This window comes from Hypanus sabinus, chromosome 6 (genome assembly GCF_030144855.1).
Source record: "Hypanus sabinus isolate sHypSab1 chromosome 6, sHypSab1.hap1, whole genome shotgun sequence".
Classification (NCBI taxonomy): Eukaryota; Metazoa; Chordata; class Chondrichthyes; order Myliobatiformes; family Dasyatidae; genus Hypanus; species Hypanus sabinus.
The window spans coordinates 47,448,984-47,521,072 of NC_082711.1; positions in this window are offsets into that span (position 1 = coordinate 47,448,984).

Here is a 72,089-nt window from a genome sequence, read left to right on the forward strand (position 1 = left end):
CAGTTGGTTAATTTGCTTGGCATTCAGGAATAAGTACTTAATTAGATTCAACATTGGCTTAGTTGGAGAGGCCAGAAAGTGGTTGCAGAGGATTGTCTCCTGACTGGAGACCTGCAATTAGTGGTATGCCACAGGCATCAATGCTGGATCCGTTGTCATCTGTATCAATGACTTAGATGATTATGTGGTAAGTAGAACCAGCAAACTTGTGGATGACAACAAGATTGAGGTGTAGTGGACTGTGTTCAACTCATCCCCAATCTCCTGCCTTCTCCTTGTATCTCTTAATGCCCTGACAAATCAAAATTCACTCACACTCTGCCTTAAATATACATAAGGACTTGGCCTCCATAGCTGCCTGTGGCAGGGGAGGAAGAAATACAAGGTAGTAGGTGACAGGAGGGGTGAAGTTGATTGGTAAAAGAGATGAAGGGCTGGAGACGGGGGAATCTGATAGGAGAAGATAAAAGGCCATGGAAGAAAGGGAACAGGGAGGAGCATCAGAGGGAGGAGAAGGGCAGGTAAGGAGATAAGGTGAGAGAGGGAAATGTAAATGGGGAATGGTGAAGAAGAGTGGAGACCATTACTAGCAGTTCAAAAAATCGATATTCATGCCGTCAAGTTGGTAGCTACGCAGATGAATTATAAGGTGTTGTTCCTCCAACCTGAGTGTGGCCTCATTGTGACAGTAGAGGAGGCCATGTACTGACATGTTGAAATGGGATTGGAAAGTAGAAACAAAATGGGTGGCAACTGGGAGATCCCACTTTTTCTGACAGACAGAGGGTAGGTGCTAGGTGAAACAGGTTCCCAATCTGCTTCAGCCACCAATACAGAGGAGGCCTCACCAAGATACAGTAAATGACCCCAACAGACTCACAGGTGAAGTGTCACCTCATCTGAAAGGACTGTTTGGGGCCCTGAATAGTAGTAAGGAAGGAGTACAGGGGCAAGTGTGGCACTTGTTCTGCTTGCAAGGGTAAGTGCCAGGAGGGAGATCAGTGGGGAAACACCACTTTCTATCCTATTTCCCTATTCCTGTTCCGACATGTCAGTCCATGGCATCCTTTACTATTGCGATGAGGCCACACTCAGGTTGAAGAAGCAAAACCTTGTATTCTATCAGGCCATTGTTGGAGGCAATGTCCTGAAAAGGGAGGAAGGTGGTGGTGCCCAATTTTATGGATGAAGGTTTGGTGTGGACAAGGGACACACTGTCTATAGAGCAAGGACTGACAGACTGACAGTCACTACTGCAATGCCAGCACATCTTTTCTTTGATAAGGGGCCCAAAACTGTTCACTATACACCATATGTGGTCTGACCAATGCATTATAAAGCCTCAGCATTACATCCTTCCCTTTATATTCTAGACTTCTTGAAATAAATGCTAATATTGTTTTTGCCTCCCTTCAACCTTCAAGCGAACCTTTGGGGAACCCTGCACAAGGACTTCCAAGTCCATTCGCTCCTCTGATGTTTGAATTTTCTCTTTGTTTAGGATCTTAACCTTGAGCATTTCTTTCCTTTGCTTTCACTGACTGAAGCTTCTCCTCGAAGAGCTAAAGCCTCAAGATCTCCTCTATCCACTCAGACGACGGCTGCTGCACTGCCCCAGCCTTCCTTTAATTTGCTCTTGCAAATCAATCCCAAAATCCCACTCTCAAAACTTCTGACATCCAGACTGGTTGCTGGTCAAAGTTTCTTTTTGCTGTAGCAACCCGCTGCTGCCTTTTGTATTCAGACAGTGGGCCTGATTGAAGTCCCCTCCTCTTAAATCTACCGGAGTCCAGATTGGCTGCCGGAACGCTGCAGGTTTAAGGGAAGATCCTATGGAGGTATTCAAAATTATGAGATGATTAGGTAAGGTTAAGCAGGCTTTTCCCACTGAGGCTGGGTGAACTAGAATCAAAGCTCATAGGTTAAGGGTAAAAGGTAAAATATTTGAAGGAAATCAGAGGGGAATCTACTTTACTGTGAGTGTGGTGCAAATGTGGAATGAGCTGCAGTGGAAGTGGTAAAGATTGGTTGAATTATAACATTTAGGAGAAGTTTACATAGGTATATGAATGAGATGGATATAGAGGGCTACTATATGGTTGCAGGTGGATGGGACTTTGCAGAAGACCAGGCTAGCACAGACTAGATGGGCTGAAGAGTATTTCTCTGTGTTATAGTGCTGTATGACTCTATCATGCTATGGCATAGCCTTAAGTTGAGAGGAAAAATATGTAAAAGAGATCTGAGTGGCAAGTTTTTCACCTACAGGGTAGTGGGCATATTTATCTATCTATTTATTTATTTATTTATTTATTTATTTACTTGTTTATCAGTTTATTTGTTTTTGTTTATTTATTTAGAGATACTGTGTGGAATAAGCCTTTCTGGCCTTTCAAACTGCACTGCACAGCAAACCACTGATTTAACCCTAGCCTAACCATGGGACCCTTCACAATAACCAATTAACCTACTAATTAGTTTGTCTTTGGATTGTGGGAGGAAGCTGGAGGAAACCCACATACACACGGAAAGGAATGTATAAACTTGCTAACAGAGGACTCCAAAGTTGAACTCCAAACTACGATGCCCTGAGCATTTATAGCATCGCACTAACTGGTACACTGCAGTGCCACCCAGGTGGTAGACATGGGACCATTGCAATGTCCAGAAGACATCTGGACAAACACGAGGAAATCTGCAGATGCTGGAAATTCAAACAACACACACAAAATGCTGGTGGAACACAGCAGGCCAGGTAGCATCTATAAGGAGAAGCACTGTCGATGTTTCGGGCCGAGACCCTTCATCAGGACTAACTGAAAGGAAAGGTACTAAGAGATTTGAAAGTAGTGGGGGGGGAGGGGGAAATGCAAAATGATAGGAGAAGACTGGAGGGGGTGGGATGAAGCTAAGAGCTGGAAAGGTGATTGGTGAAAGTGATACAGAGAAGGGAAAGGATCATGGGACGGGAGACCTCGGGAGAAAGAAAGGTGGGGTGGGGGGGGGGAAGCACCAAAGGGAGATGGAGAACAGGCAGAGTGATAGTCAGAGAGAGAGAAAAAAAACAAACAACTAAATATTGTCAGGGATGGAATAAGAAGGGGAGGAGGGGCATTAATGGAAGTTAGAGAAGTCAATGTTCATGCTATCAGGTTGGAGGCTACCCAGCCGGTATATAAGGTGTTGTTCCTCCAACCTGAGTGTGGCTTCATCTTGACAGTAGAGGAGGCCATGGATAGACATATCAGAATGGGAATGGGATGCGGAATTAAAATGTGTGGCCATTGGGAGATCCTGCCTTCTCTGGCAGACCGAGTGTAGGTGTTCAGCGAAACGGTCTCCCAGTCTGCGTCAGATCTCACCAATATATAAAAGGCCACACCGGGAGCACCAGACGCAGTATACCACACCAGCTGACTCACAGGTGAAGTGTCGCCTCACCTGGAAGGACTGTCTGGGGCCCTAAACGGTGGTGAGGGAGGAAGTGTAAGGGCAGGTGTAGCACTTGTTCCGCTTGCAAGGATAAGTGCCAGGAGGGAGATCGGTGGGAAGGGATGGGGGGATGGGGGGGATGAGTGGACAAGGTAGTCGCTTAGGGAGTGATCCCTGCGGAAAGCAGAAACGGGGGGGAGGGAAAGATGTGCTTGGTACAGGAATCCCGTTGGAGGTGGCTGAAGTTACAGATAATTATACGCTGGACCTGGAGGCTGGTGGGGTGGTAGGTGAGGACAAGGGGAACCCTATCCTGAGTGGGGTGGCGGGTGGATGGGGTGAGGGCAGATGTGCGGGAAATGGGAGAGATGCGTTTGAGAGCAGAGTTGATGGTGGAAGAAGGGAAGCCCCTTTGTTTAAAAAAGGAAGACATCTCCTTCGTCCTGAATGAAAAGCCTCATCCTGAGAGCAGATGCGGCGGACATGGAGGAATTGTGAGAAGGGGATAGCATTTTTGCAAGAAAATTTTTGCAAGACATCTGGACAGATGGAATAGGAAGGGTTTAGTGTAAGGCATCCTCTAAGTCACATGAGACAGATGTGATCTTGTTGACGATTAGGCTGAAGTGCCTGTTTCCATGCTGCATAACTCTATAACTCTAATGATGTTTTGTAGAATAATTAGCTACCTGTACAATGCCCCTTAGTGGGTGGAAGAGGATTCAAAGGGGGGGGGAATAAGAATATGAAAGATCACAGGTTGCAGAGAAGTAAGTGGGGAGAAAGGAATTGATTAAGTTGCTATTGAAAAGTGGCATTGGTTTAAATGGCCTAACAACCTCCTTCTGCATCCAGAGCAAATGATCTGAAATACCCAGCCTGAGGCAGGTTTGACATTTTCCTTCTCTTTCACATGCACTGCTTTCCCATCTGCTGCGCTGGAGAAATTACTACTTTTTCCTTTCGGGAAGTTTACAACTCACTGAATGGACTTGGCTGTACAGATTCCACGGGGATCATTCGATTTCACTCTGCAGGGCATAATGCTGGTCACACTTATTAAGTTTCAGTGAACAGAAAGTAAAATTTATAAGAGAAGTAGGCAAGGATTTGGACATGTCCTTCAAACTGCTGTTTTACAGTGGTTACAGACCCCATGATAAAGAACAACAAAATATTTACAAAACACTACATAAAGCCAAGAGATTCTGTTGAGGCTGGAATCCAGAGTCACACAGACAAAATGCTGGAGGAACTCGGCAGGTCAGGTAGCACCTATGGAGAGGAATAAAGAGCCAATATTTCAGGCCGAGATTATGAAGGGACTTGGCCTGAAATGCCGACTCTATATTCCTCTCCATAGATACTGTGAGGCCTGCTGAGTTCCCCTAGTGTTTTGTGTTGTGGGTCACCAGCACTCCACACTCTGGCCTCTGGATTATTAATGGAGAAACAGTAACCATTGCACTGGCAAGGCTCCACTAAAAGGTCTCTGAAATATTGCCTTGTGAGACTTTCTTTCCATGGGCCAGTCCTTCCATCCAGGCCCAGGGATCTCGAGCTGCTATGGGTCGTGTTACTTGTTTGTTGGATTTGGGGACTAAATAAGAAAACAGCCTGCAACTTCTACAAGGTGCTTTCTGAATTCCAGGAATGATATTTAAGAATGCTATCTCCTGTTCAAAGTGAGCAACCAGTATTTGCAAGCATTCTGTATAAAAGTGTTCTGAATTCTGAAAGCTTGAACATACATTTTTTTATTATTTCGACAAATGACAAACTCTCAAACACTATTTACTGTTTGTGAAACATATCTAGAGATTCCAGATGCCGGAATCTGGAGCAAACAAGCAAACAGCTGGAGAAACACAGGAGGCCTGGCGTTTCTGCAGAGGCAAAGGGATACTTGACATTATGGATTGAAACCTGCAGCAGGATTGACAGCGTAGAGAGAAGATAAAGAAGCAGAAAGGAAAGGTATGACAAATACTGGTTGGTGATAGGAGGAATCAGAAACACATTAAGCAGGTAAAGCCAGTTGGAAAATGGGAAAGGGAAAAATAGAGATAGTGTCTGGTAGTTGATGTCGATCTGGATAAGGCTGAGCTGAAATTGATTTGGGAGGGAATAGGAAAGTTGAATCATTGGTGAAGAAACCCAGTAGATAGATATGTGGGGGCTAGGTAGATGGAACCAAATGGGGGAGGGTGATGAGTCTAGGTTACAGCTGTGGGGGGGGGGGGGGCGGGATGGAAGTGGTGAATAAAGAGAGAGAGAGCGAGACCCTTGGTAGACTAATGAGAGTGAGAAAGGAACACAAGGTTCCCTGAAGATTCAAAATTCATAATTGTCATTTCCAGTGCACAAGTGTAAAGGAGAACAAAATAATTGTTACTCTGGATTTACATGATGGAGATGTGGTCAGAGAGGCCAAGACAAGATTGTAGGTTGGCTTTGTAAGTACTGCACCTGTTTGCTTCCCTCGTGGCCAGGGTGACGTTTTGGTGGAATCAGGGTAAAATGTCCTGCAGGTTAACATGATTGAAGTACTCTGCAATTATGAAGAGGCTGGAACATTTGAATATTCAATATTCATGTCAATGGGATTTAGGCTCTTGAGGCTGTTGAATATAAGGTGTCATTCTAAATTATGTTTAGCCTCGCTGTGAGAATGAAGAAAGCTGAGGACAGATCAGTATTGGAATGGGAGGGGGAGGCTCCCCCCATCCCAAATTTCACCACCTTCTACCAGAGCATCGTCAAGTGCCCTGGCCAGCTGCATCAGCATCTTGTATGGGATCTGCAATGTGTCAGAGTGCAAAGCCTGCAACTGACAGTGAGGACAACTGAAAACATCAGGGTCCCTCTCCCTTTCCCTGTTCAGGACATGTATCAGAACGCTCAATACACTGCACCTCCAGGGTTGTCAAAGACCCCTCCTAACCTTCCCACAATCTCTCTGACCTCCTGCCATCAGGCAGATGGTACGGCAGCATAAGAATCAGAATGGTCTTGCTTGATAACAGCTTCTTCCCCCAGGAAAACTTCTTTACCCCCAGCTGCCACTGAACACAAATGTATGCCCAGCACCCCCCACCCCCTCACTCCCCAACTCCCTCTCACCCTCTTTGGTCACTTTTATTGCTGCTGGTTCACAGATTTATATTACACTGTTCATTTTATTATAATACTGCCTCTCAGGAGGTATTCTGGAGTTTTGTGAATATAGGAGATATTAATTCAAAGATGAACATGTCTTCAGTTCCTGATGTGAATTGTAAATTGCAAGCAGTAAATTGAAGTCAAACTGGACTGCAGACTAAGAGATGGTTTTGCAAAATGGTAACCATGAGATATTTGCATATCATTTAGCCAAGACAATTGATTTATGTTACTTGCCCTGTAGTAATCCAGGCACCTATTGATTTAACTAATATACAAATTTGTAAATAAATCCAGGAAAGCTTGTAATTAGCAAAACCACTTGAATATTCAGAGGCGCCTCCCATTGTAGAATTGTAATTCAAGAGAAGGAATCTCAATCCAAAATATTGAAGTGAATGATGCCAGTGCAACTATTTAAATTCTATTGAATCAACCTGCTGTTATATTTGATCGTAAGGGGACAAAAATTTGTAGTAGTTTTGGATTTGTGAGCCTCTACCAAGAGCGTTTTGCAAAATGCTGCCTCCTTGTTGCCGTGAAGAAATACTTCTATATCGCCAGCTTCAGTGTCTCCCCAGTAATGTTAACCACAATCACAACATTTGGGGCTTGTCCAGGATAGGTTTGAGATTCACTCTGTGGCTAGCAACTTAAGCAGACTAAGGGGCTGGGTACTTTTAACAATAGCATCCGTGCTTAGTTCTATCTGTTCAGGTCAATGATCACAGGATCACAAAGTATCAAAGAACACAGCGAAGAAGTGAACTGGTAGATATAAAATCAAAGTGTATGTGTGATTGTGTAAGATACCAGACATTTTTGAGTAGGTAGGTGAGACAGCAGCACCAGTTATGAAAGGTGAATACTGACCAGTTGGGACATGAGAGTATACAGTCAGCCCTCCTTAATATCTGTGGGTTCCGCATGCGCAGATTCAAATAACTGCGGATCGGGAAAACCCAGAAATTCTCTCCCCAGCATTCATTGTTTGAGCATGTACAGACTATTTTTTTCTTGTCATTATTCCCTAAACAACACAGTATAACAACTATTTATATAGCATTTATATTGTATTGAGTATTATAAGTAATCTAGAGATGATTTGAAAGTACAAGCAGTCCCCGGGTTATGAATGAGTACTGTTCTTGAATTTGTCTTTAAGTCGGATTTGAAGTCGGAACAGGTACATCCGGTATTATTTAGCGTCATTTTATCAAACGTTTGTCTTAGTGTATCGTATATATTTTACCTTCCTATGCATATAAAACACTTCAGAAATGTATGTATTTCAATAATTAAACCAGTACGTTGCTTAGTAATAATTGTAGCTTTCATCTGGGCAGGGCCTTCACATACTCCATTATTCTCACTTTATCCTTTAAAATTGTTCTGATCATTGACCGACTGTAGCCGAACGCTTTTCCAATGACCGATGGTGTTTCACCTCTTTCCGATCACTTTATTACTACCATTTTATTTTCAATCGTGATCATTATTTTCATGAACATAAACACTGCAGATTCAGAGCTGCACCACCGGGTCCTAATGTCCACCCCACTGGACAGGTTAAATAAGGGACTTGAGCATCCGCGTTTTTGGTATCTGCGGGGGTCCCGGAACCAATACCTCGCGGATAAGGAGAGCCGACTATACTTGTTTGGGATACCGTGCAGTAATGTACTTATTTGTGAGTGTGTTATGTGTTTTAAGAATAACTTTGAAACCTCGGAAATGGTTTTAAATGAAAAGGAGTGCAAGCAAGTATCATGAATCCAGGGTCCTGAAGTGGAAGATTGCAGAGTACATACTCTGGTTTTAAGTACATACTGTTCAATTTCTATCCATCCCTTGTATTTTGCTTAACATAGGAACAATTGTGTAAATATTTGAGTAAGATGTTATACTCAGGTATATCTGTTGGGATTGCACTTATTATGGTCAATGTTAGGTTGAGAATCTTGCTGACCTCATTCAGCCCTTGACCCTGATATCACCATTCACCTCCAGAAAAAAAACAGCATTTTGTCTAACCTGCCCTTACTTAAAGCTGCTTGTGGGAATTCAGAACTTTAGTGCAAGCTCAAAGAAGTTATTGAACTCCACCAGATGCACCTAAAAGATATACACGTGTTGAAAAAAGCAAAAGGCCGGAGGAATATATGGGACAATATCAGGACCGGGGGCTGTGGGATCTAACATGGGCATCTATGAGGAGAGATATTGCTTCTTTAAGGGGTAAGTGAGGCAGTGACTGGGGAATGAGTGGTTCAGCTGAACAGAGTCAATGGATGAGAGAGCTGATGAATCTGCCATGCATATTTCAAGCATATGAGCAGTACTCAGGGTTGGACAGTCCAGGAGGGATGATCCAGTCTTCCTGACAATGTTGAAGGAAAGCCTGAGCTCAGCTCACAGGAAGTTTTAGATTTGGGGGCAGCAGTGGGTCATGGGTTAGTGAGATAAAGCAGAAGAGGGGAAAGCGAGATTGTAAAGCAGCTGTAGTGAGTGTACAGAAGCTGCTGCAAAGGTACCGAGGACTTGCCTTGTGTGCCAGCAACCTGAATACCTATCGAGGGAGTGCCTGACAGACGCAGAAAGGAGCTTTTCTGTTACAGCTGTGGCCAGTCAGGCCATTGTTGGAGGCAATACCCTGAAAAGGGAGGAAGATGTTGGTGCAATTATTAAAGATGAGGCTTCGGTTTAGACAAAGTCGACACCGCCCATGGCGTAACTGCTGACAACCACTACTGATATGCCAGCACATCCTTCCTTCAATAAGGGGTCCTAAACTGTTCGCTATATGCCATGTGTGGTCTGAGCAATGCGTGACAAAGCCTCACTTTCCATCCTCCCTCTTATATCCTAGTCATCTTGAAGTAAATGCTAACATTGCCCTTGCCTTCCTTACTACTGACTCAACCTTCAAGCTAACCTTTAGGGAACCCTGCACAAGGACTCCAAAGTCCATTGGCTGTTCTGATTTTTGAATTTTTCTCTCCGTTTAGAAAATAGACTTTATACATTATGTTCCATCTGCCTCTTCTTTGTCCATTCCCTCAAACTGTCCAAGTCCTTCTGCAGACTTCCTGCTTCCTCAATGCTACTGGTCATTCCAACTATCTTTGTATCACCTACAAACCTGGCCACAAAGCCATCAATTCCATCCTCCAAATCATTGGAAAATACAATGAAAAGGAGTAGTGGTCCCAATACCGACCACTGCAGAATACTACTTGTCACTGGTAGCCAACCAGAATAGCCTCTTTCCAAATTGCTTCTAAAAACTCGAACCATTCCTGTTCTGCCATTATCCCTGTTAGAATCTCCTTCCAATCAACTTTGGCCAGCTCCTTTCCAATTAATCTGTAATTCCCTTTACTCCACAGTAATATGAATACTTTGGCTTCTGCTTCTCAGACTGCAGAGGGAATTCTATCATATTATGATCACAGTCTCCAAAGTGTTCCTTTACCTTAAGCTCCCTAATCAAATCTTGCTCATTACACAGCACCCAATCCAGAATTGCCTTTTCCCCTAGTGGATTCAAGCACAAGATGCTCCAAAAAGCCATCTCATAGGCATTCTCTAAATCCCACTCTTGGGATTCATCACCAACCTGATTTTCCCAATCTACCAGTGTATTGAAATCCCTCATCCCTCACGACAAATGCAACAATGTCTTTTTTAAATACTTTTTCTATCTCACATTATAATTTGTAGCATACATCCTGGCTACTGTGTGGAGGCCTCTATGTAATTCCCCTCAGGGATTTTTTTTATCCTTGCAGTTTCTTAACTTTATCCATAAGGATTCTACATCTTCCAATCCTCTGTCACCTCCTTCCAAGGTTTTGAGTTCATTTTTACCAGCAGAGCCTTTGCAGCCCCTCTGCCCACCTGCTTATCCTTTTAATACAATCTGTATCCTTGGATGTTAAGCTCCCATTATGATCTTTCAGCAACGCCCACAATATATTACCTGTCAATCCATGAATGAACTATAATATCATCTACCATATAATGTTTGCATTCAAATATAATGCCTTCAGTCCTGCATTCATCACTTTTATTTAATTTTTGCCCCTGTTATTCTCTAGCTCATCCCCCAGACCAATTAATTTAAAGCCAAACCTGCTGGGCATGATATTGGTCCCACTTGGGTTCGGGTGTAACTCATCCTTGTTGTACAGGTTACATCTTCCCTGTGAGAGATCCCAATAATCCAGAAAGCTGAAACTCTGCCCCTGCACCAATTCTTAGGCTGCACATTCACCTGCCAAATAATCCTATATTTACCCTCACTGTTGCATGGCACAGACAGCAGTGCAAAGATTACAATCCGTCCTTGCTGTACAACAAGGATGGATTATGTCAGAACCCCAGGAGGACCAATATTATTGCCAACAGGTTTGGGTTTAGATTAATTCAGTATGGAGAGGGGAACCAGTGTGACAGGGCTCAGGATGGAGTAGTTGGTATGCAACTAATTGCAGTGTGTAGTGAGGCTGCGAGGAAGGACAGGCAGATGATCGGGCAAAATTACAGATGAGTTAAAGAGTAACAGGGAGTCAAAATCAAAAAGGGTGATGAATGCAGGGAGTGAAGGTGTTAAATTTGAATACACACTGTATAAAAAGGGTTCTAGAAGTAAACTTAGAAATTATAGACCTGTCAGTTTAACATCAGTGGTGGGTAAATTAATGGAAAGTATTCTTAGAGATAGTATTAATAATTATCTGGATAGACAGGATCTGATTAGGAGTAGCCAGCATGGATTTGTGCGTGGAAGGTCATGTTTGACAAACCTTATTGAATTTTTTGAAGAGGTTACGAGGAATGTTGACGAGGGTAAGGCAGTGGATGTAGTCTATATGGACTTCAGCAAAGCCTTTGACAAAGTTCCACATGGAAGGTTAGTTAAGAAGGTTCAGTCATTAGGTATTAATGCTGGAGTAATAAAATGGATTCAACAGTGGCTAGATGGGAGATGCCAGAGAGTAGTGGTGGATAATTGTTTATCAGGATGGAGGCCGGTGACTAGCGGGGTGCCTCAGGGATCTGTTTTGGGCCCAATGTTGTTTGTAATATACATAAATGATCTGGATGATGGGGTGGTAAATTGGATTAGTAAGTATGCTGATGATACTAAGGTAGGAGGTGTTGTGGATAATGAGGTCGGTTTTCAAAGCTTGCAGGGAGATTTATGCCGGTTAGAAGAATGGGCTGAACGTTGGCAGATGGAGTTTAATGCTGAGAAGTGTGAGGTTCTACATTTTGGCAGGAATAATCCAAATAGAACATTGAGGGTAAATGGTAGGGCATTGAGGAATGCAGAGGAACAGAGAGATCTAGGAATAACAGTGCATAGTTCCCTGAAGGTGGAGTCTCATGTAGATAGGGTGGTGAAGAAGGCTTTTGGAACGCTGGCCTTTATAAATCAGAGCATTGAGTACAGAAGTTGGGATGTAATGTTAAAATTGTACAAGGCATTGATAAGGCCAAATTTAGAATATTGTGTGCAGTTCTGGTCACCAAATTATAGGAAAGATATCAATAAATTAGAGAGAGTGCAGAGACGATTTACAAGGATGTTACCTGGGTTTCAGCACTTAAGTTACAGTGAAAGGTTGAACAAGTTAGGTCTCTATTCATTGGAGCGTAGAAGGTTGAGGGGGGATTTGATCGAGGTATTTAAAATTTTGAGAGGGATAGATAGAGTTGACGTGAATAGGCTGTTTCCATTGAGAGTAGGGGAGATTCAAACGAGAGGACATGATCTGAGAGTTAGGGGGCAGAAGTTTAAGGGAAACACGAGGGGGTATTTCTTTACTCAGAGAGTGATAGCTGTGTGGAATGAGCTTCCTGTAGAAGTAGTAGAGGCCAGTTCAGTTGTGTCATTTGAGGTAAAATTGGATAGGTATATGGACAGAAAAGGAGTGGAGGGTTATGGGGTGAGTGCGGGTAGGTGGGACTAGGTGAGATTAAGAGTTCGGCATGGACTAGGAGGGCCGAGATGGCCTGTTTCCATGCTGTGATTGTTATATGGTTATATAGTTATAAGAAATAAGGTAAATGATATAGTGCATTTATAAATTGGCAGGTAATATATTGTTGGCATCTCTGAGTCATAGCTGAAAGAAGATCACAGCTGGGAGCCTAACATCCAAGGACACGCATTATACCTTTGCATCCTGCTTTTCAGCTTTCTATCTAACTCCCTGTTTTCTCTCTTTAGGACCTACTCCCTTTTCTTACCCATGTCATTTGCTCATCTCACACAGGGAACATACTGCTATCTCTGGACCAATTCTCAGTGCACTAGCTATGTTCTAACAGAGAGAAAAAAAAATTCTATAATCTTTAGAACAGTGCTTGCTCAAGGCTGTTCTCACCTAAACCTCTGCTAAGCCTAAACTCAGCTCAGGCTACATCCACACTAGACAGGATTGTTAGAAACCCCGTAACTGGGTGTCTTACCAGCAAAGATAGGAGTATCCGTTGAAGCCTGATACTAATTTTAACAGTATTTATTAGTAAAAATACACAAAAATAATATCAATGCAAATCTGCAGATAATATACATCATCAATACTAAACCTAAAAAGTGCGGGTATAATAATAATCAATAAAAAATAAGCTCTATCATTGTCTAGGGGATAATGAGTTGTCCGATGGAAATATAAAGTTCAGTTCATTCATACAGGCTGTAGTCATTGTTGATCGCTGTGTTGCAATTGTTGGAGAGAGAGGGAGAGAGAGAGAAAAAAGCAGTAACAGCTATTAACTTGCTGACTTTCCTTGTTACAATCTTGATCCGTATCCGTACTTTAACGAGACCGTTCTGTGGAAGACTTATCACCCAGGCAAAGGTGGACACACACACAAGCCCCCTCACCAATCTCGTAGTGTTTCTCCTGGTGCGTCTCAGGGGTGTTTCCCCAGACCCTACTTTTATCCCTACTTACAGGGTCTCAGATGTCATTCAGGTTGGGATGATGCAATCCCTCAACCAGACCACTCTGGCTGCCCCGAGGGGTTTCAATGAATAGTACAGTACTCAATACACAATTCCTCCTTCAAGAGACAATAGCAGTAATCTCTCTCTTTGTCAATAGGAGACATTCCACCTTGTTGTGTATTCTGCGTTGTCTATAACAACTGCCTTTGCTGTGATCCTGCGTCTCTCTCTCTCTCTCTCTCTCTCTCTCTCTCATTACTGACATGATGTGTATCTCTCTCATTTCCTGGGTATCAGACTGGAAATAACAGTGATCTTGCGATTCTCAAAAGGGGGGGTGTGGGCATTGGCGATTCTGTACCCTTCTGCCCATCAGATTTGCTCCTCATTCATAACAGGATAAATCCATAACCGAAGCTTTTTCACTTCGTTTTGATCCTACGTCCACACTGAAACAGCTTTTTCCTCCCCCCAAAACAGAACTTTTCTAAAGTGCTCTCCAGAGTGTGTAAATCCGATAACACTGGTTGGGCGGTGTAGTGTGTACGGTGTACCAGAGCTTTTTAAAAATGCTGTCAAGATGTGCCAGAACAGATGGTAGCAGCAGTGTGGCATTTCATTGTTTTCTTGAATGCAACCTCCAACACCACAACAAAAATGGTGGATGGCTTCATGCATGTGTTGCTTACTTTATTGTCTATGTTAATAGCTTGTTTGGAGTTAAGCATGGCTATCTACCACGTACAGGCAGCATATCTACCAATGGAAATAGCACAACGCCGCTGCAGAAACAGAACTAGTATACCATTTCCTCTTTGCTTGTTATCTGTAGATGTGTCCTGCGCATGCCCAGTAGGATGAGATTCGCCCAAATACCCACTTTAATGTGGGCGGAGGGATTTTCAAAAATGCTTGGTGTGGTCACCTATCGTTTTAACACAAAACTGGCGTTTTCAAAATCATCCAGTCTAGTGTGGACGTAGACCTAGTCTTGTAGATAGTCAGTTAGGGAAGATAATGCAAATGTAGGCACGCATAGGGACTTGATGGGTTATTAATTGGGAAGGAATCTGAAGTGAACGACACTTTTGCTGCCTACTTAATTAGATCCTCAAAGTTTGGCTTTCCTGGATCTATTAGGGAGTATATTAGGAAGTATTCTCAAGTTATGTGATTAATTCAAACAAAAACTAGTCTTCCGTTCTTAATGTGGATTGTAAATTGAAGTTAAACTGGTCCATAGATGAAGAGATAGGGTTTGCAAAATAGTGACCATGAGATGTTTACATATGCATCAGCCATGGAGTTGTGTTAATTGTACAGCAATCCAGGCACCTATGAGTTTAAGTAATTTGCAACTTTGCAAATTACTTAATTAAATTCAGGGAAGCTTGCAATTAGCAAAGGTATTTGAGCATTCAGAGGTGTCTCCCACTGTGGATACGTAATTCAAAGGAAGCATTGTCATCCCACAATATTGAAGGGAATGATATCTTTGTAACTAATGAAATTTTATTCAATCACTTGCTGGTACCTTTGATCTTAAGGGTGTGAAAATGTGATGTACTTTTGGGTTTGTGAGCCTGTACTGAGAATGTCTTCAGAATATTGTCTGCTTGTTGTGATGAATAAGGACGTCTTTATCACCAGCTTCAATGTCTTTCCAGTAACTTCAGTCACAGTCACAACAATGCTATTTACATAATTAACTTACATAACCATCTTATTATCTAATGTAACTATCTTACCTCACACTTATATCAACATATCAATCTTCAGGCCATGCTACTCAGGGACTGTGCTAATATTGTGTGACTGCATGTGTTAGATCATAACTATATGTGCTGTGTGCGAATATATGTACAGTGTTTTTCACCTTGTTTCATTTAGCTGAATACATGTATATGGTTGAATGATGGTAAAACTGAACTTGAACTAGAACCAGCTCAAGACGGTTGTTAAGGATAGGAATTCAGAACTGCAGCTAACGAACATTATCTGTTATTGTACACATGTGACCACACTAGTCTCCTGGGTTTAGATGCTCCCATTCTCTGGAGTATGGGTAGCTGGCGGTCCCTTTAAAGATTCTGGCTAACTGCTAATTGGCGGGCGGCCAAAGTTTGGCACCAAGATTTGATATTCAAAGAGCACATAAACTCAGGTTCGGTGCTCAATTGGCATCTCAACTTTGGTTCAGTTTCTGATTCCGTTTAGGATTTCTGTCTATTTTGGACTCTTGCCTAGTCTCGTCAAGTTCATTTCCAGCATTTAGTCAAGAACCATGTTCTTGTCTCAGTCTCAAAATCATGTCCTGATTCTATTCATGGATACGGCTGCATTTTGGGCCTCTTGTCACTGTACGATTGAGCCAACATGGACCCAGTGGGGTATCGGAGTCTCTCATTAGCTGTGGCCAGCCCCAGTGAGAAAATCTCAAGACAAGACCTGGAGATCCACAACCTCCAGATCACCAGGGAGCCAACTGTCACTAGGAGGAAGGCAGAATCACTCAGGTGAGGCCATTGGTCGCACAGCAGAGTTAGTCAGTCTTCTGACCCTGGAGAGGTTCACTGGTAACCTGGGTCCTTGCCAAGGCTTCTTCAGACAGTGCCTGTTAGCTTTTAAACTCCAGCCATCCTGGTTTCCTACACACGATGGAAAGGAGGCTTTCATGATTTCCCTCCTGACCAGAACTCTGGCTTGGCCTCTGTGCATTGGGAGTGGAGGTCGGAAATTTGCTCTAATTCAGAAGAATTCATGAACACAGTGTTCCATCATCCCGCTAACAGATTCTCAGACCATGTGATGTAGGTGCATCAGGGATCAGGGTAGTCAGTCAGCTGCTGACTGAACTTTGCACTTTGTCCAAGGGGTGTGGCTGGAATGGGGAGGCCTTGGCTCTCTGTACTAGCACAGACTCCAAGGCAAATTAAAGGATGTCCTTGCTTTGGAAGAGCCATTAGACTTACAGGCTCTGACTGATTAGTTCATCTACCTCAATAATAACTTGGTGGAGTGAAAGTGGAACTGTACCAAGAGGTCGAAGAAGGCTAGCTCAAGCCTAGCCTCGTCACATCATGGTTTCTTTTCCCGACATCGACAATGACCAGCCCGTCTCCTGCGCCAGAACTTGTCGAGCCTATGCAAATCAGCTGCACAAGACTCTCCGCCGATAAGGGGTCCCGGCATCGGGGTCAAGGTTGCTGCTACTACTGTGGGGAAGCAGGTCACTTGAGGGGTGAATGTCTTTAGCTTCAGCCATTGGGAAACTACCTAGATTGTCCAGTGTCAGGAGGGCAGTGACTGTAGCAGCCATTACTCCCAGCCCAACAGATTCTGGTATCATGCTGAAGATGGAGATCTGGGGTAAACGACTCTGGGGAAACGGGCAATTTCCTAGACTTGGGGAGGGCCAATCAACTTCACATACCTCTGCAGGATTTGGGACAACACATAACCAGAACTGCCCTGGATAGACGTCATCTTGGGTTCGGGCAGGTACTACAGCAGACACCAGTTCTGCGAATGAGGATAGAGGAACTTGTGGGGGACATTAATTTTCATATCACAGATTCTCCTCACATACCCCTCACCCTCAGGCACCCTTGGCTGTCCAAGCATAACCTTTCCATGTACAGAGAGGTAGGGAGAATCTTTGCAAGAAGGAATGTTTTTGGTTTGCAAACATGAGGAAATCTGCAGATGCTGCAAATTCAGACAACAACACACACAAAATGCTGGTGGAACACAGCAGGCCAGGCAGCATCTATAAGGAGAAGCACTGTCGACCTTTTGGGTCCTGACGAAGGGTCTCAGCCCGAAACGTCAACAGTGCTTCTCCTTATAGATGCTGCCTGGCTGCTGTGTTCCACCAGCATTTTGTGTGTGTTGATGCTTTTGTTTTGGTGTTCTGATCCCAGGCTCTCCTGAGGGCAGAGGCCAACAAGGGGACAGACATTTGCTTGGGGTAACCAAAGCCTTCAAGAGACCTAGTCACGCCTTCACAAGTGGTAAGCTGGCTCCAGTCAATTGGAATGTATGAGTCCCAACCCTGATTTGTTGGAGGTGCACTGGAGCTGGAGAGAGAGAGAAAGGGTCTCTAGTTCAGGAACAAACCAGGAAGCCTGCCAAGGAGGTATCCAGGTATTTTGGAACTGAAGCAACCAAGCCTGAGGGAATCAGTCGCCAGTCCCATCTTAGAGAAAGGCTCCTAAAAGCAAATCCTCGGTGGCTAGTCCAAGGAGGACTTGAGGAATGGTGCTGGTTTCAGAAAGGGACACCCTGGACCTGGCACTGACCCATGATTACTGTCAACATCACCCCGAGCAGCCAGGGCCGTCAGGAGTCAGTCATAGGGGAGAGGGTCCTGTTACAGTTCACACCCAACTATGCCAGCCTCCAACTCTCGGGCGTGTGGAAAGCTGGAACGGTTCCTTTACAGATTGTGACCCAGTTGGCTGATTTTTGGAGCCGTGATTTGGATATTCAAGGAGCACCTGAACTCAAGTGCTCAATCAGCAGCTCAACTTTGGTTGAGTCCGCGACTGTGTTTAGGATTTCTTTCTCATTTGGATTCTCAACTAGTCTCATCAGGTTCTCATCTAGCATTTAGTCAAGAACCCTGCTTTCATCTCATCTTGAAGTCATGTCTCGATTCTAGTCTTGGATACCCTAGCACTTCAGTCCTTACTGTTCTTGCCTAGGCCTCTCATCACATTATCTTCCTCCATCCAGCAGGAGATATCAATGCCTGGGGTCAATGATCAATTCAGCATGTTTACGATGGAATATGGGAACAGCAGCAAACCAGGCATCTTGATGAGATATTATAACGCATGTGGAGGCTCTTATTTTAATTGCAAATAATTCCAGCACTATAACAAATCACAAAGAAACAAGACAGATTGTTAAAATGCATCTTGTTAATTCCACTCTCTCCAACTCCGCTGCACATGTACAAGTCTGACATTTACATATCCTATTTACGTTTGTTTGTAACAGCTTTATATTCACTGAAGGCTCTTCTCAAATAAGTGAACTGCTTTACATTATAGAAAAGATTCTTGGATTTCTGCTTCCTTGCTGTGCAATTCTAACACCTTGTCTATGCAAGTTGGAGGGGATCTATTGTTCCAGTCCAGGAAACAGACAGCTACTTCATCACAATTTTCCTTCTTTGGCATATGCAAAGAAGGACAAGATTACTTAGTGCTTATTTATGTATTCATGAGACAATGACTTCGCTGGCAAGGTCATTACTTATTGCTTAGGACAGTGCATGTTATCTGTCTGCCAGGACCACTGCAGTCCTGCATTTGAAAGAACCCTGTAGTTTTGTTGGATGGGGAGACTTTTTACTCCTGAGTGAGGGAATAGTGATACATTTTCATGATGTATGGCTTGGAGAGAAACTTATAATGTCCACAGTAGAAGTGGTGGGGACTAGGATATGATTTTGAAGCAATCCTTGGGAGTAATTGCATTGGACATAAAAGGAACACAAGAGATTCTGCATATATATATATATATATATATATATATATATATATATATATATATATATATATATATATCTCTCTCTCTCTCTCTCTCTCTCTCTCTCTCTCTCTCTCTCTCTCTCTCTCTCTCCTCTCTCTCTCTCTCTCTCTCTCTCTCTCTCATCTCTCTCTCTCTCTCTCTCTCTCTCTCTCTCTCTCTCTCTCTCTCTCTCTCTCTCTCTCTCTCTCTCTCTCTCTCTCTCTCTCTCTCTCTCTCTCTCCTCTCTCTCTCTCTCTCTCTCTCTCTCTCTCTCTCTCTCTCTCTCTCTCTCTCTCTCGTTAACCTTCACCTCTGCACAAATGCTTTTATTTAATTGATACATAGTTGTGCAGACACAACAATAAGTGTAAAACTTTGAGAGGTAAAGAAGGAGGAATCAGATTGGAGAGGGCAGTTTACCATGGGAGAAAGGAAGGGGGCTGGCACCAGGAGGAGGTGATGGGATAGTAAGGATAAGACAGGTTAACTGGGTGCCAGAATGGGAAATGGAGAAAGAAGGCAGGAAGACGAGGGACAAATTACTTGAAGTTAGATAAATCAGTGCTCTCACTCTCAGGTTGGAAGATGTTCAGGCAGATATGAGGTGTTACTCCTCCAACTTGAGTGTGTCCTCATTGTGGCAGTGGAGGAGGGTGTGGACTGACATGTTGGAATGAGATGGGAAGTCAACTGGAAATGGATGGCCATCGGGAAATCTCACCATTTGTGGCAAACAGAGTGAAGGTGCTCGACAAAATAGTACCCCAGTTTACATTGGTGGATGTAAATTTTAAATTGTAGAGGAGGCCACATCAGGAGTACCAGATACAATAGATTTCCTAGAAAGATTCACAAGTGAAGTGCTGCCTCACCTGGAAGGACTGTTTAGGGTCCTGAATATTGGTTAGGGAGGACCCAAAACAAACAGGAAACTGACTTCTAACTTGCACATTCATTCCTACCATAAGCAAGAGAAAATCTGCAGACACTGGAAATCCAAGCAGTGCATCCAGAATGCTGGAGGAACACAGCAGGGCAGCCAGCATCAATGGAAAAGAGTACAGTTGATGTTTCCTCATTTCCATAGATATAGCCTGACCATTCGGTGTGTTACATTCATTCTTGTTCTTCTTGTTAAGCCATACACAGTAAACATTGCTATAGCTAGAATTAAATATTAAAAGCAGTATAAATCTGTGTTGTCTTTTATGGGAACTGCCCTTCTGCACATTACAGCAATCACGGATGAAATATGCATAGTCAATCCTTGGTAGAAGTATTTAGAATTAACGACAAATTGATATGGAATATTACTAAACAAATTACATTCAAATGTTTTTCAGGAACCACAATTTTATTTGACAATATGCTGAATTGTTCTAAAAATAAATGATGCTATCTACCTACCATATGTAGCTGAGAGAGTAAGATGTTTCAGTCAAAATGATCACTTTGATGTTATTAATGCTGGCAAGATACTTCACATTTTTCTCCTGATGCTCCATGTTGTTCCCTGTTGTTTATTTTCTAACTTCATTTTCAAGAAATAACCTTGGAGTCTCATTGATTAAAAGCTGAGTGATCAAACTTTTTCCTGTAAATCTTTTTCTCTGAATATCCCTGTAGCCCAAGGAACATAGCTTGAATATTCTGTTCACCATCAGCCTGTTCTTAAAATTACATTATCCTGTGGTCTGGAGAGCCAGCTTGGGTAAGAGCATTGGTAAGCACCCCGTGTAATCCCCAACATAGAGACAGAGCCATCACAGTGAGGGAATAAAACTCAGTGATGGTCCAATGGACTCTGCACTTTGCAGGGAAGAGAAATACACAGAATGGGGACCTTCTAAAGAGTGATTTTCTGGATCTACACGAAATTGGCAAGAGGTCAGAAGAGGGGAAAGATGTGTACAGTTCGGCTGTCCTCCCACTCTGTGCTGTGTAGTCTCTAATCTCTGACTTTTCTTCACTTTCTTGTTCACCCCCCTTTAAGAGTATTCATAAAACTCAGGTCTCTTCAAGCATGAATTTCTGTTAATGACTTCATTCTGTCTTAATGAAGGACATTAAAGCATCTTTTCCTGCAGTTAAAACACCTTTTAAATGCAGCTTGTTTAAAAGATGAAGCAAAAATAATAATGTATAATTATAAGACATAAAACCCAGCAGAATATTTAGTTCAAATCTTACTCTGATATGGACATAGATTCTTAACCATTTTCAGTCCAGAATTCTTCCCATGTCCTTGACAGAAGAAAGACTGCCTCCACTAACACCAAAACGTTACTACAACAGAGATAATGAACTAACAATGGAAACTATTCACTATAATGATGTCAGACAAACATTATTCCCTTGCAGCACTTCAGTAAATATTCAGCCACAGAATGATTGGCAATACTGACTATGAAAACAGTGGTATTTTCATATTAGAACAGTTAGATACCTTAGAAAAAGGGCCTGTAACCTGAAATATTAACTATTGTCTGTTGTACACCTGACCTGCTGAGTGTTTCCAACACTTCCTGTGTCTGGATCTCTGCATCTGTGATAATGTCTTTACAGGAGGTATTGATGATAAAATGGAGGAAGGAAAGTGGCTTCCTCCTTGAGGCTTCATTGCTTCCAGATGCCCCAATGAAAGATTTTGGCCCAAAATGTCAGCTTTGATATATAGATGCTGCCTGACTTGCTGAGTTCCTCCAGTGACTTGTGTATGTTGCTCCAGCATTTTCTGTTTTATTTCATATTTCTAACATGTACAAGCATTTTTTCTCTTCTTTTTATGTCCTTATAATCTCATTATCATGTTTGAATTTCCATGAATGATCAAACGGCCAGTTCCTGATTTTGAATCTATAACTTGCCCAGGACACTCCAACAAGGGTACAGATCAACTCTGTCTTAACTCTATCAGACTTCTCAAGAATTTTGCATTTTTCAATGAGATCATCTCTTGTTCTTCTTAACTCAAAGAGCTATGTAACCTAATGAAGATTCTTATCGTCTGTCCATTTCCCTCCGCAGGAAATGCCTGACCCGCTGAATTCTTCCGGTGCTTTGTGTTTTGAGACTGAATTTGCTGCTCTCTGGTTTCCAAGTTATCAAGCCAGTCTGCATAATTTATTTTTAAATTCAAGAGCTGGGTATCACTTGCAAGTCCAGCATTTAATTCAAAATCAATTTATTATCAAAGTGCATACGTGTTACCACATACAGCCCTAAGGTTCATTTTTCTTGCAAGCATTCACAGTGGAACAAAGAAATGCAACTGAATCAATGAAAAACTACACACAAGCAAAGACTGACAAGCAATAAATGTGCAAGGGAATGCAAACTGCAAACACATAAAAAGTAAATAAATAAATAGATACATACATACTGAGGAAATGAATTGTAGAGATTTTTTTGGTGGTTGCAGTCAGTGATCTTTTCTGTTATGAGGTCAGTGATATCCATACGCATCCAGGAGCATGATGGTTGGAGGATAATAGTTATTCCTGAACCTGACAGCAGTGAGAAGAGGGTATGACCTGGATGGCAGGGGTCCTTGATGATTGATGTCGCTCTTTGTGGCAGCACTCCTTGTCGTTGTGCTCAATGGTGGGGAGGGCTTTTCCTGCGATGGACTGGGCCAAGTCCACCTCTTTCTGTCGCCTTTTCCATTCCTGGGCATTATTACAATCTCGATCTGCCCACGGGAAGGTAGCATCATTGGTTAGGAAGTTCTCGGACTAAACACAGGAACAATGAATGGTGAAGTATTTCGGTCTAGAAGGGGTGCAACTCAAAGGCAATCCTGTAGATGGCACAACTTCCATGCACTTGCTGACTTTATTCCTCTTGTAGTGGAGATCATAGATTCAGTTGCAGTTTAAGGGTAGCCTGGGTCAGTAACTGCAATGCATTTTACAAGTGCTACACTCTGCAGCCACTGTGCAATGCTGGTGCGCAGAAGGAGGTTTAGATGGGTTCATGAGCCATCAATCGAACGGGTTGTCTGGAACTTCAGTGGCATGATTGATACTTCCCAGTTGTCAGTCCATGCTTGAACATTATCGTGGAGTTGTTGCACATATGCATGGCCTACTTCTTTTGCCAAGGTGTTGTGAATGCAATTGAACTGTGCGATCATCAATAAACATCTCCATTTTTGACTTAATGATGGAAGCAAGGTTATAGGTGAAACAGTTTAATTTCTCACTACTAGACCACACCCCTTCCATCTGCCCACACCCTTTTCCTTCTGCTGAAATTGAAACTGAAATATTAGAGTCATCGAGCTTCACAGCACAGAAACATATCCTTTGAACAACTTGCCCATGCAAACCAAGATGTCCCTGTTGACCATGTTTGGGTCAGGTCTCCTCAACCTTTCCTATCCATATGCCTGCCTAAATATCTTTTAAATATTGTTATTTTACCCAAATCACCCCTTCCTCTGGCAGTTTATTCAATATGAGCTGTGTGAACATTGTCAGGTCCATTTCAAAAATCTCCCTTCTTACCTTGGATCTACTTCCTTTAGTTTTTGACTCTATTATCCTTGGGGGGGGGGGGGGGGTGGTGATGACTGTGATTGTGACCAGACACCTTATCTGTGCTCCTCACTATTTTATATACCTCTACAAGGTCACACCCCACCCCCCACCCCCAGGGGATAGAGTTTAAATCTATCAATTCTCTCCTAATTCAAGCCCTACAGTTCTGGTAACATTCCTGTGATATTTATTCTGTACATTTCCAGTTCGGTAGCATCCTTCCTCTAGCTGGACAACCAGAAGGGAACACAAAACAAGTGTAGCCTTACCAATGGATTTGTACAATTGCAACATGAGATCCCAAACCTTAGACTCAGTGACCTGACTAAAGTTGAGTGTGCCAAATGACTGCCAACCTGTAATGATACTTTCAAGGAAAAATGCACCTGTAACCCCAGATCTCTATGTTCTGCAACATGTTCCAGTGCACTACCAGTTATTTTGTAAATCCTGTCAAGGTTTAACTTACCAACGTGCAACACATCACACTTGTTATAATCCTGATACAATTTTAGATAAATTACTTCACTGTCCACTACATCATCAGTTTTGGTGTCATCTGCAAACTTACGAACCATGGTAGCAATATGGTCATCCAAATCATTAGTGTAGATGACAAATAACAAGAAAGACTGTAGGTACTAAAAATGTGGAGCAGTTCACAAAATGGTACAGGAATTCAGCAGGTCAGGCCACATCTATGGAAAGAAATGGACTGTTGACATTTTGGATTGAGACCCTTCACCATGTCAACTGTCCATTTCCCATTTAGATGCTGCCTGAGCTGCTGAGTTCATCCAGCATTTTGAGTGTTGTGACCAATGATAGTGGACCCAACAACACTGGTTACAATTCTCCAATCATAATCTGCTATTATTTGCTGCTTTTCCAAATGCTTGGAGATCCAGACTCTTAGAATCCCCTCTGGCAACTTTCCCACCACTAAAGTTCAGCTCACCAGCCTGTGGTTTCAAGACAACCCCTTGCAACAGCTCTTAAATAAATGTATTCCGTTACTTCACCATAGATAATGATAATGCGAATTCCAGGATTCCTGCAATTTTATCCTTAGCTTCCCACAATGTCGCAGGACGCACTTGATATATGCCTTTAAACTGCCAGCACCTCTGCTGGAGGTTGCACAAAAGTTGGGCCAATGAGTATTCAAATGAAGTCACCTCAGTTGGAAGTTAAGCAGCATAAAGCAGATTTGGAGCTGATCTCCTCGCATGTTCTTTGGCATTTCACTCAGGCTTTCAGACAGGCATCCCTACAGGCTAAGCAATTCATTGTGCATGATTGCCACCATTCACCTGGTGGCTCCCTTGACTAACTCTTCATCTGACCAGAATTGTGTGAGCCAACACACACACAGGGCTGTTGACATCATTCTTGTTGCTTTTATACCCTATTCCACTCAGGACATTCATCTCTGGTGACTCACCTCACACAAGTATCTCTGCTATGCTGCTGTTGTCGAGGGAAGGCTAATAGCTAGTAAATAGTGATATGGATTGTGCTAATGTCCTAACAGCAAACAGTAGACAAGGCCTAGAAGTAGAGATATTGACTGCAGCAGTAACAACACTAAAGTTGCAGGACATTTATTAATTACGTTATTGAATGCACTCATTGCTGTAAATTGAGTTTAAAAATCTGTTGGAGATCCCGCCACTGTCTCCGGTCATGGGTATCTTTTGGAGCAAACTAAAAGGCTTTTCAGTGGATTTACTGTTAGACCTGTGGATAATTATTTTATTCTGTCTGTTCCTTAATTATGTCTTTCTGCAACAACTATTTCTGTTTTTAAAAAGTAGTTTTACTGGTAATCTTATCAACTGAGAATGTAAAAGTTGTACCAAGTTCCTGCTCAGGTAGATTAGCTTTGACTGGTCTCCTGGTGCAGATCTGTTATTTTGAACACCGACTCCATGTGGCGTTCAGTTTGCTCCTGTAGGTTCCCATGACTGGAGATGGTGGCCGGATCTGAAATAGAAGCTCCAAACTGAATCTCCTCACAACATACCCTCCTCACAGTCTGCATGTTCAATGGGTGGTGCTATTTCGTATATGGTTTTCTGAAAGAAGAAAGCCACACTTCTGGGGATAAGGGAGAGGAGACTAAGCTTGCAGTGTATACAACTGGCAAATCAGAGGAAATCAATAATTAACGGCGATGTTTTCTCTGGCCATAACTAAGCATGGGAGATAATTAAACCTCATTCAGTGGTAGTGCATCCATCTTCCTCAAGCAGCTGCTTTTGACCTTGAAAATGATGTGCTGCCACTGTCACGTCTCTAGAAACTTCAGAGCATTTATTAAACTCATTCATGGGATGCATACACAGGCATTTATTTTTCATCTTTAATTATCACCCAATTGTGAACAGCTTAGTGTCAACTGCACTCAGGGACACAGTGGGGATTTCAGAGCCCACCTGTTACTGCACACAAATTAGTTCAAACTTGTGTTAAAATCCAACGAGCTACAGTATTTGTTTCCAAATGAATGATAACTGATTATGCATTAATTTTACATAGAATTCTACAGTACAGAAACAGGCCCTTGGGCCCAACTCATCCATGCCAACCAAACTACCTCCCCAGACTATTCCCACTAGGCTGCATTTGGCCCTAATCCCTCTAGGCCTTTTCTATCAATGTCTTTTAAACACTATAATTACCCTCCTCCACAGCTTTCTCTGACGGCTCATTCTGTATTCCCACCACATTCAGCATTAAAAATGTGTGCCTCTGATCCCTTTGAAATGCCTCCAAATCCCTTTGAAATCCCCTCAGTTCTCTCCGAAATCCCTTTGGATGCACCTTCCCTCTCCACTGCATCACACAACACAACCAGAGCTGCATCTGGTTACCTGCCTAGTGCACCTATACTATCATCAACGGGTATAATCATACATTTTTTGGTAATTCTTCTCCTACATACATTCTTTTATATAAAAACTGACAAAAAAAGAATACATTTTTCATGGCCACACTGGAAATATATCTTCTGACTTCCCTTTAAGATTGTTTTTAGAATGCTGGGAGCCAGTGGAAAATATTTCATCCATGTATCGGTGTGCAGTGACAGGTGGGCTCTGAAATCTGACTGTTACCCACTGTGTCCCTGAATGCAGTTGACACTGGGCTGTATTGGATGTACCCATCATGGGGAATCTGGATGCCAACCTACAATCTGCATTCTAAAGAATAATAGTGAATTTGCCACCTTTGCTTTGAGTGAGTGACTGGGGTCTCTGACATTGAAAGAGGCAAAGTCAGTTAGTTCAGAGGATAAATGTAATAATTCATGAGCAAGCTTTAAATGATCTTGGCATATTTACAATACTGGAAATGTCAGTTAATGAAGAAAAGTGAACACTCGTGAGTAGACATTTTGAGATGGTTGTGTTACAGAGATTGATGGCAATCAGCATTGTGGTTTAGCATTGGAATTTTAATGCCAGCTACTGATAGTGCTGTGACACATCATTTCACAAGTTGGACATTTAATATTGTTATTGTCAGAAGGAATATTTAGGTTGTAATATTTTGACTATAACAGTACCATTTGTGTATATCTGCTCTATTACAACTCTGCCTTACCACTGAGTTATTAATCGCTGAATTGCTTTTAGCTTGATGAAATTAGAACTTGCAACAGTAAAGGAAGACTTGTTTTGTTGGTGGTTATTTATGTATGTAGCTAAATTTATGCTGTTGTCTGGAGCATAGCTAATCAGTGCAGCTAATATTCTATGTTTCTTTCAGTTATTTGTCCCTGGGACGAAGAACTGACTCATTGAGAAAGCCAATGCAAACTGCTAATTGAATATCTCCACATCTTAGTTTCAAAGTAGAATACAATGATCAAAAGTAATCTACTAATATTAATATTTTCACCCTATGTTTTTCTGAAAGAAGGCTGAGAGGTGAGAACTGAAGTACAGAGTCAGAAAAGGAAATGCTGCTCCTTGAGTAACACTGAGCTTCAGGGAAACAGTGAAAGGCCAAAAAAAAAAACAGATTGGGAATAGTAATAACAATTAAAGTGACAAGCTACAGGAAACTCAGAGTCCTTCACAGACTAACTGGAGGTGTTTTTCATAGCTGTCAACCAATTTGCTAAGTTCTTACATTTTTACACAGCTTATCTAAATTCCTTGGAGGACTTTGTATCTCTTCCCCGCAATATTCTAACCCTCTGTTTTTTTGTCATTAGCAGATTTGGCTACAGGGCATCTGGCTTTTACCTAGAAGGGATGTTCAGGTCCCTGGATATCGGAAAAGGAAATGGGTTGGTTTTACATCTTCTGCAGTTGCATGGGAAGGTGCTGTTCAAAGGGACCTGGATGCTGGGAATATAAAAGTGAATGAGGTAGTCAGCAGGAGAGTTTTCCATCTATGATGTTGAAAATATGTGTATAGTCTTGGAACCTTGTTCAAAGCCAAAGTCAAGGTCAAAGTAAAATATATTATCAAAATTTGTGTATGTTATCATATGCTGCCTTGAGATTCATTTCCTTGCAGGCATTTGCAGGAAAATAAAGAAATACTATAAAAATATACATAAGCAATGATTAACAAAAAACAATGTGCAAAAGAAGACAAATTATGCAAATAAAATAACTTATATTGAGAACATTAATTGTAATATATCCTCGAGAGTGAGTCTGTAGGTTGAGTTGTGGTGAGAGAAGTTAGTTCTATCAGTTCAGTAGGCTGATTGTTGTAGGGTAATAGCTGTGATTGGGACCTGAGACTTCCCTACCTGGTCCCAATAGCAGTAGTGTGAAGAGAGCATGGCCTGAATGGTGGAGGTCCTTGAATGATGCAGCCTTCTTGTTTCAGTGCTCCATGTTAGTGTGTTAATGGAAGGGAGGGCTTTGCCTACGATGGTCAGAGTATCCTGTTGGGCTTTGTCCCTTAAAAGAGGCAGAAGTTATGAAGAATGATTTGTAGACTAAAGAGGCCAGTTTGGTGGGAGATGAAGATGAGAGGAGCTCATCCTTGTTCTGCATAAGAGGAAAGAAATGTAGGAAAATGAATTGGTGCAGTTTAAATCCCTTTCAACCAGAATGGAAGAGAATCCATAGCTACAGAAAAAGGAAGCCCTTATGTGGAAGGTATTAACAAGAGAACAAATTAAATGGAGTGAAACTATTTGGGAGAAAGCAATGGAATCTTTGCAAGAATCAGGGAGGAAAGAGGAGTAGTCAATATATTTGCAGAAACCTCAGGGTTTATATTATTTATTAACTGATCCCCTGATATATAAGATCCCCTCTCTCTCCTCCATAGTCACTACAATTTCCATGGCATTTTCCCAGACAAGATAAGGTAAAGCAATGCCTGCCCCTTCACATCTTGTTTTACGTGCATCCAGAAATTCACACATTCCTTCTAAGTGAAGCAATGATTCACATGTTCTTATAAGTTTATATACAACATGCAGCACTATAGATTAGGTCTTCTCTTTACTGGAGAAACCAAATACAGAGTGGTGAACATTTCATCGTATTGACCATGACTTGAATACTACATTTCATTCAACTCTGATCTCTTTGACTATGGCCTCTTATAACATACTGATAAAGCTCGAGAATGAATACATCTTGTACTGACACTAAAACATCTGAATGTCAAGGGAGTTCAGAGCTGTCATCCTGATTGCAGTATACGTTCTACCCTTGGTAATGTCAAGTTGGCACTGGAGGAGCCGAGCACCATATTCATTAGTCAGGAGTCCATGCATCCTGATACCTTCCTGATCATTGCAGGGTCTTCAATCAAGCCAACTTGAAGAAGTCTCTGACAGCCTACAACCAACATGTCAACTTTAGAACCAGACGAGCTAAAACATTGAATCACTGTTACACCACCATGAAGAATATTATCCCACGCCCATATTTTGCCAAGGATGCTGTAGGTATGATCAAGGGATTTGGAGGAGCATTTACAAGACTGCTTTGAATCAGTGGACTGCTCATATTCAGGGCTTCAGCTTTGGAATTGAGTGAATATGTCATGATCATCAGCAACATTTATCAAGACCTGTGAGGATGAGTGTAGGCCTTCAGCAATATAGCAGGCTTTCCCAAACCAAAAACCCTGGATGAACCAAGGAATTTGTAGTCAAGTCTGGTAAACCATAACTCTACAAAAGTCCAAGTAAGACCTACAGAAGCCCATCATGAGAGTGAAAGACAATTCCATGTGAAGTTAAGAAACACAATTAAATGCGTAGGAGGGAATAGTGATAGGCAATCCCATAACTAGAGGAGCAGACAGCAGATTCACAGGATGTGAAAGAGACAGATGGTATGTTGCTTCCCAGGTGTCAGAGTCAGGGATGTCACAGATCAAGTCCACATCATTGTAAAGGGGGAGGGTGAAGAGTTGGAAGTCATGGTACATATTGGTACCAATGACATAAGTGGGAAAGGGGAAGAGGTAGTATAGGGAGTTAGGTAGAAAGCTGAAAAGCAGGACCTTCAGTGTAGGTGAATGTGTGGCTGAGGAATTGGTGAGTGGGTAGGATACGTATTTCTGGATCATTGGGATCTCTTCTGGGAAAGGTCTGACTTGGACCCGATAGGAACCGTATTCTTGCGGGCAGGTTTTCTAGAGCTGCTGGGAAGAGCTTAATCTAATTTGGCAGGGCAATAGACAACAGTGTGATAGTGCTGAGAATGGAGCAGTTGGTATACAACTAGATGCAGTGTGTAGTGAGACTGCGAAGGACAGGCAGGACAAAATTGCAATCAGTAGGATGTGATAAAGTGTAAAAGGGGGCCAAAATCAAAAAGGGTGATGAATACAGGACTGAAAGTGTTATATTTGAATGCCCAGAGTATACAGAATAAGGTTAGAGAATGGTAGATATGCAGTTGCTGAATTGTGGTACAAAGGTTGGGGGTGTTGTAGGTAGTGTGGAGGGCTGTCACAGGTTACAGCAGGACATTGATAGGATGAAAAACTGGGCTGAGAAGTGTCAGATGGAGTTCAACCCAGATAAGTGTGAGGGGGTGGTTCATTTTGGTAGGTCAAATATGATGGCAGAATGTAGTATTAATGGTAAGATTCTTTGCAGTGTGGAGGATCAGAGGGATCTTGGGGTCCAAGTCCATAGGACACTCAAGGCTGCGGTGCAGGTAGACTGTGTAGTTAAGAAGGCATACGGTGCATTGGCCTTCATCAACCATGGAATTGAGTTCAAGAGCCGAGAGGTAATGTTATAGTTATAAAAGACACTGGTCAGACCCCACTTGGAGTACTGTGCTTAGTTCTGGTCATCTCACTACAGGAAGGATGTGGAAACTATAGATAGGGTGCAGAGGAAATTTACAAGGATGTTGCCTGGATTGGGGAGCATGCCTTATGAGAATAGATTGAGTAAACTCGGCCTTTTCTCCTTGGAGCAACAGAGGATGAGAGATGACCTGATAGAGGTGTATAAGGTGATGAGAGGCATTGATCATGTCAATAGTCTGAGGCTGTTTCCCAGGGCTAAAGTGGCTAACATGAGAAGGCATAGTTTTAAGGTGCTGGGAAATAGGTACAGAGGAGGTGTCAGAGGTAAGTTTTTTTTTTATGCAGAGAGTGGTGAGTGCGTGAAATGGGCTGCCGGTAATGGTGGTAGAGGCGGATACAGTAGTGTATTTTAAGAGACTCCTGGATAGGTACATGGAGCCTAGAAAAAGTGAGGGCTATGAGTAACCCAGTAATTTCTAAAGTTAGCACATGTTCTGCACAGCATTGTGGGTTGAAGGATCTGTATTCTGCTGTAGGTTTTCTTTGTTCTGTGTTCTCTGACCCTTTCAGAGGCAGTGATCATAATATGGTATGATTCACCTGCAGTTTGAGACGGAGAAGATAAAATCGGATGTGTTGCTATTACAGTGGAGCAAAAGGAATTACAGAGGCATGAGAGAGAAGCTGGGCAGAATTGGAAGGGGGCACTAGCAGGGAAAACAACAGAATGGCAATGATTGGAGTTTCTGTGGGGGAATTTGAAATATACAGGAAAGATACATCCCAAAGATGAAAAAGTACTCTAAATAACACAACCATGCCTGACGAGGGAAGTCAAAGACTGCATAAAAGCAAAAGAGAGGGCATATAATATACCAAAAATTAGTGGGAAGTTAGAGGATCGGGAAGCATTTAAAGAAGGCAACTAAAAAGACAAAGGAGAAAAATGAAACATGAAGGTAAGCTAACCAATAATACAAAAGAGGATACAATTTTGTTCACATATATAAAAAACTAAACAAAGATGTGAGTGGATACTAGACCACTGGAAAATGATGCTGGAGAGGGCTTAATGGGGGGATAAATATATGGTGGATGAACTTAATAAATATTGTGCACCAGTCTTCACTTTGGAAGATACTAGGAGTATATCAGAAATGAGAGAAAGTCAGGAGGCAGGAAAGAGTGCTGTTGCTATTATTAAGACAGAAGTGCTTGGGATACTACAAAGTCTGAAAACAGATAAGTCACCTTGACCAAAAGGACTACATGCCAGTGTCCTGAAAGAAGTAACTGAAGAAATTACAGAGCCATTAGTAATGATCTTTCAAAAATCATTAGATTCTGGAATGGTTCAAGAGAACTGTACAAGTCCTACCTTGGTTTGTCCTCCCAAAGTGCCAGTCTTGACTGTTATTTTTCAGCCCATTTTTCCAGCTAGTCCAAATCCCACTGCAAGCTTTGATAGCTTTCCTCACTGTCCGCTACACCTCCAATCTTGGTGTCATCCACAAATTTACTGATCCAGTTTACCACATTATCATTCAGATTTTCTTTCCTCTGCTAGGTCACCCTCCCTAGCAGTATCCAAAGTAGTATACCTTTTTATTAAGGAAATTAACCACAGGAGTACTCTGCACTTTCCCCCCTCCTAACAATCACCCCATAATTTGTGTCCTGCCTCTCAGGTGTAAGCAACCCATCAGGCTCCTGACTTTGAAGGACTCCAGAGTTCATCAGGCTCCAGCTTCCCTTCCTTAACACAGTTTGTAGGAAGCTGAAGCCAGATGCACTACTTGCAGATGTAGTTCTCAGGGATATTGAAGGTCTCCCTGCCTTCCTGCATTCCACTCTCCTGTCTGGCATTCTCACTGCTCGAACTCTGCAGTAAGATAGATAGAGTGAAAGACAAAGTTACCTGAACTCTACCTACATCCTTTGCCCCTTCTCATCTAAGCCTCTTGAGCCAAAGCCTCATTCCCCCACTCACACAATGACCGCTCTGCTTAAACCTGACCTCTTCTCGTTGACCCTTACCAGGTTCCTACCCCACGATTCGTGGCATGCATAATGTCCTAACTGTCCCCACTTGTTTTTCATCCCCCCAAATGTTACACGTGCCACACAGGCTCCTAGTGATGTGTGGCATGCAGAAGACCTCAACTACCCCTGCTGGCTTTGTTTCAAATGTCACTCGTACTATGCAATATCCAATGCCTCCCAGTGATCTGTGGTGTGCAGAATGTCCCAACTGTTACCTTTGAATATGAATTTAGTTCTTTTCTGGAGAACTTTGTTTTTCTAAGTTCAAAATCAATGTATTGTTAAAGTACATATACAATCTTGAGATTCATATTTTTGTGGACATACACAATAAATCCAATCAATACAATAGGATCAAAGAAAGATTGCACCCAAACAACCAATGTGCAAAAGACCACAAACTGTACATATACAAAAAATTATAAATAAATAAGCAATAAGTATCGAGAACATGAGATGAAGAGTCCTTGAAAGTGAATACATTGGTTTGGTAATGGGATGAGTGAAGTTATCACCTCTAGTTCAACAGCCTGCTGGATGAAGGGTGTTAGCTATTCCTGAACCTGGTAGTGTGGATCCTCAGGTTCCTGTACCCTCTTCTTGATGGCAACAGTGAGAAGAGATTATGCCCTGGTTGATGGGAGTCCCCAATGACGGATGCTGCTTTCCTGCGACAGTGCTCCGTGTAGATATGTTCAATGGTGGCAAGGGTTTTACCCATGTTGGACTGAACTGTATCCATTACCTTTTGTATGACTTTCCATTCATTAGGCATTGGCATTTCTATACCAGGCCATGATGCAATTAGTCAATATACTCTGCACCACACAGAATTTTTTTTTTAAAGTTTTAGATGTCATGCCGAAACTTTGCAAACTTCTAAGAAAGTAGAAGTGCTGCTTATGTGCTGGACCCACAACATACCCTCTGAAGTTATAACCCCAATGAATTCATGCTTTCAGTGGGACTTGGGGATGAGTTACCAGTTGGATGAATAGATTTGAGGAAGAAGAGAACTTGGATTAGGAAATAACATATGATCATCAGAATGATCACAACACATGCACTGTCAGGTAACGTTGCAGCTCTACAAATCTCTGGTTAGGACATGCTTGGAGTATTGTTTTCAGTTCTGGTTGCCTCATGATAGGAAGGATATGGAAGCTTTACAGAGCATCCAAAGGAGATTAAACAGGATGCAGCCTGGATTAGAGAACATGTCTTATGAGGAAAGTTCAAGTGAGGTGGGTCTTTTCTCCTTGAAGTGAAGAAGGATGAGAGGTGACTTGACAGAGGTATATAAGATAATAGAGTGTACAGAAAGCTTTACCTAGGACAGAAATGGCTAATTAGAGAGGGCATAATTTTAAGATGATTGGAGGAAAGTATATGGGAATATCAGAGAGGTAAATGTGTGAACATTTCTGTCGGGGTGGTGGTAGGGGCAGATACAGTTGGAAAATTTAAGATAGATCGGCACACGGATGAAAGAAAAATAGATGGCTATGTAGTAGGGAGGTATTAGATTGATCTTAGAGTAAGTTAAAAGTTCGGCACAATATCATGGGTCAAGGTGCCTGTACTGTGCTGTACTGTTCTATCTTCAATGTTCTATTGGGTATAAGTGCTAGGAGCTGATTTAATAAAAAGTTCATCAAACACGGAAGCACTTCTGCAATAATCCCTCCTCCCACACAAAAAGCAAGCAAAATGGAACAGGCACATTGACCACCCCCCATCCCCCAACTCACACAAAAAATCAAGAAAGATTGGGTGAAAAATGCAGAATATGAAAAACTAATACCAAAAAAATCTATAGTCCAAGTCCACATCCAAAACACAGAAAACTGGGTAACGTTCTCTTAAGTAATTTTCAATGACAAAGTGGAATTTGAACATTAAGAACTTTCACCAGGCTTAGGTACCTGGGGTCCAATAACTTATCCTCTATATGCCTTAGTATTTATACGTGTGAGGGTATTTTTAAGAGTTGTGTGTCCCTAAATGCTCATTAGACTAGGAATGTGAATAGCACTTATTCAGTTGTTAGTTGTGTCTAATCTGTACAGAAGTTCTTGCAGTGATACCTATAAACCACCTAGTCTATTTTACACTGCTCAGGCACAATGATGGATATCAGCTCTGCTTCCTGTTATTAGTGGAGGCCCATGAATTTTGTCTCTGTGATGTCTGCATCTAAGTAAGTTGAAGGTTATGTTATAATTGGACTTATATTTACTTTCCCTGGTGATGCAAGACATAAATAATAAATAGCTTAATATAAAATAGAGAACATGGTTTCAGCAACCACGATTATTCAAGTTAATATAAAAAATATATAGTCTACAACTGGAAATCCTTACTCTTCGCAGATATCCAAAAAACAGAAATAGAAGTCAGAACTTAGTCACACTGTACAAGTTATCTTCCTTTAAATGGGATTTGTAGCAAACAGCTTGTAAATCTGTTCCAATTTGTCATTTCCAGCACAAATGAGAAGAGTGAAGTTGCAACTTAATTTTGCCTTTTCATTTAATATTGCTAAGGATCTTCAGTAAACATAGAAATTTTGAAACATGACTAATATGTCAACATGTGAAGATGCCTCACAATTGGTAATTTGTGATCAAATATGGGGCCTATCGGTGGCAGCAACTGAGCTTGACAAAGGAGGCTTCTCGCAGGTCAGAGTTGGTGATTTAAGATGAGATTTTCGCAGGCATTAGTCCATTGTGCAGGACCTATGAGTGACGGCAATTGAGGTTGACAAACTATCCAAAAGTATGGAAGGGATAAGCAGAGCGGCCATTGTTGGGAGTAGGCCAGCTACGAGAGTTGAAGCGACAGGCTTTTGCTCATTTGGGCTTCGGCGAAGTAAGTGGGTAAGTTGTCTTCGTTTTTGGTTTCTTTTTGCACTTTTTTTTTGGAACAGCGAGCGTGTCGGTAGGGTTAGTATTTTGCTCTGGGTGTCGAATGTGGGAATCCTGGGAATCTTCCAGTCTCCCAGATGGCCACACCTGCGCCAGGTGTATCAAGATGCAGCTCCTGAGAGATGGTGTTAGGGATCTGGAGCTGCGGCTCGATGACCTATAGTTTATTAGGGAGAGTGAACAGGAGAGAGAGAGCTGCTATGGGGAGTTAGTCACCCCAAGTCTGCAGCAGTTGGATAAGTGGGTGACAGTCAGGGAAGCGAGGGAAAGAGCTCAGATGGTAGAGAACACCTCTGTGGCCATCCCTTCAGTAATCGTTATCTCGTTTTGGATGCGGTTGAGTGGGATGAACTGACAGAGGACGATCACAGCAAATGGGTCTCTGGCACTGATACCCAAATGGTGTGTTGCCTCCCAGGTGCCAGGATGCAGAATATTCTGAAGGGAGTCTTGGGACACATTGGTTCCAATGACATAGGTAGAAAAGGGGAGGAGGTCCTGAAGAGAGAATTCAGGGAGTTAGGTAAGAAGTTGAAAGGCAGGATTTCTAGGGTAGTAATCTCAGGATTGCTGCCTGTGCCACGTGCTAACAAGTGCAAGAATAGCATGGTCAGGCGTATTAAATGGTGGCTGAGAGACTGGTGTAGGGGCCAGGGATTCAGATTCCTGGATCATTGGGGCCTCTTTTGGGGGAGGTACAACCTGTACTAAAAGGATAGGTTACACCTGAACCAAAAGGGGTCCAATATCTTAGCAGCCAGGTTTAATAGAGCTGTTAGGGAAGGCTAAACTAATTTGGTAGGGGGATGGGAACTGGAGTGATAGGGCTGAGGAAGGGGGAAATAAATAAAAGATAGTGTGCAACAGAGATTATAGAAAGAACAGGCAGGAGATGAGACTTAATCAAAGCCAATGGCATGAGTTACAGGGCAATAGAGGTATGGTGCAGTTATAACAGAAAGCAACAAATACCGGACTGAGAGTGTTGTATTTGAATGCACCCAACATAAGGAATAAAATGGCAATCTTGAAATTCAGCTACAGATTGGCAAATATGACGTTGTGGCCATCACTGAAACTTGGCCAAAGGATGGTGCCATTGGGAGCTGAACGTCCAAGGATATCCGGTATATTAGAAAGCTGGGTTAGTAGGCAGAGGGGGTGTGGCTCTGTGTATAAGAAATACTAAATCATTGGAAAGTGATGACATTAGATTGGAAGGTGTAGAGTCTCTATGACTGAGGGTAAAAGGATGGCAGTTGTATACAGGCTTCCAAACAGCAGCCGGGATGTGGATTACAAATTACAGCAGGAGATAGAAAAGACGTGTCAGAAAGGCAATGTCATGATAATTGTTGGGGATTTTAACATGAAAGTGGATTGGGAAAACCAGGCCAGTACTGGACCTCAAGAGAAAATATGTAGAATGTCTAAGGGATGGCTTTTTAGAACAGCTTATTGTTGAGTCTACTAGGGGATCAGCTGTGCTGGATTGTGTGTTGCGCAATGATCCGGAGGTGATAAGAGAGCTTAAGGTTAAGGATCCCTTAGGGATCCAATGTGTCAGTATTTCAGTGGGTAAAGGAAATTACAATGGCATGAGAGGGGACCTGGCCGAAATTGACTGGAAAGGGACATTCGCAGAAAGGACAGCACAACACAGCAGCAATGTCTGGAGTTTCTGCAAAAAATGAGGGAAGTGCAAGACAGATATATTCCAAATAAGAAGAAATTTTCAAAGGGAAGAAGGACACTACCACGGCTGACAAGTGACGTCAGAGCCAAAGTAAAAGCAAAAGAGAGGGCATACAAGGAAGCCAGAGCTAGTGGGAAGACAGAGGATTGGGAATCTTTTAAAAACTTGCAGAAGGAAACTAAGATGGTCATTTGGAAGGAAAACATGAATTATGAGATGAAGTTGGTGACTAATATCAAAGAAGATACTAAAAGCTTTTTTAAGTATATAAAGGGTAAAAGAAAGTTGAGGGTAGATATAGGACCAATACCAGATGACACTGGAGATATCATAATGAGAGGTACAGAGATGGAAGAGGAACTGAATGCGTCAGTCTTCAATGGAAGAGTCTGCAGTACACCGGACAGTCAAGAGTGTCAGGGAAGGTGCTCAGGAAACTTAATGGTCTGAGGGTGGATAAATCTCCTGGACCTGATGGAATGCAACTTTGGGTTCTGAAGGAACTAGCTGGAGAGATTGCGGAGGCATTAACAATGATCTTTCAAGACTCAATAGATTCTGAAATTGTTCCAGATGACTAGAAAATTGCAAATGTTACTCCACTATTGAAAAAGGGTGGGAGGCAGCAGATCATCAGACATTGATTTGGACTATGCTATTAATGGATTTGTGGTTAAGTTTGCCTATGATACAAAGATAGGTGGAGGAGCAGGTAGTGTTGAGGAAACTGATCCTGCAGAGAGACTTAGATAGTTCAGGGGAATGGACAAAGAAGTGGCAAATGAAATACACTGTTGGAAAGTGTATGGTCATGCACTTTGGTGGAAGAAATAAACGGGCAGACTATTATTTAGAAGTGGAGAGAATTCAAAATGTAGAGATGTGAAGGGACTTGGGAGTCCTTGTGCAGGATACCCTAAAAGTTAACATCCAGGTTGAGTCAGTTGTAAAGAAGGAGAGTGCAATGTTGGCAATCATTTCTAGAGGAATAAAATATAAGGGCAGGGATGTGATGTTGAGGCTCTATAAGGCACTCATGAGACCACACTTGGACTACTGCATGCAGTTTTCAGCTCCTTATTTTAGAAAGGATATACTGATGTTGGAGAGGATTCAGAGAATATTCATGAGTATGATTCCAGGAATGAAAGGGTTACCGTATGAGGAACGTTTGGCAGCTCTTGGGCTGTATTCCTTGGAGTTCAGGAGAATGGTGGGGGTTGGGGGAGCTCAGAGAAACATTCCAAATGTTAAAAGGCCTGAACAGATTAGATATGGCAAAGTTATTTCCCAGTATAGGGGATTCTAGGACAAGAGGACACAACTTCAGGATTGAAGGACGTCCTTTTAGAACTGAGAGACGGAGAAATTACTTTATTCAGAGGGTGGTAAATCTGTGGAATTTATTGCCACGAGCGGCTGTGGAGGCTAAGTCATTGGGTGTATTTAAGGCAGAGATAGATAGGTTCTTAATTAGCCAGGGAATCACAGGGTATGGGGTGAAGGCAGGTGAGTGGAGATGACTAGAAGAATTGGATCAGCCTATGATGGAATGGCAGATCAGACTTGATGGGCCAAATGGCCTGCTCCTGCTCCTATATCTTATGGTCATCAGCATGAGGGAACACCTGCATGCACTGTAGGACTCAGCCCTGGGTGACCACAATGCTCTAGAAATTCACTAAAAATGCATCTATTCCACTCAAACCCTTATAACAGTTAGATAACTCATTGTATTCATAATGCTTTCACATCCTTATTGGATTTGTGGAACAATATAGAATAGAACTGAACTGATTATTCTTATCTGGATAAGATACTTCATCTGTCTTCCTCAGGGTAAGATCTGCATATCACAATTTCCTCACCTGCAGAAGATTATATACATCAAGCTATAAACAGAACATTTCTTCAGCCCATAGTATCTGTAACATTTTGAAATATTCCATGACCTTGTCTTTGATACTGTTCTGGAAAGAGTGCAGATTATTTTGTTGAAATGAACACTAACTTATGAGAAACATATTTTGTTTGATGGAATTAGAAATCTGAGTTTAAATGCAATGTCTTGCAAATATTTCTTTGGTTACTAATAATTGCATCCCATTTCATATTCAGTGAACATTATTCATTGGTGTGTGTGGCCAATTTCATGGGCTGCTCACCTCTGTCCCTCTGACACTCAACACAGGTGCCCCCCAGGGTTGTGTCCTGAGTCCCCTCCTCTATTCGCTTTGCACCCATGTCTGTGCTACCGCACACAGCTCCAATCTGTTGATCAACTGTGCAGATGACAACATTGATCAGCTTTATTTCTAATGGCAATGAGACAGCCTACAGAGGAGATGTTAACACCCTGACACTCTGGTGTCAAGATAACAACTTCTCCCTCAATTTGCAAAAACAAAAGAGCTGATCGTGAATTAAGGAAGACGCAGACAGGCTCACCATGAACAATGTCAATGGAACTGCAGCTGAGAGGGTGAGTAGTTTCAAGTTCCTCAGAATACACATCTCTGAAGATCTTACCTGGACTGTACACACCAGCTGTGTGGCAGAAAAAAGCACAACAGTATCTCTTCCACTTCAGGTGACTGAAGAAGTTCAGCATGAGCCCCCAGATCCTCAATATCTTTTACAAGAGCACCAATGAGAGATCCTGACTGGCTGTATCACCGCCTTGATTGAACTGCATCAACTTTGATTGCAGAGCACTGTAGAGAGCGCTATGGACAGCCCAGCACATCTGTGGATGAGAATTTCACTCCATTGAGGACATTTACAGCAGCAGGTGTATAAAAAAGAATGTAAAATAATCAAAATAATCAGGAAGACAGGTTGCACCAACCATAAACTGTTTCAGCTGCTTCCATCTGGCAAACAGTACCATAGCATTAAAGCCAGTATCAACAGGCGATGGGACAGCTTCTTTCTACAAGCTATTAGGCTTATAAATTCACACGTCTGTACATTTCAATGGAGTCATAACACAGAGACTTTTACTCCCTCACATTGAGGAACGGATATAAGACTTAACTAAATTCAAAATTCAAATCTGTTTGCTCTTGAAGTAATGACCTGTCCATAGACCATATAACTACTAATGTTGCACCCAATTAGTAGCTTTGCATGTGTTCCCATCTACTGTGAGCTGGTGCACTGTTTGACTGTGTACAGTTTCACAAATGAAGCTAAGTCTCAGCATCTAAACGGAAATAATGGCCAGGCACAGGGAGGAAGGATGAGCTACACATTGGTTTGGTGTCAAGGCATAGTAAGTGAGTACACTAGCAAGCCTTAGTCAAAGAATCACTCAGTATGGGAACGTGCCCTTCATCCCAACTTTTGCATGCTGACCATAGTGCCCATCTAAGTTAGCTCCACTTGCCTGTTTTTGACCCATATCCCTCTAAACCAGGGTTTCCCAAACTTTTTTGTGTCATGGACCAATAACGTTAAGAAAAGGGACCCATGATCTCAGGTGGGAAATGCTGCTCTAAACCTTTCATGTTGAAGTACCAGTCCAAGTACCTTTTACATTGTCAGTGATGGGCGAGACAGAAGGTACTGAAATTATTCATTACATACCACGATACCATTGTAAAACTAACAAGATGTAAGATAAAAAAGAATCTGTGGATCCAGTTTTTAGATTTTCCATCAATTTGGTAATTTTATTCTGTGTAATGCGACATAAGACCAATCTCAATAAATCTGTAATTAAAAAACATAAAATAGGAGAAACGCTCAGCAAGTCTGGCAGCATCTGTGGAAAGAAGAACATTTCACGCCAAAGACAGTTCCTCATAACTGAACTTATAAACAATTAGAAATTATTTTAAAAAATTACAATTTTTAGTCATCTTTATGAATCATTTTAATACACCAACCCATACATTTCTCAAAAGAAGTATAGAACAAAGGTATACAGAAGTTTCAAAACTTCTGATTGAAGTCAAAGTAAATTTATTATCAAAGTATGTGTCTGTTACCAAATACTACCTGGAGATTCATTTTCTCACAGGAACTTACAGGAAAATAAAGAAATACAGAATAATTGATGAAAAACTGTAAATAACCAAGTTTGACAAACAACTAATATATAAAAGACAAATAATTTTAAAAAAATAAAACAAATACTGCTGAAAACATAAGTTGTAGGGACTCCATAGACTGTAGGGCCAGTTTAGTGATGAGGTGACTGAAGTTATCCATGTTGGGTCGTGAGTTTGATTCTCGTATGGTAAAGACTGTTCCTAAAATTAGTGGTGTGGACCTGAGGCTCCAGTACCTTCTGCCTATGATAGTATGAGAAGAAAGCATGGTCTTGATGATGGGGTCCGTGATGTTGGATCTATCAAATCAACAAAGTTTGTTTTGTATATGTATTGATACCTACTTCTCTAGCCTCAAAACAAACAAAAGACTTTGGGTGGAATTTCCCTTCATTTTCCACTCAGCATTCAACAGATCATCTATCCTTCACTATTCCTTTTATTGTCAGTGAGATTCCAGATTTATATTCTTTCCCTGACCCCTAAAGTGATCCTTCGCACTCCAACTCCCTGATTTTTCTTCTCCCATCTGCATCAAGCATTTATTTTCTAATGAAACTTTTGCTTGCAGTGATAGGAGATGCTACCTTTGTCCCTTTTCCCCATTCCCTTGCTCAAGCCCCAAACAATTCTTCCACACAAATTCACATCCATTTCACCCAGTCTATTATATTGCGTTTGGTCTTCACAATGTGACCTCCGCTACTTTGGAGAAACTAAATGCAGACTAAATGACTCTTCTTTGGATAAGTTCTGATAAGGTTATTTGGATTCTTCAGATAAGGATATTAAGAGGCAGAATGAGCAGTTGAAAATTGCCAAATAGAATTTAATGTGGGGAAGTATGACATCATACACTTCAGTAAGTGGAATCTAAAGGCAGACCATTATCTAAAAGATGAACCAAGTTAGGAATTTTCTTGAGAGACTCAAGAAACAGCAGATGCTGGAATCTGGAGCAACAAACAATCTGTTGGAAGAACTCAGTGGGTTGAGCAGCAATATATAAAGAAAATATATTTTTATTCCCTGGTGCACATTGGGAGGGTATATGATAGGATATGATAGGCATATTTCCATTAGCTGTAGTACCTGAAGCGAGAGGACATAGCTTAAGGTTAGGGGCAGACATTTAATATTAAGGTGTTTTGGAACTGAAGGTGAAGAATTTCTGGTATTCTCTATTCAGGAGACTTTTTGGAAGGTGGTTGAGGGATAAAGAGGAAGTAGATAAGTTTTTGATTGATCAGGGAAGTGGATAGTATGGGGAACTGCACCAGAAGGATAAGGACCAGGTCAAATCAGCCATGATCATACAGAATGACAGAACAAGCCTGTAGCTTCTGTTGCTCCTACTTGCCTAGGTTCTTATGACCTGTTAAATATTTTCAACATTTTCTGTTTTTATTTCAGATTTCTTGCTCTGCAGTCTTGTTTGATTTTGAAGCATTAGACAATATTGTGAAGGATACTGTGAAATTTCAGAATCATACTCAGGTTTATTACAACTGTCTTATGTGATGTGAAATGTATTGTTTTGTGGCTGCAGTACAATGCAAAGATGTAAAATTACTATACAGTAACTTGCAAAATAAATAAATCATGCAAGAAAATGGGAGTGACAGGGTAGTGTTCATGGGTTTATGGGCTGTTCTGGTATCTGATGGTGGAGGAAATGAAGTTGTCTCTGAATCACTGAGTGTAGATTTTCAGGTTCCTGTACCTCCTCTCTGATGTTAGAATGAGGAGAGGTCATGTCCCAGAGAGGGTCCAGTATTCTTTTACCAGTCATAGTAACCTAAAAAGTATTACCATTTTTAAACCAAGATAAAGGCTCTCCCATCATTCATCTGCAGTGTGAAATAAAATAACTGCTGCAATTTGAGGAAAATGAATACTTGCTCCAAGTCACATAACACAGAAAATAGATTATGTAGTGCTTCTTTTTTCAGCAATGTGCAATCCAAAATCAATTTTGCTGAAAATAAATTGTGTTAGTGCTTATTACGGGCAAAATCTCTCCAATAGCAAAATTGGGCTGGGCTCTTCTGTTCATAATCCATGATCATGAGAAAGCTTTCTTTTTACAGCAACTATCATACACCGAATGACATCATTCATCATGCAAAGCGTGCTTCTGGTCCCTCAAAAACAGGACATCTGAGTCAAAGCTCGAATGGATCATTGTTCAGAAGTCACAGGAGAACATGAAGCACAATGCTTGACATTTAGCTGTGATTCGTGGGCTGCTCTGATGATATCAGGAACTCACCAAATTATGCCAGACCTGTCTGCAGGCTGCTGAAATGCCTTTGTGTCTAAGTGTTCTCACACGACCTTGCGTGCTTACTGTGTTAGCTACCTGTTAAGCAATTCATTCACTGGATATCAAATAGCTGGTACCACTTCAGTACCTAGACACATTAGGCCAGGAAATGCAAATGAGCCTGGGAGATTAGACCCCGTGGGGCAGGAAAACAGGAATTTGTATTTCTTCCCAGAAACTATTTAGAGGCAAGACCATGCCTACACCTCGCTCTTGAGTTTAATTCACAAGCATTGGTTTCCATAATAGCTCTTAATTAATAATGAATTGGATTATCTAAAACTGTTCTCTCTGTGAACATTATGATCATAGTAGTTCTTGACTGGCGCCCAGACAATTCCAATTAGCAGCCACTGGTCTCTGCATTTACCCATTATCTCAGCTTTCTGACCACCACAGAATGAGAGACCATCCATTCGCTGTATACACAGCAGAATAACCTTGTGTGCCTTTTATTTTACTGAGAATCATGGGGCATTTTGTGAGATTGGGAAAACCAGAAACTCTGGTATATCCTAAGAACAGGCCATTATCGGCACTCAGTCTCATAAGGCTCTCTTGAGAAAGTCAGGTCGCTCCATGAACTCAATTCTTCAAATAAGTAGTTGTTCATAAAAAAAGAAATGTTCTGACTCCCTCAACTTTATACCATAAGAACCAGGAACAGAACTAGGCCATTTGGCCCATCGAGTTTGCTCCACCATTTCATCATGGTTGATCCAATTTTCCTCTACGCCCCAATTTCTTGCCTCTCCCTGTATCCCTTCATTCCTTGACCAATAAAGAATCTATCAACCTCTGCCTTAAATATACATAAAGATTTGGCTTCCACAACAGCCTGTAGCAAAGAATTCCACAGATTCACCATTCTCTGGACGAAGAAATTCCTCCTCATCTGTTCTAAAAGGATGCCCCTCTATTCTGAAACTGTGTCTACTGCTCTTAGAACCCCCCCACCCCACCATCCTCTTCACATTCACTCTATTAAGGCCTTTCACCATTCAATATGTCTTAACGAGGTCACCTCATTCTTTTGAACTTGAGTGAATACAGGCCCAGGGCCATCAAATGCTCTTCATATCACAAGCCATTCAAACCTGGAATCATTTCTGTGAACCTCCTTTGAAACCCTCTCCAGTTTCAGCACATACCGACCAAGATAAGGGATCCAAAACGACTCTCAATACTCCATGAAGCCTCCCAGTGCTTTATAAAGTCTTTTTAAAAGCTTCCTTGCTTTGATATTCTAGTCCTCTTGAAATGAATGCTAACATTGCATTTGCCTTCCTCACCAATAGGCTCAACCTGCAAATTAACCTTTAGGGAATCCTGCACAAGGACTCCCAAGTCCCATTGCTCCTCAGTTTCTTTGTAGTTTCTCTCCATTTAGAAAATAGTCAATCCTTTAGAATCCCTTTAGTGATTCTGGACAACCAAACGTTTTCAGTGGTGGCACTGTCTTGAAAGATGGATCTTGGCATCAATGACTATTATTTCCATAGTTTTCAAACTCTTCAAACTCTCCACCTCTCCAACTCTTCAATGAAATATGCAATCAATGTTCTGGAAATGAGATTCTTTTGCTGTATTAGCTGTGTGGTGGGGAATACTGTTGTATTCACACCCAGCTGGCGTGAAGACTTCATTATCATGTACTGTATAACTTGGCCAACAGGAGACAAGACCTACTATCTGACCTCAAGCAACAAAAGACACTAAGAATCTAAGGAAGCAGCAGAGCGATCAGCAAGTCCAGGAAGAGCAGGAGGAGGTTGAAGACTCAGTGGCCATCACTCCTGTTCAACATTAGGTTTGCCATCCTGCTGAGCAAATGTCAGTCGCAATGCCCAGACAAAAAAAACTCTACAGATTTGCGTATAGAGAGATGACTCTCTGTCACCCTTTGCACTTATTCTCCACATAAAACAAATGAACCCCTCCTGACTCCAATCACTTCAAACTCCACATGGCACTAATAATAGATGGCAAAAAGAGCCCAGGTGATCCACAATATTCCATCACATGGTCCCCCTGAACCAAATATACAATATCAATGAATGAATCCTATCATTTAACTGTCCTGCCACTACACCCTTGCATTTCCTGATGAATGGCACCTTCCTTACAATTCTCTGACCTCTGCATGTAATAGTGTCAAAGGTCAAAAGCTTTCACTCTTTGACCTCCTGGTCAACAACAATGGTGGCTGATATTCATCAGTGTTACCAATGCAGCTGATAATAAGTCATGCCACAATACTGGATAATACAACAGACAGGGTTAATATTTCAAGCCCTCACTCTTCAGCAATGAGAAAACTCAACAGGGGACTCATCTTGAGTCATAAGCACAACAGGTTCTGCAAATGCTGGAAATTCAAAGCAATGCACAATATGCTGGAAGAACTTGTTAAGGAGTATTCTGGAGTTATGTGAATATAGGAGATATTAATTTGAAGCGAAAACTAGTCTTAACCTGTGTTAGTGACTATCATTCGGGAACACTTGCATCCACAGTGATAGTGTTTTGAGAGGTTGGTGATGAAACATATCAATTCTTGCCTGAGGAGTCACATGGATCTGCTACAGTTTGCCTACTAGCACAACAGTTCCACAGCAGATGCTACCTCACTGGCTCTTCAAGCTGCCTGGAACATCTAACCAGCAAAAATGCATACTACGCAATGATCTTTACCAACTGCAGCTCATCATACAATACCATCACCTCCTCAAAACTAACCAATAGGCTTCAAGACCTTGGCCTCAATACCTTGAGCAATTGGATCCTCAATTTCCTCACTTGCAGAGTCCAGTCTGTTCAGACTGGTAACATCTTCTCCACCGTCTCCATCAGCATAGGTGCACAGCAAGGCTGTGTGCTTAGCCCCTGCTGTACTTGCTTTACACTTATGACTGTGAGGCTAATCACAGCTCCAATGCTATGTACAAGTTTGCTGATGACATCACTGTCATAGGCCAAATCAGAGGTGGTGATGAATCAGCATATTGGAAGGAGGTTGAAAATCTGGCTGAGTGGTGCCACAACAACAACCTCTTACTCAATGTCAGCAAAACCAAGGAGCTGATTATTGACTTCAAGAGGAAGAAACAGAGGTCCATGAGCCATTTCTCATCAGAGGATCAGCAGCTTTAAATTCCTCAATGTTATTATTTCAGAAGAACTGTCGTGGCCCAGCATCCAAGTGAAATTAAGAAGAAAGCACAGCAGTGCCTCTACTTCCTTAGGGGTTTGTGAAGATTTGGCATGACGTCTAAAACTTTGACAAACTTTGAGAGATGTATAATGGAAAGTATACATCACAGCCTGGTATGGAAATGCAAATGCTCTTGAATGGAAAATCCTACAAAAATTAGTGGATCCAGCCTAGTTGATCGCAAGTAAATCCCTCCTCCACCACTGAGTATATCTACATGAAACATTATCAAAGGAAAGCAGCATCCATCTTCAGGGACCCCCACCACTCAGGACATGGTCCCTTATTGTTGATGCCATCAGGATGAAGGTACAGGAGCCTTGGGCCTCCCATTACCAGATTCAAGAATAGTTAGTACCTTTCAACCATCAGGCTCTTGGATCAAAAGGTTATAACTTTATTCAACTTCACTTCATCATTGAAAATTTCCCACTCTCAAAGACATTTTTTCTTCATGTTCTTGATTATTTTTATTGCTTACTTATATTTTATTATTTCTTTCTTTTTGTATTTGCACAGTTTGTGTCATTTGCATGTGAGTTGAACATTCAAGTCAGTGCAATCTTTTGTTGATTCTTTTAGGGTTGTTATTCTATTATGGATATATTGGGTATGCCAGCAAGAAAATAAATCCCAGGATTCTATGTGGTGACATAGATGTACTTTGATAATACATTTACTTTGGTGTAATCAGTAATAACTGTCAATGGAAGTTAAAAGCACACCTTAGCAAATTGACAATACTGGCCCACAGCACACAGCCAGCAACTCAAGAGATGCAACGTAAGACAATGGCTTTGTGTTAAATGACTCTCGTCAAACCTGACAACATGGCCAAGTTACTTTGCACCATGTGGCTGGAGTTATAGGAGGCATGCAGACCAGACCGATATTATCATTGAGCACATCGAATAGCTGATCGATCAATAGTTTAGGTGTCTGGGATCCCTGTCCTCAGAAGCTTTTAGACATTTTGTATGAGTTATTTTGTCCCAGCAGAGGTGTTTGAACATCAAGAGGAGTCTCTCACTGTAGATATGCAGTTCAAAGGAAACATTGTTAACCCAAAGTATTGAAGTAAAATATGTCATTGTAACTTATGAAATTGTGTTGATTGTACACTACTGTAACCTTTGATTTTAAGGGTATAAAATATAATCTACTTTTGAAATTGTGAGACTCTACTGAGAGGATCTCCAGAAGAATGCCTGCTTGTTGTGATGATTAAATACTCTATAGCACCAGCTTTAATGTCTCTCTGATGACTTCGATCACAATTACAGAATGAGAGGGGGACTCAACAGGTCAGGTAGCATCAATGGAAAGGAATAGTGTTGACGTTTTGAGCTAAGAGCTGATGAAGGGTCTCAGCTCGAAAAATCAACTCGTTCTTCCTTTCCATAGATGCCGCCTGACCTGTTGAGTCCCTCTAGTGTATTGTGTGTGCCATCTTGAATCATGAGGTTCCAGTTAAGTCATTAAACCATTTCCAAGATGTATTCTTGAAAATTTGGTTCCTTAATAGAACATAGAATAGTACACCACAGCACAATCCCTTCAGCCCACAATGTTGAGCCAACCCTTAAACCCTGCCTCCCAAACCCCCCCCCCCCCCCTCCACCCTAAATTCCTCCATATACCTGTCTAGTAGTCTCTTAAATTTCACTAGTGTATCTGCCTCCACCACTGACTCAGGCAGTGCATTCCACACACCAACCACTGTCTGAGTAAAAAACCCTCCTCTAATATCTCCCTTGAATTTCCCACCCCTTACCTTAAAGCCATGTCCTCTTGTACTGAGCAGTGGTGCCCTGGGAAAGAGGCACTGGCTGTCCACTCTATCTATTCCTCTTAATATCTTGTATACCTCTATCATGTCTCCTCTCATCCTCCTTCTCTCCAAAGAGTAAAGCCCTAGCTCCCTTAATCTCTGATCATAATCCATACTCTCTAAACCAGGCAACATCCTGGTAAATCTCCTCTGTACTCTTTCCAATGCTTCCACATCCTTCCTATTCTGAGGTGACCAGAACTGGATACAGTACTCAAAGTCTGGCCTAACCAGACTTTTATAGAGCTGCATCGTCACATTGCGACTCAAACTCTATCCCTCGACTTATGAAGGCTAACACCCCATAAGCTTTCTTAACTACCCTATCTACCTGTGAGGCAACTTTCAGGGATCTGTGGACATGTACCCCCAGATCCGTCTGCTCCTCCACACGACCAAGTATCCTGCCATTTACTTTGTACTCTGCCTTGGAGTTTGTCTTTCCAAAGTGTACCACCTCACACTTCTCCGGGTTGAACTCCATCTGCCACTTCTCAGCCCACTTCTGCATCCTATCAATGTCTCTCTGCAATCTTCAACAATCCTCAACACTATCCACAACACCACCAACCTTAGTGTTGTCTGCAAATTTGCCAACCCACCCTCTATCCCCACATCCAGGTAATAAAAAATTATGAAAAGCAGAGTTCCCAAAACCAATCCTTGTGGGACACCATTAACCAAAACCCTCCAATCTGAATGTACTCCCTCCACCATGACCCTCTGCCTTCTGCAGGCAAGCCAATTCTGAATCCACCCGGCCAAACTTCCCTGGATCCCGTGCCTTCTGACTTTTTGAATAAGCTTACTGTGTGGAGCCTTGTCATAGCTGAGGAAGGTAGTGGCGATAAGTTCCCACTACCTATTAAATGCTCCCAATGGTGTGTGCCACAAATATACTCTGACAGTAAGTCCAAATTTTGATCTTCTTGTATAGCCTAGCTATTATGCCAGGTAAAGCATTCTACTGATAGAAGGGGCAAAGGTGGGTTACTGACACCTTAAGACCAGTTGCTCAGCAGGAACTCAGTCTTGTTAGGCAGCTCGTACAGGAGAAGGAAACCTCTGATCTCAAACTCCATTGTCTAGTGTCTACCCACTCATGGCAAAGGCTTCGGGAGTAAACCCCAAGGAAAAATCCCTAAGGCAGTCATACATCGAGTTCAGCACAGACTGCAACTCCGGCAATGCCACTGGTGCCAAGCTGTAATGGTCTCTGCAATTCCTTAGGATTCATCAGCTATGTAGAGAAGGGGAGCCTGCTACATGGGCAACAGCATGCTCTCCATACCATACTGCCCTGGCTTGTGTATCGTATAGACAGCCGGGATGTAACAAGCATGATGAACAGCGCGCAGTGGAGGGCGTCAGTGAAGTTTCAGTGGAGGCAAGACCTCATCCCAATGCATTCACAACAAGTGAATGTGATCACTATGTTTTACGCTAGCTTACCCGAAATGCTTGCCACCAGTACTTTATTAAATGAGACAGTAGCACAATAATGACATAAGCTGCCAGAAAAGCATCTTATTTCTGTACACTGAATGAAATCAAGTGCCCTTACTGAGAATGCAATGAAAAGTGTGGGAAATAACTGAAAACAAAATGAAATCAAACAATGTAATTTCAGAAAAAAAAATTAAGGTTTGTCTTAGCAGTGAGTTCTCCTCTTTGCCTTCCGCTATTGGCCACTTTGAACATGGGTTTAGATGGCTTAATTCTGCACCACTGTACATGAGCTGTAGATGTGCTTTTTGAATGGTACCACAGCGTAACTATTAGCACCAGCTGTAAATTTTGGATTTGATTCCCAGCACTGTCTTTAAGGAGTTTATGTTCTTCCTGAGCTTCCTCTGGGTGATTTGGTTTCCTTCCACATTCCAAAAGTATATGGGTAAGGGCTGGTGAGTTGGGCATGCGATGTTGGTGCCAGAAGCAAGGTGACACTTCGACCATAAGGCCATGAGAGATAGGAGCATATTTAGGCCATTCATCCCATCAAGTCTGCTCCACCATTTCATCATGGCTGATTTATTATCCTTCTTCACCCCATTCTCCTGCCTTCTTCCCATAGCCTAAGATGCCCTGATTAAACAAGAACTTATCAACCTCTTTTTAAATATACTCAATGACTTGGTGTCCACAGCTGTCCATGGCAATGAATTCCACAGTTTCACCACTCCATGGCTAAAGAAATTCCTTCTCATCTTGTTATAAACGGATGTCCCTTTATTCTGAGGCTGTGCCCTCTGGTCCTAGACTCAACCACTATAGGAATTAGAATCAGAAGCAGGTTTAATATCACTGATATAGGTCATGAAATATGTTAAGGCAGCAGTACATTGTGTTACATATTAAACCTGTGAGTTACACAAAGTGTATATAGTGTAGTATGAAGTTAAATTAAATAAGTAATGCAAAAACATAGTGAGGTAGTGTTCATGGGTTCAATGTCCATTCAAGCAGTTGATGGCCCATGGGAAGGAACTGTTCCTGAATTATTGAGCATGTGTCTTCAGGCTCCTGTACCTCTGCCCTGATGGTAGAAATGAGAGAGGGCATGTCCTGGGTGATAGGTGTCCTTAAGGATGGATGCTGCCTTTTTGAGGCATCGTTCCTTGAAGATTTCCTGGATGCTGGGGAGGCTAGTACCCATGATGGAGCTGACTGAGTTTAAGACTTCCTGCAGCTTATTTCGATCCAGTGTAGTGCCCCTCCACTCATACCAGATGGTGATGCAGCCAGTTAGAATGCTCTCCACTCTTGTCTCTCACTCTTTATATAGCTAAAAAGAACTTTTGGTATCCTCTTTAATATTATTGACTTGCCTACTTTCAATTTTCGTCTTCTCTCTCCATATGAATCTTTTTTAGTTGCCTTCTCATGGTTTTTAAAAGCTTCCAAATCCTTTAGCTTCTTACTAATTATTGCTAGATTATATGTCCTCTCTTGCTTTTATGCTGTCTTTCACTTGCTTTGTCAACCATGGTTGCCTCATCCTCCCTATAGAATGCTTCTTCATCTTTGGGATTTATCTATCCTGTGTCTTATGTTGTTTGCTGAAACTCCAGCCATTGCTGTTCTGCTGTCATTCCTGTTAGTGTCCCTCTCCAATCAATGTTGGCTAGCTGTTCCCTCATGCTTTTGTAATTCCATTAATTCCACTGTAATACTAATACATCTGACTTTATCTTCTCCTTCTCAAACTGCAGGCTGAATTCTAACGTAATATGACCACTGTCTCCCAAAGGCTCTCTTACCTTAAACTCCCTAATCAAATCTGGTTTATTACAAAACACCCAATCCAGATCTGCTTTTCCTCCATAAGCTCAAACATAAGTTGCTCCAAAAAGCCATCTTGTAGATATTCTACAAATTTTCTCTGTCAGCCCAGCCCAATCCTCATTGACTTGATTGGATGGAAATGGTACATTTCACTGTTGGTTTAAATGTTTCCATATACATACACAATGCACTGGTTCATTTTTTTAAACTATAAAAAATAACAATCAAACAAATCTTAAATTTAGTCTATTATGACAAAGAGGATGACAAATCTCCAAGTGTTAGCCTGTTTCATACAGCTGTCTGACTTTATGTTGCCATGTTCACACAACCAAAACAATCTTGTCTCTGAGAGTCAAGAAACCAGAAGTATGTTTCTGTTCATCTGGGGAAAATACCCGAGAAATTCTTCTCTAGGCCCGATTCCAAGATATCACAACTATAACCAATAAAAACTTTAGCTCTGATTGCCATAAGATAATTAGCACCCATGCCATCATGTCTAGCACACAAACTGTCAACAAGTTGCCCTGATGCTCCCTGAGCAAAGAACTGTCCCATAAAATCTCTCTTCGCTTTGGTCCTGTGCCATTCAAAAACTGCGAGTCTAATGGGAGAGAAAGCTTGTGCACCAGACTGCTTTAAGGTGATGCACCAGTAGGTATAGCAATAATGGCACTTACTTCAAACCTATAGAGAAGAGGAGTAATAACCATTACCAATAAAACACACAGTACCTTTCAGATCTTTGAGGTGTATTACACTTTATATATAGAGAAATCACAAATGTCAGAAAGCTGTTTCATCCTGCAGATCTCAGCTTCATGCTAGGGCTTCTCATTAAGAGATTATCTGGATTTTGCACTGTCAATTGTTACCAAAATAAAAAAAAGTATGATTTAACTGACCTGTGAAATTCACTCCTAAACCTAAATCTGTTCTGTTATAAGTTTCTTCTATGTCTAGACAGATGGAATAAACAACCTTATTAATGACAAGTCCTATATTTGGGAAAACAATTTACCTCATGCAGTTAAGTTGGAGCAAAACTAGCTGTCCTCTAGAGTTGGCTTCCCATTCGTTGTTACATTAATTACTGAAGAAAGCATCAGGTCTCTAATTAGAGCTGGTCCACAGAAATGACTGGTCCATTCAAAGTTGTTATGTGATGAGTTATTTTTGACATTGCTCTTTCTTTACTGCAAGCACGTCATTTATCACCTGTTCTTGGAGAAACACTGCATGTCATCCAACGTAACATTCTTTCTGAGTGAAGCCACAATGTATGTGTTAAGCACTACAATATAGGGTATTGTAGTGGTCTTATGTTTAAGTTATTAGTTTTAGGCCAGCTTCAAGGACATTATAATCATGCTCAAATCCCACGAGAGAATATTTCAAGTCATATGATTCTGTAAAGTAAAAATTACAACAGAGTGGTGACTGAAAAAAATAGTTTTATCATAAAAATACCAAAGAATCAGATGAGTTTTTCCAGAAGAAAATCAATTATCCTCACCTTGTATGATCAATATATTGACTCACAACAACCTTCCAGAATTGACAAGACAATAAACATCAATTTCACCAGAAAGGTCTACACCCTGTAAGTAAGTATACAAAATAAAACTGGTAGGATTAGTATAGACTAGCCCGTTCTCTTAAGCGCAATCTTAGGGAATGTTAGGAAGTGACAAGTAATAATCAGAGACCCTTCCCACCCTGGACATTCTCTATCTTCTGCCCAATGGTAGGGAAGAATAGAAAAGCTTCAAATCATGACGGCAAGGCTCAATGACAACTTCTGTCCTGCCACTATAAGACTCTTGAATGAATATCTTCTCTGTTAAGTATGAACTCAGACCTTACAATCTTCCTCATCATAGCCTGTACACCTTATTGCCTACCTGTACTGCACTTTCTGTTCTGCATTCTGTTATTGTTTTTCCTATATACTGCCATGATGTAATTACTTTTTGAAATGTTTTGTTATGTACAGATAGCACACAAAACTAAAAATAATAATTATAAAAACTTATTTATAGAGCACTTTTCATACAGATGATGTAGTTCAAAGTGTTCAACAATGAATAAAGTGCAAACATGAAAATTTAAAAATAGTAAGACATTAATTGAAAGCAACATCAAATAAGTAGGTTTTCAGTTGGTGTTTAAAAGTGTCAACTGAGTCTGCAGTCCTTATAGTTACAGTTGTTGAATTTCACAGTAATTCAAAAAAGATGCCCTGCCAATTTTCTTATTAGGCAGACTACTTAAATTTAAGAGACTGGGGAAGAAGACCTGAGAGCCAGAGCAAGATTGCAATGCAGAAGTGATTCTGTGGTTTACTCTAGTCATTGACCATTAGAACTTTAAAAATGCTCTTAAGAGAATTTTTATAATCGATCCTAAACGGTATAAAAAGCCAATGCAGAATAGTTAGGATGGGAGTTAAAAGCGCATTTACAGCATTCTGAAGGAGTTGAAATTTATCAACACATTTCTTTGGAAGGCCAGTAGAAGGTGCATTGCAGTAATCTAGTTTATTCGATATAAAGGTGTTTTTCAGTATCATTGCGAGACAGAAACAGATGTAACTTTGCAATATTTCTTAAGTGTAGAAATGCTGCTCTGGTCATTTTCTTAATGTGGGATTAAAATTCAAATCTGAATCAAGGATTTTAAATTCAAATCTGAATCATGGTTTGTTACTTCTGATTTTACAAGGCAAGCCAAGATCACAAGTTTATCAAGGAGTATGTCTTTTTGGCTTAAGGACCAACCAAAAGTATTTCGGTTTTATCTTCATTTAGATTTAGGAAATTGTTGCTCATCCAATTGTTTCAGATTCAGTTTATTGTCATTTAGAAACCACAAATGCAATGCAGTTAAAAAAAGAGACAATGTTCCTCCAGAATGATATCACAAAAGCATATGACAAAACAGACTACACCAGAAAATCCACATAACATTTGGCAATCTCCAATCCAGAGTCCGGAGGGGCTGCTGCGCATTAATATTGTGCTACCATCTTAGCTCATTCCCCAGAAAGGAGCTCCAAATCCACCAGACAAACGAGACCAAAAACTAAAGCTACAAGACCTGCACAAAACCACATAGTTACAACATATAGTTACAACAGTGCAAACAATAGCATAATTGATAAAAAAAAAACATGTGCACAGTAAAAATAGTCCAAAGATGTTAAAGGACTACAAGTTCAAAAGAAATCACCAAAACAAGTTTCCACAAGTCCCCAGGGTCCCGACAGACTCGCCATCCCATGCCGGCGGCAGAAGGGAGTACCTCCGCTATGGACTTCCACGGCAGCCACCTGACTCAGCCTCGCAGATGCAGCACACAATGAAAGCTCTGTCGAACCCAGCCTTGCAGACGCAGCACACACCGAAAGAGACCTGACCACAGCGGACTCCGAGTCCGTCGAACCTACGAGCCGACGACCATCCCCTCATGCACAGCTTCTCTGAGCACCATCCTCTGCTAAGCGTATTAAGATGGCCCCGCCAACAGCCATTGGCAATGCGAACCCGAGAACTGGGGGCCTGTTCATCCCAGCAGAGTCCCTGACCTCACAGCAGCAACAAAGAAGGTCTTCCTGGAGATTTCCAGATGTTCCTCCATGCTCCAATGTCCATTTTCAATCGATTATGATTGCGCACGGCACCCCACTTCACAAGTTACAGATAATCAGCTCCGGAGTGACCGCTGCAAGCTGCGTTGCTCCTCCATCTTGGATATAAACAATTGGATATCCAATTGTTTGTTCCAGCCATTCCAGAAGTCACAGAAGTTCAGATACTAGCACTGAGTCATCAAGCTCAACCAAGATATTCAATTGTGTGTCATCTGCATAAATGTGGAAATTAAGTTTATGCCCTCTAATGGTGTCTCTTAAGGGGAAAATATGGAGAAGAGTAGGGGACCAAGACAACTCCCCTAAACACCAAAAGGTACATCAATCATATTGCTTAGAAAATTTGTCTTTCAGACAGACAAAAACAAAAAATTCTCTTGACATAATGAGCAAACCCAATTAAGAGTTCTACCAGAGATGCCAACTCGGTTCTCAAGGCAATCTATGAGAATGTTGTGGTCAATTATATCCAAGGCATCGCATATATCTAGGAGAATTAGAACTGAGACCCTGTTGGAATCAGTGCTGAAAACATTGGTAAGGGCCATCTCTATGCTGTGGTTTTCTCTAAAGCAAAATGACTGAAACTTTTTTTAGAATATTGTTCTCATTCAGAAAGTTGACTTTCTAAAGAATCTAGCCCAGAAAGGGAGGATTGGATATATGCCTGTAGTGCACTAGTACCTCACTATCAAGCTTTTTAGGTAGGGGTTTGACAGTTAGTCTTGAAGGCATCTGGAAAAACCCCAGCTTCAAGGGATGTGTCAATTTTCCCAGCAAAATTGTAAACACTATTAAAAGAGTCCTTAAGAAGTACGTTAGTGTCAGGGTCAAGGCAGTTTACTCTGTCACAATCTTAAATAGTTCTGAACTGGAACTATTTGTTAATGGTTGCCATCTTTCATGAGGTTAACAGAGGTTACCAATATCTGTAACTATACTCTCCTGAATGGAAGTAGTTTTTTTTTGATGAAAAAGATTGTGAATTCCTCACATTTTGTGGCAAATACTTGACTGAGGACTTTATAAGCTGGGGCAGGGTTCCACAGTCAGTTTCCAGTTGAGAACAATACTCTTAAATCACCACTATTCTTTAGAATAATCTTGGAAAATTGGGCTCTTCTTGCAGATCGAATAGCAACATTAAAGGAGGCTAGTTTTTCCTTGAAAATATCATGACCTTCCAGCCAAGTTTTCATCCATTTTCTCTCAGCATATTCTCTTGAGTTCAGACAGATTTGTTTAACCATGGTGACATTTTACAAGTTATTTCTTTTAAAACTTAAGTAGGGCCAATGTGTTTAATAAATCTGTCAAGTTATTGTTGAAGGAATCAATCATTTCATTTCCTGAGCAGTGTGGACCACATGGGTCAGATAAACTAACCAGCTCAAAGAACTTAAGCTGTGTTGTAGCACCAAGAAACAGTTTTTTTTAAAAAACTAATTTTTCATGGTCTTTTCTGAGTATGGTGAAGAGAACTCAGAGAGGTGGGGTAGTGAAAGGTGGCATGGTCCCAGTCTTCATTGTACCTTGGTGCATGTGCCAATAATAAACTAATTCCAATTCTTAAAACCAGGAATCTACAGCACCAGTATTCTCTAAATGCAATTAACCAATTAACCTCACTGTTGTTTCCAAGTTACATTATTTTATTTCTTCTTTTCCAGTGCTGGTTTATTCCACAATTAAAGGTAATTTTAATACAATATTGCACTACTTCACGATACTCATCATTTACAGATTTAAGTTGTAACACAGTTATCTCTATCCAGAATGCACTTGAACCCCTGTGGCACCCACTTATCCCAGAAATCCCACATTGTCCTCAGATACATGTGATCCCTCTCCAGGGACACATAGACACCAACTTACATTATTGGTATAACAGGTCATTTAAAAGACCCAAAAAAGTGAAGTGCCAGTTACTTGGATTTAACTGAAGGTGACTACTATTCTCACTGAGAAAGATATTACTTAATATATAAATGACTTGGATATAACATTATCATTTAAATGTGATAATGTCTAGTTTTGAAAATAACATGACCAACTTTAAGAAAACATGGGCAAGTTAATCAACTGTGGCTGAAAAGTATATTGTGATAGATCACAATAAGGAGAGACTATTCACATTAATATTGAAATATCATTAGAACATAGAACAGCACAGCACTGGAACCTGCCCATAGGATATAATAATGAACCATGGGAGAAAGGGGAGGAGAAAGGATACCAGAGGAGGTGATGAGCAGATAAGAAGATGTAAGATGGGAGCCAAAATGGGGAATGGAAAAAGAATAAGGGAGTTGGGAGAAATTACTGGAAGTTTGAGAAATCAATGTTTATGCCATCACTTTGGAGGCTGCCCAGACAGAATGAGGTGCTGGTACTTCACCCTGAGTGTGGCCTAATCATGGCTGCAGAGGAGGTCATGAACTGACATGTCAGAATGAGAATGGGAGGTTGAATTGAAATGGGTGCCCAGCAGGGGTGGACAGAGATGTAGTTGCAAGGAAGATGATATTTTGGTGCTCCCTTCCAGTCAAATCTTGTGCATGTGCAAGATAATTCATTTTGCTTTTATATGAAGATGTTTCCACTCACTCAAAGGAAACATGTCTCCAGACAGGGAGGGGGTGAATGGGGAAAACTCTCTCAATATCCAAAGCAGTAACATTTTCAGGACTAGAACACAGAAAGAACTTATACTTTTACATTGCTTTTTGCAGCCACATGATGTCTCAAAGCACCTAACAGCACATGAAGTACTTTAAAAATATATGTAACTAATATTATGTTGAGTATAAATTAAAATTCTGTAGCTAATCTAAAAACAGCAAGCTTCCCAAAACTAGCAGTGAAATCATTAGTGTACACAGGGTTTGTTGAGAGACCATATTTTTAGCCTGAATATAGTGAAAAATTCCCATAAATACAATAAAATGTTATGGGATCTTTTACATATACCCAAGAAGATTCTTAACTTTTTAATCCAAAAGACCTCCAAGCATTACCTAACCCCTTCAATGGAAAACCAGACCAGACTTGATCCTCAAGGCTTTTGTGTGGAAAATAAACCTTTTGACTGCAGGAATGGAAGATACCAACTGAGCCTGAGGTAATCAGTGTTAAGCCTAACAGATGAGTAGGGTGTCATAAAGTGTCAGGACACTGAGGTAGGAACCCAATTGCAGACCAAGTACTGTGCACACTGTGATACTTACTGAATATCAAATCCAGAGGCACAACCAAGTCAGCATCAAAGTTCAGCTGGAAGTCAAAAGTTTCAGAGAAATCCAAAAACCAGAATCAGGCAGAGTTGATATACAGACAGAGTTCAGATACAAATGCCAGACCAGCTCAGGAAAACTCACTGGCACAATCTAGTAGCAAATAGGTGAAAACACAGGATTAAAATACACTGAACAATAAACAGAGAAGCAGATGATAGGTGGAGCACAATGAGACACAAGTGGCAGCAAAACAGGTAATAATGGGAAACAGGTGAGAGGTGGAGTACTCAGTAACACAGAGGCTGGAGGAGAGCGGGAATGGGGACAGGAGCACATGGGGCATGAAAACAATCAAGAGCACATGGCAATACAAAACCACAGACAGCCGGCTAGGGGGAAAACACTCAAAAAGACGAAGCTCAACTGGATGTACTGACATGAAGTCTATGGTACCATTGGGGCTTTATCCAACATTTGGAAGATGATAGAATATCAATACAGAAAAATCCAGATTCTTTTCAAATATTCCACACCTGCTATGTGGTGTTAAGAGTATAGATAGGGTGCAGAGGATGGCCATTAAAATGATTCCTTCTGAAGGCATTTTTATTATCAAGTAGATTCAAAGAGTTGAAATTCCTCACTCTTGTCAGGTGAGCTTTACAAGGTGACGAAGGGAATAAATTATGGTTGAGTTGACAGTTTGATCCATTTTCCCAGGCTTCAATGAAAGTCACAATGAATGTTACAAGGACATGTATCACCTAATACCTTTGACTGTTGATGAGGCAGGGCCATAGAGAAAATTCTGAAAATCTTTGCATTAAATTAGTTGAGACTTATGTGAGCTTTCTCAACTCATCCTGAGATCATTGCACCGTGAACCATTAACATGGTGATACCAAAGTTGCAGAGTTGTGTGGAACAGGCTATAATCAGGAGAAGAAGTCTTTCTCTTTACACTATATTACAAAGTCCATTGGGTTGCAGGAAATACCCTGAGGATTGTAGTGAAAAACACTTAATATAACTCTACAAGGGCATACGTAAAATGGTTCAACCATGTAATGAAAGATTCTTACCAGATTATCTCATCCTTTCCTCTCTTAGCAGTGCTTGTGCTCTCTAGCACTTTCCTTTTAATTAGCAGCAGATGCTAAGAGTCTCCCTTTGCCATCATGAGATTTATCAGCTGTCATTACACAGGGTGCTTTGGTCTGCTCTCCAGCATTGTTGAAAATTACACAGCGAATTGTACACTCAAAAACTAGTGGGAGTGTTGACGGAAAACAGCAGCAATTTTCACTCAGCATAACCATGAACTTTTTTATGAATATCCAGAGCAAAAATAGCAAAAAGCATAAAACAATTTTGCATTTAATTTCATATTTTCTGAGGAGCCTGTTATATTTTGTAACTCCAGAAACTAATTGAGAAATAATATGGGAGCCAGAATATTTCTCTACTCATACTTTTTCCTTTTTTTAGTGAGGCCCTCACATATGACATGGTGGCGGAATGATGTATGCCATTCATGGATTTCTTATAGAACCATAGAACAATACAGCACAGTACAGGCCCTTCAGCCCTCCATGTTGTGCTGACCCACATAATCCTTTAAAAAAAGTATTAAACCCACACTACCCCATAACCCTCCATTTTTCTTTCATCTATGTGCCTGTCCAAGAGGCTCTTAAATTCCCCTAATGTTTTAGCCTCCACCACCATTCCTGGCAAGTCATTCCAGGAATTCACAACCCTCTGTGTAAACAACTTACCCCTGATTTCTGCCCTAAACTTCCCTCCCTTAATTTTGTACATATGCCCTCTGGTGTTTGCTATCTGTGCCCGGGGAAACAGGTACTGACTATCCACCCTCTCTATGTCTCTCATAATCTTGTAGACCTCTATCAAGACCTCTCTCATTCTTCTACACTCCAAAGAGAAAAGTCCCAGCTCTGCTAACCTTGCTTCATATGACTTATTCTCCAAACCAGGCAACATCCTGGTAAATCTCCTCTGCACCTTCTCCATAGCTTCCACATCCTTCCTATAATGAGGTGACCAGAATTGAACACAATACTCTAAGTGTGGTCTCACCAGAGATTTGTAGAGTTGCAACATGACCTCTCTACTCTTGAACTCAATCCCCCTGTTAATGAAGCCTAGCATCCCATCGGCCTTCTTAACTACCCTATCAACCTGTGCTGCGACCTTGAGGGATGTATGGATTTGAACCCAAAGGCCCCTTTGTTCATCCACTCTCTTAAGTAACTGACCATTAATCCTGTGCTCAGTCTTCTGGTTTGTCCTTCCAAAATGCATCACCTCACACTTATCCGATTGAACTCCATCCACCATTTTTCTGCCCAACTCTGCAGTCTGTCTATGTCCTCTTGTAACCTTCGACCACCTATAGCTCCATCCACAACTCCTCCAATCTTCATGTCATCCACAAACTTACTCACCCTTCCTTCCACCTCTACATCCAGGTCATTTATAAAAATCACAAATAGCAGTGGTCCCAGGACAGATCCCTGTGGCACTCCACTAGTTACCGCGGTATATGATATATAATCCATAAATAAACAAAGAATGTTTAATCAAACAGTATATTTACATTATTACTCAAATATTAATGAAATACTAGACCATAAGACCATTAGATATAGGAACAGAATTAGGTCATTTAGCCCTGGCACTTTATCATGGCTGATTCAACTTTCCTCTGAGCCTCAATCTTCTGCCTTCTCCCCGTATCCTTTTATGCCCAGAACAATCGAGAATCTGTCAGCATCTTTATACATAAAGACAGCCTCCACAGCTGCTTGTGGCAAAGAATTCCACAGATTCACCACTCTCTGGTTGAAAAAATTGAATATACTACAAATCCTTTCAGCTCACTGAGGCTATCCAACTCTCAGTAATTCTATTATTTACTAATTGTTTCCCCAGTCATTTCCCTGCAACCTAATTCCTCTCACTTGGCCACAACCATTTTCTGATTTTGGTACCACCCACCTACAATTGGGAAATGAATTTCACAATAATGTATCGTTCTGTCTTAGAATGCATAAATAAATGTTCTTGTAAAATTAACCTGCTGCTTAAGATGATATCTGATTTTTTTTTAGTAGTTGAAGGGAATCATATCCATTTTTCATAGACATAGAAGTCTACAGCACAGAAGGAAACATTCTGGGCCATCAGAAGAACAATCCAATATGTCTTTGATGCATTTTCTACAAAACTGAATGTTTTTATTCTGTAACTTGATACTTTTAACACTATTAAAGACAGTCCACTTCAGATCATAACAACACACTGTTTGACATAGGGAATTTATAGAATCATAGGAAACTACAGCACAGAAGTAGGCCCTTCACCCCATCTAGTCTGTGCCAAACCCTTTAAACTGCCTGATCCCATTAACCTGCATGCAGACCATAGCCCTCCAAACCCCTCCCATCTAAACTAAACCTATCCAAAATTCTCTGAAACATTGAAATCAAAATCACATCCACCACTGCACTCACAGCTCATTCCACACTCTCACCACCCTCTGAGTGAAGAAATTTCCCCTCATGTTCCCCTTAAGCATTTCACATTTCATGCTTAACCCATGACCTCCAGTTGTAATCCCACCCAATCTCCTCTCATACTTTTGCATCATATCATTTGATACCTGACTGTCTACCAGTAGAAGAGTCTATCAAAGTACATTGTACATTTAACTACCAATGATGAGGCAAGAGTTCTCCAGTCACAGTTGACAAGGTGGTGAAAACTTCAGGCATGTTAAAAGAACAGATTGCATTGCAAGACTCATCAAACTAACTCAAATAGTGTATATTTTAATAGAAAGTCCGAGACTATAAACTTTATTTCCATTCTTGTCAACTAAACTTTCATTAAAATGAAATTAAGTTGGCACCTTACATATTTCCCTTGTGGATTATCTGATTCAATGTGCAGTTAATAGGCAAGCCTGATGAGTGATGCTGAAGAGTGTGCACACTTGAAGATCTGATAATCTGTGTAGGGGGATTCTCTTGGGGCACTAGATTGAGTAAGTCATATTTTGGCTTTGTTCCATTCATTTTTCAATTTTTTTACCACTCTTTCACTATTTATATTAAAGTGTTTATAACACTTTTATATGCCTAAACTTTGATTTTTAGTCACTGAAAATGAATACCAGAGGGCTAAAGGTATCAGCTGAAGGCAAGGAAGCTGGTAATGGAAATGGAAGGAAAGAAGGAGATCTTAAACTACTTAAAGAACCTCCACTCACTTTGAAAGCTATGTTGAAACTCCTGGATGATAAATTAGATTTAAAATTTTTGTACTTTGGAAGTAGTTTTAAAGGAGATCGAAAGCAAACTGGGATCTCTTAAGCAGGAGAGTGAAAAACAACAGGGGCAAATAGCTGAACTTGATGAAGCTGGAAGACAGGGAGATCACAGACTGGATGCCCTGGAAAAGAATTTAACTTTGACTACTCAGACACTGGAACAGTATAAGCTCAAGATTATTGACATGGAAAGTAACAGTCGTAGACAGAACCTGCGAATAATAGAACTCCATCAAGATGTTGAGAATGGTGAGCTTACTAAATTTTTTTCCCAATTTTTAATGAAAAAATTGTTCGGCTCTGAAGCTTTTTCTACTATACTTGACCACAAGCATTGTGCTCTGGGAGCTAAACCCCCTAAAGAGCTGTAACCCTGGCTTTTTATACTTCAAGTCCACTATATAACCATATAACATATAATAATTACAGCATGGAAACAGGCCGTCTCAGCCCTTCAAGGCCATGCGAAACGCTATGTGCAAACCAAGGAGCATTTAATACAAATTGCCCATTGGAAAGGAGTTATTGTACATGGGGACCTCAAATTTCGACTGGTTGAAGACTATAGTCCCGAGGTGATGTGAGAAAGATTGCTTTTAAAATCGGTGATGTCCAAGCTTTATCAAAGAAAGTTTCAACCAGCTCTACTATTTCCAGCCTGCTTAAGGGTTGTTCTGCCTGACAAATCACGTAAATGTTTAAATCCATGGAAGAAGCTCAACAATTCCTTGACGACCAACATTCGATCCCAGCTGTCTAAAAAATTGAATGTCTCTTTGTGTCTGTATTCATTTGGTTTTTAAGTTAATAATCAGTTCACAGATTTAGACTTTTGAAGTTTGGAGATTTTTGCCATTGGTTTGATAACACTCGTATTCTGTTTCCGAGTATGGATGTTTATTATGCGTTTATGTTTAAGTTTCTTTTTCTTTCTTTTGTTACTTTATAATTTTCAATTGTTTGTCTTTTGAAAATGATTAAGAAATTGATTTGGTGATTAACTGCTTTTTTCTCTGAAATATTAATAAGATTGTATTCCGGTGTTGTTTATAGCATTCATTCTCAATTTTTGACTAAGGTGGAAGATCGCATTTTTGTCAATTTTTTTCATGTCTGTGTTCACATAGTTTATAAATTAATAACCAGTCTATGAATCTGACTGTTAGAGTTTGAAGTTTTTTCTGATCTGGTGACTGAATGTTTTTTTTCCCTGAAATATTAATAAGATTATATTCTGTTTCACTTTTTTAAGATTTTGCTTCTCAAAAGGCTTTGCAAATATGGCATTCCTTTGTCAATGTTTTGGCTAGGTGGTACTTTGCATCTTTTTCTTGCCATTAAGGGAGTGGGGGTAGGGGAAATTCTAGTCATCTTACTGGCTCTCTATTGGCCAGTTTTCAGGTCTTTGTGGTGGGGGGGGGGGCTATCCTTAGTTTCGTTTTTTTTTTCATCTGGGCTGAATTGAAACTACAAATATATCTGAATTGTTGTGACCCCTTTAAACCTTTTTCCCCTCTTCCTGATTCATGAGTTTCCTATGCAGGAAGGTTAACCCTTTACATACTGATTCAAATAAAACTGATAATATTACTAACTTTGTCTCATGGGATACAAATGATTTGAATCATCCGATTAAACAGAAGAAGATTTTTAAAGTTTTTCATAGATTGAATGCTCAGATTACCTTTGCCCATGTGAGGAAGGAGGATAATCAGCGTTTCTTTAGGTTTTGGAAGTGTCAGGAATTTCATTCTAATTCACAGGCTAAGGTGAAAGGTGTATCTATTTTTATAGACTCCTCGAATCCATTTGTTCACTGTGAAACAATCTCAGACCCGAATGGTAGATTTTTATTAATTATTGGTTTAGTTTATAACCAAAAAGTTGTTACGGTTAATATTTATGCACCAAATGCCGACTATCCTGAATTCTTTAAACGTCTATTTGCATCACTTCCTAATTTAAATGAATATATGTTGATAATGGGTGGACATTTTAACTGTTGTCTGAATCCTTCAATGGACAGGCCTGCGTCCAATCAGGTACTCCAAGCAAATCTGCTATTCTTATTAATTCCTTTTTAGTTGATTCCAGAATTTTAGATATTTGGAGGTTTGTACATCCTAAGGATAAAGAGTTCTCATTCTTTTCTCATGTATATCTTAATTACTCTAAAATTGACTACTTTTTATATTGACTCTCGATTAGTTCTGCCTGTTACTCCCTGTGAGTACAATGCAATCGCTGTTTCTGATCATGCGCCTTTGAAATTATCAATCAAATTAATTGATGTAACTTTTAGCACGAGGCAATGGCGATTCAATTCCACCCTACTTCAGGACTTAAACTTTATTAACTTTATTAGAAAACAGAATATCTTTTTCTTTTCAACTAACTTTACAGAAGAAATTTCCAGTGGGATATTATGGGATACTTTTAAAGTATACATCCATGGTCAAATTATATTATATTCTGCTAGATAGGAAAAACAAATTAATAATGAAATACATACATTGTTTGGTAAGATTAAAGTATTCCATTGCTCCTAATCCGGAGCTTTATAAGAAGAGAGTTGAACTTCAGATGCAACACAGTTTGTTACTAACATCCCCGATTGAAAATCAATAACTAAAAACTAAGAGTCAATTTTATATACATGGTGATAAATTGGGTAAATTATTGGCCAACCAACTGAAAATTGCTTTGGCTAAATGTCAGTTTATTAAAGTTTGTAAATGGGATGGTAGTTTGATAGTTGAACATGATGAAATTAAAAAATCTTTTCAAGAATTCTAAACCTCCTTATACCAATCAGAATTTCCTTATGATTCTACCATAATGCATGAATTTTGAAGGAAATTGAAAAGTCCGAAATTACCACTTAATGAACATTTAGCATTAAATGCGCCCATCATGGAATAAGAAACAAAGGAAGCAATTTCTTTAATTAATTCTGGTAAAGCACCTGGTTTGGGTGTGTATACAGAAGAATTTTTCAGATCTTTTCAAATCTACTTTCTCCTTGGTTATGTAGAATGTTTAAGGATGCTTTATCTGTAGGTAAATTACCACAATCCTTTTATGAAGCATTTATTTCTTTAATTCCTAAAAAAAGATAAAGACTCCACTGAAAGTGCATCATATAGACCTATATCCTTGTTGAATGTGGACCCCAAAATCTTTTCCAAAATATTGGCAATTAGACTAGAAAATGTATTATCACAAATTGTCTCTGATGACCAGACAGGATTTATTAAAAATTGTTACTTGTATTTTAATGTTAGGAGGTTAATGAATATTGTATATACTCTGTTATGAAGGATGAACAGTTCTGATGGACAATGGGGTGCAGAGTTGTCCATAATCCCCCCCCTTGAGAATCACGAACCATTACTGTTGCTATGCTGTTCATGAGAGAGAGAGATGAAAAGAAAACATGCAAGAACATCTGCTACAGATAAGAGAGGGGAGAGAGACTTATTGATTTACTATATTATGACTTCTGCAAGGGTTATTTATCTTCTACCATTTTGCTTAGTAACATTCCTCAGTGGACTGCCGGAGTGGGCTGGTTTGATGGACACAGTCATTCAAAATTGATTGATAGCTGAGACCCCGTGTGTAGGGATAATAGTCAGGTCTGGAGAGACACCCTTCAGACACACCAGTGGACACTGATTGAGTGTTGGAACCCACAAGAAAGTTGGGGGTATCGGAGACCGAACCAGGAAATCGGTCAGTTAAACTCAGTGTTACAGCAGGGCCGGTGGGGACTTGTGTGTGTGTCCACTCATGCCAGAATAACGCGTCCACCACTGAAGAAAGGTCTAGCTGAACGACAGAGGGGTCATAACTGGATGGCCGCTATGATACGACGGATTAAGAAAGCAAAGGAAGGTTTGGCTGCAGTTGCTATTACATCTCGCTCTCTCTCTCTCTCTCTCTCTCTCTCTCTCTCTCTCTCTCTCTCTCTCTCTCTCTCTCTCTCTCTCTCTAACAATTACAATACAACAACCATAACTGCATCAGCACTCATGAACTGAATTTTACACTTTTCTATGACAATTCATTTACCCCTAGGCATTGATAGAGCTTGTTTATTACTGCTTATTATTATTCCTACACTTTTAGGTTTATTATTACTAACTTGTGTTATCTATATATTTGCATTATTGGTATTGATTTGCTTATTTTACTAATAAACACTTTTGAATACAGTACCACCAGACTCCAACGGATTCTTCTTTCTCTGCTGCTCAGACACCCAGTTACGGGGTACGTAACAATGCCTTCATCTAAAACCCCAGAATGTGTTATTTCACTTGACATTGAGAAGGCGTTTGATAGAGTTGAATGGGAATATTTATTTACTATGCTTGAGAAATTCAATTTTAGCCCAAAGTTTATATCTTGGATTAAATTAATATATCATATACCTTTGGTTTCTGTACATACCAATAATCAGAGATCCCCCTTTTTCCAGGCTTTTTCGAGGTACTAGACAGGGCTGTCCTTTAAGTCCCTTACTATTTGATATTGCCTCGGAGCCCTTGGCAATCGCTCTTAGTGATTCACCCAATATATTTGGCATTATTTGTGGGAATGAGATACATAAGGTATCACTATATGCAGATGACCTGTTATTATATATCTTTAACCCAGAGAAATCCATTCCTGCAGTAATATCACTACTTGCTCAGTTTAGTTCTTTCTCTGGTTATAAATTGAATCTTAATAAGAGTGACCTTTTTCCATTAAATATGCAAGCTCCAATCTATAGACAATCACCATTCAGACTGGTTACTGATTACTTATTTGGGTGTTAAAATTACTAAGAAGCATAAGGATCTATTTAGAGTTAACTTTTTACCCTTAATTGATCATGTTAAACAACTGCTTACTAAATGGTCCCCATTGTCCTTATTGTTGATTGGTAGAATTAATACTATTAAAATTATTATTTTACCTAAATTTCTGTATCTACTTCAGGTGGTACCAATTTTCATTTCTAAATCCTTTTTTGATTTTATTTTAGTCTAAAATTTCTTCATATATATGGCAGAATAAAAATCCTAGATTAAGTAAGACATATTTACGGAAATCATAAAGGAGGGTGGTTTGGCAACGTCAAATTTTAGATTCTATTATTGGGCAATTAATATTCAATACTTAACATTTTGGACACAAGTTCTGGATGAAATTCATTGTCCATGATGGGTGAACCTGGACTGCGTGTCTGTACAGGGGTTTTCATTGGCTTTTATCTTAGGGGCCTCGCTTCCCTTTGCACTTTCTAAACTGAATAAACGAAAGACTAATCCAATAACTAAACATACAATACAGATATGGTTTCAATTTCACACATTTTTTGGATTGAATAAATTTATCCTATCACGTCCTATTATATCTAAGTTTTTCTTCCGACCTTCCAGAATTGATCAAGCTTTTCTTTTATGGAGAACAAAGGGAATAACATGTTTTTGTGACTTATTCATGGATAACTTCTCATGTCTTTTGAACAGTTGTCTAATAAATATAGTTTGCCTAGATCAAATTTTTTCAGGTATTTACAAATTAGAAACCTTTTGAATATTATGTTACCTACCTTTCCAGTTTCACATCAAGCTGAAATTAGAGAAAAGAATTTAGGTTTAAATCCCCATCAGAAGAGTTTAATAGCAATTATTTATGATCTGATTATGAAAATACATGTAGGTACATCTGATAACATTAAGAATGAATGGGAAATAGAACTTCAGGTACCTTTACCTATAGAGAAATGGGAAAAAATTCTCCAACTAGTTAGCACTTCTTCAATGTGTATGAGACATGCCTTGATACAATTTAAGATGGTTCATAGGGCCCATACGTCCGAGGATAAGTTAGCTCATTTTTATTGTCCTATAAATCCTGTCTGTGACAGACGTAAGTCTGAGGTAGCTTCTTTGACACATATGTTCTTGTCTTGCCCTCTTTTTGAAAAATATTGGAAAGACAGCTTTGATACTATTTCAGCAGTTTTGTGTATTGATTTACAACCTCATCCTATTACTGCCATTTTTTTGGATTAGCAGGAATGGACTCCAGTCAATTATCCCCTTCAGCTTGCCATTTGATTGCATTTGTTATATTAATAGCCAGAAGATTCATTTTATTTAAATGGAAAGATTCTAATCCTCCTACTACATTTCAGTGGTTTTCCTAAACTATAACATGCTTAACTTGGAAAAAATTAGAAGCGGCACTATTGACCCTTCGGTTAAATTTGAAGACAATTGGAGACCATTTATTCAACATTTTCATATGATGTAAAATGACCTTTTCTGAATCTTTCTCAATAACTTTCTGTTTGTGTATAGAGCAGTGGAGTTAATAACAAATAATAATCTTAACCAATGAAATAAGGCAGCCCAACTTTTGTTTTGTTTTATTTTTATTCTTTTTTTTGTTAGTCTAGGGGGATTTTCTTTCTTTTTTTCCTGTAAAAAAAATCTTTTTTCTTTGTATCCTTATCATGTTTATTTACTAAGGGAGGCTTAGATTACACATGTTTCTCGGAGTCTGTTTATGTATATGTTAATGTTATTAATGTAATCCCGAACTCTTTGTATCAGACAGACAGACATACTTTATTGATCCCAAGGAAAACTGGGTTTCGTTACAGCCACACCAACCAAGAATAGTGTAGAAAGATAGCAATATAAAACCATAAATAATTAAATAATAATAAGTTAATCATGCCAAGTGGAAATAAGACCAGGACCAGTCTATTGGCTCAGGGTGTTTGACACTCAAGGGAAGAGTTGTAAAGTTTGATGGCCACAGGCAGGAATAACTTCCTATGATGCTCAGTGTTACATCTCGGTGGAATGAGTCTCTGGCTGAATGTACTCCTGTGCCTAACCAGTACATTATGGAATGGATGGGAGTCATTGTCCAAAATGGCACGCAACTTGGACAGCATCCTCTTTTCAGACACCACCGTCAGAGAGTCCAGTTCCATCCCCACGACATCACTGGCCTTACGAATGAGTTTGTTGATTCTGTTGGTGTTTGCTACCCTCAGCTTGCTGCCCCAGCACACAACAGCAAACATGATAGCACTGGCCACCTCAGCCTCGTAGAACATCCTCAGCATCGCCCAGCAGATGTTAAAGGACCTCAATCTCCTCAGGAAATAGAAAACTGACCCTTTTTGTAGACAGCCTCAGTGTTCTGTGACCAGTCCAGTTTATTGTCAATTCGTATCCCCAGGTATTTGTAATCCTCCACCAAGTCCACACTGACCCCTTGGATGGAAACAGTGGTCACCGGTGCCTTAGCCCTCCTCAGGTCCACCACCAACTCCTTAGTCTTTTTCACATTAAGCTGCAGATGATTGTGCTCGCACCATATGACAAAGTTTCCCACCGTAGCCATTCACCGTAGCAAATCATTATCATTGTTATGTTTATCTACTCAAAACTTAATAAAAAAGATTGATAAAGAATGATAATCTGTGTAGATCAATCTAGTTTGTGTTAGAGGAGAAAAATATTTTTAAAAGTTCAACTGTGTGGAAATTTGTGAACAAAATGGAACAAAAAGAATATTAAGAACCCATAAAGATTTTTCTACAATTAGAATAGATCGTAAGACCATAAGAGCTCTGTAGAAGCAGAATTAGGCCATTCATCCCATCGAGACTGTACCACCATTGCATTATGGCTCATTTATTAATTCTCTCAACCACATTCTTCTGCTTTCTCCCCATAACCTTTGACACCCTGATTAATCTAGAACCCATCAACCTCCACCTTATATATACCCAATGACTTGGTCTGCCCAGCCATCTTGGCAAAGAATTCCACAGATTCACTTCCCTTTGGCTACAGAAATTTTTCATCACCTCTATTCTAAATGGATATCCCTCAATTCTGAGGCTGTGCCCTCTGTGCCCTCTGAGTCTATCCTCACCATAGGAAACATCCTCTCCACATCTACTCTATCCTGACCTTTCAATATTGCAGAAGTTTCATTTGATCACCCCATTCTTCTAAACTCCAGCGAGTAGATTCCTAGAGCCATCAAATTCTCCTTATATATTAACCCTTTCATTCTTGGGAACATTCTTGGGAATCTTTCCAATGCCAGCACATCTTTTCTTAGATAAGGAGCCCAAAACTGCTCACAGTACTCCTAAGTTTGGTCTAACCAAGGCCATATAAAGCATTGCATGCTTGGTCTTGTACTTCAGTGCTATTGAAATGAATGCTAATACTACATTTGCTTCCTTACTATCAACTCACCTTGCAAGTTCACCTTTAGGGAATCCTGCTTGAGGTCACCCAAATTCGTCTACACCTCTGATTTTTGAAATTTCTCTCCATTTACTAAGTAGTTCAAACGTATGACCATGTACTTCCCTACATTATAATCTATCTATCAGCTCTGTGTCCATTCCCCCAGTCTGTCTCAGTCCTGCAGACATCCTGCTTCCTTAACACTACCTGCCCTTCCACCTATTTTTGTATTGTTTGCAAACTTGGCCACAAAGCCAACAGTTCCTTCGTCCAAATCATTAACATACAACATGAAAAGAAGTGGTCTCA